General features: G+C 37.4%; 3 protein-coding genes, 1 long non-coding RNA gene and 2 other non-coding genes across 6 annotated transcripts; 3 read left to right on the top strand and 3 right to left on the bottom strand.

The window, feature by feature from the left end:
- Positions 1-8,345: 8,345 nt before the first annotated feature.
- Positions 8,346-9,734, bottom strand: LOC143614619 (uncharacterized). The gene is made up of 3 exons (XR_013150316.1): positions 9,662-9,734; positions 8,511-8,566; positions 8,346-8,418 (listed from the first exon to the last, which is right to left on the bottom strand). It is a non-coding gene; the product is annotated as an uncharacterized LOC143614619 (long non-coding RNA).
- A 26,602-nt stretch (positions 9,735-36,336) lies between these two features.
- Positions 36,337-36,439, bottom strand: LOC143614625 (U6 spliceosomal RNA). The gene has a single exon (XR_013150320.1). It is a non-coding gene; the product is annotated as a U6 spliceosomal RNA (small nuclear RNA).
- A 2,473-nt stretch (positions 36,440-38,912) lies between these two features.
- Positions 38,913-39,015, bottom strand: LOC143614624 (U6 spliceosomal RNA). Its single transcript, XR_013150319.1, has one exon. It is a non-coding gene; the product is annotated as a U6 spliceosomal RNA (small nuclear RNA).
- Positions 39,016-55,889: 16,874 nt separating this feature from the next.
- LOC143614616 (uncharacterized) lies at positions 55,890-57,035 on the top strand. The gene has a single exon (XM_077088002.1). The coding sequence runs from the start codon at positions 55,890-55,892 to the stop codon at positions 57,033-57,035; it is 1,146 nt and encodes a 381-aa protein (XP_076944117.1).
- Positions 57,036-62,264: 5,229 nt separating this feature from the next.
- LOC143614622 (uncharacterized) lies at positions 62,265-64,225 on the top strand. Its single transcript, XM_077088007.1, has 2 exons — positions 62,265-62,467; positions 63,153-64,225. Exons 1-2 carry the CDS (start codon positions 62,318-62,320, stop codon positions 64,197-64,199), a joined length of 1,197 nt encoding a protein of 398 aa, XP_076944122.1. The 5' UTR covers positions 62,265-62,317; the 3' UTR covers positions 64,200-64,225.
- Positions 64,226-66,377: 2,152 nt separating this feature from the next.
- Positions 66,378-68,452, top strand: LOC143614615 (large ribosomal subunit protein uL5-like). Its single transcript, XM_077088001.1, has 5 exons — positions 66,378-66,413; positions 66,493-66,603; positions 66,673-66,712; positions 67,564-67,768; positions 68,254-68,452. Exons 1-5 carry the CDS (start codon positions 66,411-66,413, stop codon positions 68,450-68,452), a joined length of 558 nt encoding a protein of 185 aa, XP_076944116.1. The 5' UTR covers positions 66,378-66,410.
- The last annotated feature ends 3,637 nt before the right edge of the window (positions 68,453-72,089 follow it).

The raw sequence follows: 72,089 nt of genomic DNA, 5'->3' as shown, positions 1-72,089 counted from the left end.
ATCATTTTTCTGGCCACCGGACCTCCGGCTCCCGATCTCCTACCTGTGCCGCCATCCTCTCACCACTGCAACCACCTCCGCCGCCCTTCTCTGGCCGCCGGTGGTCTTGCTTGCATAACCCACCAGCCGCAACTACCTTTTCCGGTGAACCCGGTTTTCCGGCGAGGTGGTTTCCGGCTATCTGGGTTTCTGGCAGCCCCTGCTTCGGCCGTCTAATTGCTGCAGCATTGTTGCTGTTGTTGTACACTACCAACCTCGCATCACCACCGTAGCTTACCACCACACCATCGCAGCCACCACCCGAGCGGCGCCGTCGCTGCCTTCTGTGCACCGCCGCTGCCGCCACTGGCTGCTCTTGTTGTGTGTTGTTTGTCTCTGCTGTGTTTTGTTGCTACTGTTGTCGTACACCACTACCGGAATAGCTCGGATCTCGTTGATTGTCTCGTACACCTAGCTCGGTTCGTTAGCTCTCGGTGTCTCACCCGGTTTTGATAACCGAGGTATAAAGCTTTAACTTTATCTATGGTTGATTATTAGTTCGTTATATCGTGCTCGTATTAGTTGTAACCGGATCCGAGTTCAGGTTTCGGGTTCGTTTATTTGGTTCGTTTTATCCGCTGCGTTTTTATAGTTCGTTTATATATTAATATTGATTAATATTTATCGAAACGAAATAATTACTACAAAAAAAGGGTTAAAATAGTTTGACCGTTTTTGTTCCGAACCACCGTTGGAACCCAACACGTAACTCCTTCGGCTTTCCAAAAAGTCGCACTCGGAATAATCTCCTAGATTTTCTTTTGTCGGCAGGTCAAATTCATTAATTTACTAAACTGTTACAAATTGGTCATACCCAAATGTGATATGTTTAACAGGCCCGGCCCGGCCTGCCTCCGCTTAGCTCAGTGCTTCATTACGATTATTCTTCTCAATCTTCTTGCTTTGTTTCCATATTTCCGCCACACTTGCTCCCCTGAATCTGCACCTTAAATGCCTCGTGGCGTCTGTTCTGTTTAACTTTCATCCAACGTCCCTCAGCCATAGGATCCTCACTTGTCTCTTCGCTCAATGACACGTGTGGTCCTTAATCCTTCTCGCAACCTCATTGTACGCTTCCGGTTCCTATTTTGTTAATTTGAATGTATGATTCTTTTACACGCAATTTTCTGTTTATTCATACATTATAAAAAAAGTTATATATTCTTCGATCACTTGATGCACATATATATAGATTACATAGCAAATGCTTTTATTGATTATAAGATATATTACCATCACCCGTACGTGGTACCACAAGCTCACTCCAAATTTGATCAGGAGCACATAAATATGCAGAAGATCCATTATCGACCCTACATATATTCCATGCATCATAATCTCATTCAAAGTATATCTTATAATCTGCACCGTCGGGTCGTGATGTAATGAACCAACCACAATATGTATCATATATATCAAGATTTATTTAATAAAAGAAAAGATGAAATTACTGAAGGAACCTTTGAAATCAGGAAGCGTACAATGAGGCTGTGGGAAGAATTAAGGAGAACACATGCCAGTTGGCGAAGAGACAAGTGAGGAAGAGCGACTTCGGTTAAAGGGCTAAACTAAACAGAAGCCACAGACTCGTTTAGAGGATTATGGTGGTGCACCGGTGAGCATGACGGTCCACCACTATAATCCTCTAATTTTATAATAATAAAAAAAGTATATCTTTTTATTATAAGTTTTAAATATTGTTTTGAGTGATGTGTGTTGTTTGATGAACACAGAATTTATACAGGGTTTACACGATGCATTAAACTAATTTTATACCCAAATAAATGCTGATTAATTACTTATTTCAAATATACATTACTAATTTTAGACTCCAATGAATGCTGAGAATCAGTTTTAATTTTAATTTTAAATATCTCAATAAATGCTGATTAATGTGTGTTAATTACTCAACAAATGCTTATTATCGTTACTAAAGTTTTCTAAATTACTAATTTTGGTAAACGTTATATATCCTTGTTAACTGAGTATAAACCGGCTGAGTGTCCTGAAGTTTCAAACCGGTTACAAACAGTCTGTTAAAAACGGTTAGATTGTGAGAACCATCACCTCCTATTTCCCATAATACACCAAGCCCACAAAAAAGAGTCAACAACAATCATCTAAGTAGAGGCCGCAGTTTTGACCCAAAAAATTTTAAATTGATCAATTTGGATTGTTTTAAAAATTATATGGGTTGTTTTGAGTAGATATATTAACTAAAATGATCAAAACTGGTCACGTGTGTGTGTGGGGCTATTGGGTTGGGCGGATTTGAAGGGGCTTTAAAGCCCCTCCATACTGAACAACCTTAATAAGTTTTTATTATAGCATTAAGTCACAAATTAAGTAAGAAACTTGATTTTCTTTCAACTCTTGTATATATTAGTAGGCTTTGTGCCTCATTTGAAATGACTTGAATTGTGTTCACTCAAAAATCCATATGGCTAGAAAGGTGTACTCTCTACTTTATTCCTTCACCATCTTAATTAGTAATCACCCGACCCAGTACACATCGAGTATGTATCGAGTAATCACCCATAAGGTATACCCATCTTGAATATTTCGAGTAATTCATTTTTGTTATTACTCGCGGTCTACCACGCTCGAGGTCCGTGCACAAGAAGAGCGCAATATTACACAGACTTGTTTTTATTTATTGCTTTCCCAACCTCACCACGTTTCCATCGCCCACATACTTGTTTTTAACATGACTACACAATTTGCACAATAAAATGACAAGTCAACAAATCACAAATGTGTGTCCTAACTCCTAACCACTGTTCACGTTAGATAATGATAGGGAAAATTCCAAAAATATGTATTTTCATAAACAAGTTTCTAATATTAGGTGTGACTTGCAAATAATTCTACAAATGTGTATTTAATTAAACTAGACGTGTGGTGTCTACGAGTAGTTTACAAAACTGGTTGAGCGACTAATAGCGATACGCGATGTACCTATTCGGAGGTCATCGCGTATCGCGACTAGGCTTGTCGCGTAACCTAGTAGGCTTGTCACATGTGCCACGTGGAGACACGTGGAGGGGCACATCATCTGTCAGACCACGTCATCGCGATACAATATGGCGTTGTGTCTTTGGGTATCGCGTATCGCGATAAATTCAGAAAGCAGATTTTTCAAATTGGTCCTTGTATTTTGCAACTTGGCATGTTTGATCCGATATTTCGTGATGTTACAAATAATAATGACAATAACTAATTAATTTATTTCATATATCGAAGTACATCACAATACAACACAAAAACAATTCATCATGCAATCTTGCTTTATATTTAATAACCTAGAGTAAACTAAATGTCTTCTCAAACATTCAAGTCTTCAACTAATAAACCTGTAACACGCCTAAAAATAGAGTTTGATGAACATAAAGTTGAGTGAGCAATACACAAGTTTAGATGTATTATTATATTGTAAACAAACAATTCATATGTGAATATAAACCATTACAACATTGATTATATATAACAATTACCAAATAAGATAGATGCAGACTCTTTCAGTCTAGCACAAAACCAGCTTAATTACCGCGGTAAGGTATGCATACTCGATGAGGATGAGGCGGACCAACCGCCAAACAATAAAAAATAAACACATAATCATATAGCATGTCATCGATGAACAATAATCCATAAACACATAATATCAAATTGTGGTTGATGAGGTATAAATTTAAATAAATAAACTTTGATATATATATATATATATATATATGGTACCCATGTTACACCAAAAAATTAAAAGATGAAAAAGAGGGGTGTGAGTTACTCACCTTGAATTTAGTGAGTTGGAAGATTAAGATCTTGGTTAAGTTTGGGCGAGTCTTAATGAATCCTTAAATATAAGTAAATAAAACTGATTTAGCATGTGTTTGATAAATAAATGTCAAAGAAAAAGATATGTATAAAAATAAGATAACTAGAATTTAAAAAAAGAAATAAGAAAAACGAAATCAGTTTTTGAACAGATTTTTGTCACCGATTGCATAAATGTTTAAAAATATCAATAAATCCTCACAATTATAAAAAAAAACTCTAGTTTACTAAGTTAGCATGTAAGGAACAAATTTTCTTTTGAAAGTTTGCCCAGATTCGGACCTAAGATAAGCCAAAATAGCCGATATTCGCAGAGGGTACAAATCTGCGAACTAATTTTTAAATAACGATTGTGAAGGGAGACAAAAGAATAAAAATACAAATAAGTAGTTATTATAATCGTAACTCAATAAATTCAATGATATGATTTGGCCTACATCATTTCAATTTGTTATGACTGAGATATGACTCAATCTTTGGAGATCATTCTTGTTGTAAAATCTGAAACATTGAAAATAAGAATGTTGTTGATGTTTTAGAATGGATTTTGATGAAGAAAAATAATAAAATAATTGTAGTATGATGAATACAATATGTTTGATCATGTATCTCAAAATCCTTATGTTTCTTGAATCAAAACAAATTAAACAAAACAAAAACTTCAAAGAAAATATGAAGATCATAGATTAAAACTTAGTTGAAAGAACATTTTTTTAAATAGAGGTAGAGATAAGAACAAATGGATGGTGTATTTATAGTTAAGTTAGGATTAAAATCATAACCTGATGAGAAAGTTTAAAGAAAACATTGAATAAAAAGGAAATAATAATAATAATAATAATAATAATAATAATAATAATGATGATGATGACGACGACGTAAGGGAGGCATGTTTTTATTGCCGTCCACTTTCAAGCATAAGTTGTTTTTTTAATAATGATAATATAATTATGTAAATAGAATTTAACTTTTGTAAATTACAAAAAGCGTTCTATAGTTACAATAATGAAGTAGATTGATCTTTCATGAACTATATATTATAGTAAAATACTTTAGTTAAAAATAGTATAAAATAACTTCGGTTTTAAAGTGTTCGGGTTTTCGGGTTTGTAAATTGACGAAGTTACAACAATCTCGTTCCATTTTTTTTTTTTGACAATTTCAAATATTCGACCCACGAATCATCTGAAGTATAACAGTCATGCACTATTCTAAACCTGTGAATCCTATTTTTTTGTCAAGCATCTTTTCTTTGTTGGAAAATCAAAACATGCGTAAATCACCAAGAATTTGGGAGAAAGAGGGTGGCTAGTGCGAAAATGGCATTGAAAAATGTCAAGATCGTACAACGTATTTTTAGCAAAGCAATTGTTAACCAAGCTGTTATAAGCGACTTTGGGAGAATAATGAGTGTTACATATTTTATATATGAATAAGGGTTAAAATACAAATGACCACAAACATGAAAATGGTGAAAATGAATTTAATCTATTGATATTAGATTGACTGATAAAGATTAATTTAAGAGGAAATCATTGATGGGAAGGGCGTACAGGTAATAATTCATTTTTGTTGATTTTCTCTCTTCACATGCAAGACAAATTCTATTCCCCCATCATTTTAAAACGTACATAACTTTTTCATACAACATTTAAAAAAATCAGCACAATAACAAACGTTTTTTTATCTTAATATGAGTTTCATATTGTTATATTTAAATAAAAAAAATTAGAGGTTTTTATGTATTGTATTATTGGTTGTTCATTGTGTTTATAAATTGGGTTTTCTATACATTGTGTTATAGATTTTGTTCATTGTGTTTTTCAAATGATATTCATATTTATAACAATTAAAACAAAGATTACGTCATTGTGTCTTTTTGTTCGTCATTGTGTCTTTGTGCTCACCATTTGTCTTTCTACTTATCGTTTTGTTTTAGTGATTGTGTAGTACGTTCATTGTCTTTTGTTCAGGATTATAGCTTGTGTAAGAAGAGTTCTTTCTAGATATCACCCTCTCTCTCTCTCTCTCTCTCTATATATATATATATAACTTAACATATATTTTTTTGGGAACCACCAATCATAATTGCTGGTCCATTACACTACTAGAAAAATAGGCAATTGCGACGATATTTTCGGTCGGTAAGCGGTTGCAATAAATCTGTTGCGACCATTTTGCAACCGAAAATGCTGTCGGAAAAACACAGGTCGCAACTGCTCTGTTGCGACCATTTTCACTGTTGCAGTCGCAAATTTTGCAACCACTTATGTCGTCGCAAAACTTGCGACCGGTTCTGGCCATCGCAAATCTTCTAACCTTTGTTGCGGTCGCAAATCTTCTACCCCAATTTCGGTCGCAAATATTCTAACCCTTGCTGCGGTCGCAAATCTTGCAACCACCTCTGTTGCGGTCGCAAAGTTTGTGACCAATGTTGCAGTCGCAAACCTTGCGACCACTTCTGCCCACTGCAACTACCACCAGTTATTCCAACCAACTTGCAACTGCTGGCTTGCTTCGGATATTATTTACAATATTTCCACACACAAAAATATTTACAAAATCATAAAAATACAGATGCAAACACAAATATAACTAAAAATTCTATCAAAGATGTTTAATGATATCAAAATGTTATTCGAATTCTAGAAACCGAAAAAACATGTTATTCTAAATCAAAAACCAAAAATAACATACTATTGAATATCAACCAATTGCATACTTCTTGAACAGCTACATGGATCGAATTCAAATATCTGCAAGCATAATTGCATTTTAGTTACTTACTTTTTTAATATTGGATTAAAGATTAATATATTTCGATGGTGAATGATACCTTTATACGTCACTGTCACTGTCACTCACTGGAGAGATAAGAAACATAGTTGATGGTGTTATTTATATAACCCTTGTATTTCTTCAAGCATTGCTCCAGATGTCACTCCCATAAACCTTTTTGAAGTTCTCACCTTCATAACACCATATATTTATAAATACAAGAGTTTATATATTAGCATGAAATATAAGTATAGCTTCAAACATAGAGCTTGAAGTACTCACAGCATGTTTATAGGACGTACAACATGTTTCGGTTCGGTTACCCATTTCTAAAATACCGAAAAATACCGAACCGAATAACCGAACCGACATATTAACCGAACCGAACTGATGTATGACCGAAGCTAATATGCATTTTCATGATACAAATTTTAATTTATATATGTATAACCGAACCGATGTCACCTTCTTTCGTATTATAATGCAAATTTTAATTTATTCATTATTTTCTCTATTAAAATGTAGGCAATGCATGTAAAACATCGTTTAATGTGTATAACCGAAAAAACTTTTAGTGTTTTTTTATTAAGAACTTTGTTGAATTTAAACTCTAGTACTCTTTCAAGTTTGTATTCGTTTGGTTCAACGTAACAAATGCCTATTTTTGTGTTTTGAATCTAATATGCATTTTGATTTTTTTGAATTTTTTTTGCAATGTCTACACACACACACACACACAAAAAAAACTGAATATAACCGAAACCGATCGGTTTGTATATTAACCGACTTTTCGGTTTCACCTAAAAACGAACCGAACCGTGCTCAGCCCTATTTACTAGATACATCTCTACAGTAACATTTACAAAAGATCATGTTTTTTTAACAATCATGTATGAGCATATACGTTTCCCAATCAAAAGAGAGAATCTAACTCACAATGTTTGAAGGTTTGAAAGATTTCCCAATCCAGTAGGAATAAATCCACTTAAGTAATTATTCTGCAAAAAATCTGTTTAAATAATAACACATTGCTACAAGTGACAGATTTATTTTACAATGGAATGGACTAATACAATACTTTTAGCGTTTTGAAAGGGTAAATATGATATTATGAAACTTGTAGCATACATAAAGTTTTGAAATATTTGAGGGATGCATATGAATTAAATAATTAATGCTTGAAAGTTTTGGAAACACCATACCTGAAATAGGATAGCTTATACATGAGACTGTTAAGCATGGTTGGAGTGGCTTGAGAGTCAATTCGTTATTGACCATCTCTCTACACAAAACAAAGAAAATAAAAACTGTTACGATGATATCTAATAAATCAAAATGATTATTTGTCAAACAACTTTGCTAGACGAGGTCTGAATACTATGATAGATATACAAGGTTTGCTTTAATGTAAGTTAAATTATGCATTAGAACCCCTATTATACTAATATGATATTTGATGTGCATGGCGTTTAACATAAATATACTTACCAAATAATCAGGTTCCTTGATATGCGGGAACACGCCTCCTCCAATACGCACCATCCACAAAAATTTATTTATGTCATCACTCGGGTAGCCCACGAGACCTAAAATATGTAAATTTAAGAGCTTCAGTTTTTCCTTAAACATAAGAATTGTTACTAAATTAACTGTAATATTGATAACTAAAAACAAAATATGTTCTTGAATACGCACTTCCATATTGTTCCAGCCGTCAAAGTCAGCCCAGGGTAAACGGTTCCACCAATGACTCGTCCAAGAGGATACCTTAGGATAGGTAAAAAGTACTGTGTCAAGATTACTTTAACGAGTTACGAGTCATAAACTAACATAAAGGAAACAAAAAACTATCCACATACCAAGTCCGATCATCAAACCAGTTCCAGAAGTCATATATCCCATTCTTTGTAAGAAACTGCAAGATAAAAAGAGACATGAACAATACATAGATATATGCATCATATACACAAACACTTAGGGTAAAGAAAATTCGAAAGTCATGGAAGATGATTAATAAAATCAATAACTAAACAAGAACAGCGCATTTCAATGTTTCAGATCACTAGTTGCATCAAAATGTTTCGAAATAACTTCCAGGATCACATAGATTGAAACCTCATAACCTTACTTTCCCCAAACTAACAAAATGGTTACGTTTGTGGTTCTATACAAACCCTAATGAAGAAGCTTTTAATCATTAAAAACCTTCAAAAATGGACAAGTTTATGTGGCTACAAGAGGTACCAATTGAGAAACATGAAAGAAAGAGAAAGTTTTGTCATAGACCATGTTTTGTCTTTAAAATTCAACTAGTGTGGTCATGAACATAACCTACAATTAGCCCCTCCAGGGAATTCCTAACCAAATCTGTCTCTTCTTGTTCTACAGTTATTGTCTCAGTATGATTCAAATTCTGATTTAACTGAAATAATAACCTAACAAAAATCAATTCTAACATCCTGCATGTACAAATCACATCCTTCAATTGCAGCAAACTAGTGAATCATAACAGCCAAAACATGAATGACTCTGTAATTGAAATATGGATCTAATTCATGAATCACAATCTCATACTAACATACTTAATCACAACAATAACATGCAGCAATCCAAATAAATGAAACTACTGCCCTAGATTATTAAACTGAAATAATAAACTAACAAATATCATCCCTAGCATCATGCATGTAAATATCACATCCTTGAACATAACGTCATAACCTACTAATACTATTAGCCACAATTAATATATGAAACTACTGCCCTAAATTACTGAACTGAAACAATAACCTAACATAATATCATCCCTAACATCAAGCATGTTAACATCACACCACTGAACACTCAATAACTCAAATCCAGTGCAATTCAAATTCTCATTTAATTGATAGTATGCCTCAATCCAAATACATGAAACTACTGACCTAAATTATTAAACTGAAACAATAAACTAACATAACAAATTAACTATAGCTAATTCAATCAACAAAAGCTAGAATAGAATCCAGACCTGAGTGACTCTGTAATTGAAATACGGATCGAATTCATGAATCACACTCTCATACTTAATAACCTGCAACAACAAAACCACACCAAAACACATCAGTTATCATACACGCATCAACCGATATATAGATCCAGTAAAAACGTACCGAAAATAAACGGACCGAGAACGCAAGGACTCCGATTAAACTTGTAATGGGAAACATTCCTAAGAAGATTAAAACACCACAGCAATTACAACACATACATACAGATCAAAACACCAAATAATAACAATAATCTATTTTGTTAAAATGAAGTTATGATGATTGATGATTCACAAAGATATAACTCTCATGGTTTTTGAATCACAGGTTACCCCTTTCCACCCACACGGGTCAGCCTCCATTGTCCAAGAGCATCATCCGAGTTTATAATATTTAAACGGAAGTTAACAAGAGCTTCACCTGGATAATGAGCGCCACACATGTGTTTATAAAAGAACTAGATTAAGTGACAGCTAAGCAAGAATAAAGTTGACATACCATCAGCAGTTAGACCTTGGCAGATTCTCATCAAACAGCATAACAAAAGATGAACGCATGAAAGAGATCTATACCGGTAAAATAACGATCATCCAAGTAGCATAAAGTACTTCAAACGACCATTAATCCAATCTCATTGGCCTGCACGGCCTGTGTCTCTCTGATGTGGTAAAGTATAACAGCAAACGATGCTTGTAATAAGTTGCCTCTACGATTTACACATCCACTTTCAATCGGTGTACCACACCAACTATTTATATGTAATAAGATGAGTTTAAATAAAGGTAAGCATTACAAACAACTGAGGCACAAATTGATGACCTAATGGATGCAATCAGCTTTAAGCACTAACCTGAATGAACTAACGATGCAATTAGCTTCTCATACGTATCAATAGACCTAAACCGTATGCGAACTAAAACGATGAACTAACACAAAGCACAAATTGAAATTCTCAAATCAAGAACTATCTGCAGATCCAAACTACAAGTGATTTGATTACGCTATTTCTAATTTTATAGCTTACATGCACTTTACTAAACTTTAAAGAAGCATTCATATGTTAATGAATACACAAGTGATTTATCTTTTTGAGTCTACTTAATGATCTCTATAATCAATATATAAAATACATAAAAGTTGCAAATGAAAAGCGAATCAAAGGGGAGGCAAAAACTCACACAAGAATTTTATCATACACATGGCGTGCATTTATAATGCGTTCATTATTCAAATCTCACCTAATAACACAAACACAATGGATGATTAACAGAATATGAGCCCTAATTTAGAGGTCTTATTACTTCAAAGTAATGAAAACACATAACAAATCAACATGAATAAATCTTGATTGCTAGTTAAATTAACAAATTAGTAGCTATAAACAGTATGTGAGCCACTAAACCCTAATTTAGTTTTAAGTTGTTCCTATAAGAAATTCGTAAACAATGGACAATAAACAGAATTTGAGCCACAGTGGATGATAAACAGAATTTGAGCCCTAATTTTGAGTTCTTAAACACATGAAATTGGAAAACAGAATTTATAGAAAACATAATTTTGAGCCCTAATCGTGAACGAATCTTGATTGATAATTAGGTTTAGAAATTAACATACCTCGATTCCGTTTATCATCCACTGTGGCGGTGGCGGTGACGGTTGCTGATGGTGGCCGAGATTAGTCGGAGAAGATGAAAGTCGCCGGAAACCATAGCGATGGATAGATGGCGATGATTTAAGCGTTTGTGAAATCAGTTCGTTCAAAAGTGCCGCGTGCTCCCATATACATCGGTGTTATTAAAAGTTAAAACAGTGGACAACAAATAGGTTAATCCATTTTAATTATCCATACATAATAAGCTATTGCTAAAGGTCGTAAATGAAAACTACTGTTTGAAAAAACTCCGACCGTCTATCCTTCGGTTGCAAAAACTCCGACCGTCTATCCATCGGTTGCTAAAAATCCGACCGCTTGGCTACCAAAAGTAAGCGGTTGCAAAAACTTCGACCGCTTAGCTACCGCGTCAAGTAACTACGCTTTTCGGTAGCAAATTCGCTAACTCGGTCGCTAAAATTGCTACCGTTTTAGTCAGTAGCAAATTTTTTGTTGCAATTGCTCAATTTTCTAGTAGTGTTAACCAGCCCAACCCAATCAATATGGTGGCTTGAGAGGAGGTAGAGAACAATCAAATAACTTTTAAAGGTTTCGTTTATATATATTTAAAATAGTGCAAGTTAGCAATAAATTAAAATTAAAAAAGAAATCGGTGGTTGAAATTTATTTATTTATTTTTTTAACAGAGACTCAGTCACTTCTAAACTAAGAAAATAATGTACACTCATACGAGGATTTGATCGATCTCCTCTCAAAAAAAACAAAAGCGTTATCACCCGGTCAAGACTGGAAAGAAATTGAAATTCATGATGATGCTTTTAAGTTAAAACTACAAATTTTATCGCGATTTATGGATCAGGTCATTTAAAAAGTTTATTTGTGGACGGTGTATTTTATATGACAAATACATTTGCTTTTTTGTCATTTACACTATCTGTCATCCAAAAACTCAGTTAAATTTCAAACATGCCAAGACTTCCGCTGGACACCAGAAGCGGAAGCAGCTTTTCAAGAGATTCGGTCACGCTTGATCGAACTCCCAACGCTCACAGCACCAGGAGCGGGGGAGGAGTTAATCCTATACCTCTCCGCCACTGACAGAGCAACCGGGGCAGTCCTACTAGTAGAACGGAAAGGCATCCAGATGCCAATCTACTATGTTAGCCGCGTCTTAACAGACGTAGAAACCCGGTACTCTACTCTGGAAAATTAGTCTTAGCGCTTGTACAGGCTTCACGCAGGCTAAGACGATATTTCAAAGGTCACCCAATCACCATTCTCACCAATTTCAAACTTGCAAACGTTCTAGGCAAACCCGAGTTGTCAGGACGCTTAGCCAAATGGGCAATAGAATTGGGAGAATACGCAATAAAGTACAAGCCAAGACCAGCCATAAAAGGCCAGGTCTTGGCCGACTTTATTGCAGAAGTCCCCGCTTCGCGGGAAAAAGAGTGCCAGAAAGAGGCTCAACCCTCTCCAGCACAAGACATTGATGATGTCTGGCGACTCTATACTGATGGAGCAGCCAACAACGAGGGTTCAGGCGCAGGGTTGAAACTAACTAACCCAGCGGGCCAAGAGTACACTTACGCTATTCGACTGGATTTTCCAAGTACGAATAACGAAGCGGAGTACGAAGCATTCTTGGCTGGATTGAGAATTGCGCGTAAGATGGGAGTGAAAAACTTGGAAGCCCACGTGGATTCCATGTTAGTAGCCAACCAAATAAACGGGACGTACACGGCTGTGAACGACACAATGCCCCTGTACCTCGCACAAGCAAAAACCCTTATGCGCGATTTCAACGATTGTAAAGTCATACACGTCAAGCGAAGCGAAAACAAATCTGCGGATGCGTTAAGCAAGCTTACATCATTAGCCTTCACCCACTTGGGAAAGGATATCCGCATTGAACTCCTTGGAACACCATCAGTCCCGCACAAGGAAATTTGTGTCATCCAAACCGGCACGGAAACGTGGATGACACCAATCATAAATTACCTTGCGGCGGGTATACTACCAGAGTCAAAAACACAGGCAAGAAAGATACGTTGTAAAGCACTGAACTATCAACTCGTGGATGACATACTTTACAGGCGTAATTTTCTTGGCCCACTCCTAAGATGCGTGGACGACCAAGATGCTGATTACCTCCTAAGGGAAGTACACGAAGGCATCTGCGGAGTACACGCAGGTCCACGCGCAGTTGTAGCTAAGCTAAACAACGCGGGATACTTTTGGCCGGGTATGCATAGGGATGCGCTGGCATACATCAGAAAATGCAGGTCCTGCCAACTCTACGCACCCAACACGCATCGCCCGAAAAATGAACTTGTTCCAGTCACTTCTTCATGGCCATTTCAGAAGTGGGCCATCGATGTGACGGGCCCATTTCCCACAGCAGCAGGGAACGTTCAGTTCCTAGTGGTAGTTATCGATTACTTCACCAAGTGGATAGAAGCAAAACCCTTAGCCCAAACAACCGCAAAACATATCAAAAAATTTATTTGGGAATTTATTATTTGTCGTTTTGGACTTCCACAGAATTTGGTGAGCGATAACGGCACCAACTTTGCTGACAAGAAGCTACAAAAGTGGCTGGAAGAACTTCAAATCACCCACACATTTACCTCAGTGGCGCACCCGCAGGGTAATGGTGAGGTGGAAAGAGCAAATAAGAGCATCGTCGACGGCATAAAGAAAAGACTCTTGGAACATAGATCCGGCTGGGTGGACGAAGTTCCACACGTCCTTTGGGCAAACAGAACGCTGAAAAAGGCAAGTACGGGAGAAACCCCGTTCAGCCTCACCTCTGGCACTGAAGCCATGGTCCCGGTCGAAATTGGTCTACCCTCACCAAGGGTCTTGACTCAACCAGAAGACAATGATGCGGAAAGACGGTTAGACCTTATGCTAACCGAAGAACGCAGAGACCTAGCCGCAGCGGGTGAAAAGAATTACAAGCGACAAATGCAAAAATACTACAACACGCGGGTAAAACTCTGCAACTTCAAAATCGGAGACTACATACTGCGTCACAACGAGGCTTCGAACCAAGAGCGCCCAGGAAAGCTGGCCCCGGTCTGGGAAGGGCCATACATTATCAAAGAAGTTTTGGGAAAAGGCACATACCGGCTCGAAAGGCTCGATGGCACCCCCATCCCAAGAACATGGAATGGAGCTCAATTACGCAAATGTTACATGTAGATCGATTCCAAACTTGTAAAGAAAAGGCCTAGAGCCACTTCTAATGGAAATGATTCTCCTCTATCACATTGTGTTGATAGCCTTACCTTTATACTTATGAACTTTCAAGACTGATATGCCGATATTCACCGCATAAATAAGTGTGGAAAGAAGTAAGTCGTTGCGTGTGGAAGGCGGCAAAACCCGCATAAACATAAAAACGGTAAAAATTTCTAAGGAAAAGATGAGGAAAACCTTCACGCAGGTCAGATATAGGTAAAGTTTGGCCATCCTACTAAGTGAAAGTGACGGTCTTACCCGCACAATCATGATAGAGGAAGCAAAACTTGAACTTATTATCTACCACGTTGACAGGTTAACTTATCCTAAACACTTAGAAAATTGCTAAGTTAAACTAAAATATGCATGAGCACAACATATAAGGTTTACAAGGCAAGGCATTAACAAAACATTTATATTCCATAAAAATTCAAACATTACAAGAATGGCTGGGTATCTACCCGCCTACAAATATATAAATCTATCCTAACGATGGGAAGGGATCTCAAGGTTCAAACTTCAGGACCACTCCCTCCAAACCCACTTGAACCCGCACCATCAGTTGGCTGTGGCGGTTCAAGGAAAGCCTTGAGAATAGTTAGCCCATCATCAGCAGCAGCAATCTCGTTCACCTTCTCCACCACCAGATGCGGGAAGGCAGCATACTGGTTCACTGCTTGGTCGTAAGCAGCTTCAGTGTCCACGTCATAAAGAGGGAAGTTGGAAGGCGGGATGCCCTTCTCAACAAACCCCAGACCAAGCAGGAAACCAGCCTTTTCCCCATCCTCATGAGAAGCGTTGAGGGCTGCGCTCATAGCATCGTCATATGATGTGTTCGTGAAAATCCGATGCACAACCTACAAAATAAAAATATATGTATCAAAAACTTTTCTAAGTATGAAGAAAAGCGTAAAGAAATTACGGAATTACGAATACCTGCGACAACGCTTCTCGTAGAAGCCATTCCTTGGTGATCAGAGCTTCCTGGAGGGCAGCTTGAGCTTGATCACGGGCGCGTTCGGCTTCATTTTTGTTAAGGTTGGCAAGCAACACATCCTTAGCAGCAGCCTCTTCAACGCCCTTCAGTTTACGCTCAGTGCGGTCAAGCATACCCTTCTGGTCCAGGAGCTCTTGGAGTTTCTTGGCATCTTCTAAGGCCAAAGCATCATGAGCCTGCTGAAGCCTCTCTAGTTTGGCTTTAAGCTCCTCATTCTCGGCGCGCAGAGGCTCAGCAATGGCTTCAGCTTTGGTGGCCCTCTCGGTCGCGTCCCGCGCAGTTTTCTTAGCCAACCTAAGCTGTTCGTTAACAGCTTGGGTAGCCTTGGAACGGGCCTCATGCCTGGCCTGGACCTCGACCTCAAGGTCCTTGAAGGCCTTCTCCTTCTCCGCAGCAATCATGGCAAGCCTTTTGTTCTCCTCCCGCAATGCACGCGCCTGAGCCACTTCCAGGCTACGCGCCGTTTTTAACTTGTCGTTTTCACGACAAAGCAACTCAACGCGCGCCTGCATTCGAGCAAGGAGAATTCGAAGCTCATTGGTTAGCCTACCCTCCTGGTAGCTAGCCATTGCCTCCCCTAGCGCACCGCTCGGGGCGGCGTGGCGCGCCCATTCGAAGCAGTCCACAGCCGTTCGAAGGGTTGTTCCCCGGCGGATGTTCCACCGTGGAACATACACCTCATTGGAATCTGAAACTGCAAAAACAAAAAACAGTTAAAAAAAAAGATAATTGGCCAAAATAACCCTACGCACCTGTAGAGTCGACAACAGGCCGGTAGCCGCCAAACCCATCACCCGAACCTAAGGGATATCCATCCAAGAGGTCAGGGAGATGGGAAGGAGGCAAAGATTGGCTAGAAGCCCCAACCCTGAACATACCTGATGAACCGGCCGGGGACGAGGTAGTCGCCAGTGCCGGAGGAGGCACGGTTGAAGCCGCCGCGGTAGAGACCATCGGATGTGAACTCACTGGAGGTGAACTCACAACCGTGGCCACCGCTGCGGAAGAGCCCGCAGAAAAAATCACCACCGGCTCAGTGAAGGATGCGGTGAAAATGGCACTGACAGCCGGCGCAGATGACGTCACAATTGGAACAGTTGCCTCAACGGGATGAGCAACTGAACCAACACTGCAAACAGGCGCAGCCGCCTGGGTCATCGCCTCGGGTAGGTTGACCAAACCTACCGTCGTGGGTCCAGAACTGCTCCTTCCCGCACCACTTTGGAATGCGGTTGCATCCACCCCTGCATGAAGATAACAAAATATTAAAAACAATGGTGGAAAGGAATGCGGGAAAGATAAATAAAAAGTACACTTACGGGTTTTCTTAATCTTGAAGGTTCTTACGGGCGGGGACGAACCCGATGGAACTGGCCTCTTCATGCCAGTCACCGTCGTAACGCTTGGCTGCTCGGAGGTGACAGCTGTCCCAACCTCCGAGACAATTATCTCACCACCACCAGGGTTCCTCGCCGCCCCCTCGCTTTCAGTCTCGGAGTCAGACTGATCTCCTAAGTTGACGGCGGAGGTAACCTTCACCTTGCCCTTCACGGCGGCAGCTTTCTTCTTCCTCACGAAGACAGGCCCATCTACGGATTCCTCATCAGAAGATGACAAAATTAGAGGAACTCCAGCAGAAGTCTGAGCATGCAGAGGGCGAGGATTAAAGAATCCCTTACCTGGCCGCGTGGCGCTCAAAATCTCGTGGCCCGACGGGTAGACCTCCACGAACCTATCCGCAGTCTGCTCTAAAATGGGCAACTCGTTCTCGTCGAGATCACGAGTACCCAGTCGAGCGGGACCACCAGTCTCCCGGGGTTGCAGAAGCGATTGTAAGTTGTTCCCCTCTGAAAATAAAAATAAAGAAACAGTTAGAAGAAAAACCCTAAATCAGCACAAAAGACAGAGCATACCGTAGGGAGTAGAATTCAAACCGTATTCGAGGATGATAGGTACTTGCGGCGTCCCAGAACCGGCATCCTTCCATACCCGGCTCATACCGAGCATCACCATCCCAGACTCCGCAAAGCAGTAAACCGGAGTCTGGATCTGGGAGATCTTGGTAAACAATTCCGTCTCCTGATAGTTGGAGGCGTGAAGGTTGGGGAGTGCTCTCCCGTTCTTGAACGCCATCGTAATGGGGACGACGCGGGCAGAGATGTAGAAGAACTCCCGTTTCCAAGACCGAAGACTGCGCTCGGTAGCGCAGATCTTCAAACCCTTGATCCGAGTGACCAAGGTATACCAGCCCTGGATGCACCTCCAGGAGTAGAAGGTCATCAGGCGGTCGACACGGGGCTCAATGCCCAGAATGTGGCACACCCATTCAAAATGGCGGACCTTAGCGATCGCCATTGGGTGTACCTCCGTCAAGTGTACACCGTGTTTCTCCAAAACACGGTATACAAACTTCGTTAATGGGAATCTGAGATTCCCATACATGAAGAATGAGTCATAAACCCCTATCTTGCCCTTGGGGGCATCATACACCGTCTGGTGAGGCTCCGGAAACTCAGGCTCGTAAGGCTCGAGCATGAACTTCTTGACGATGTAGTGATACAAATCGACAGAAAGAGCACACTGGCACTCGCCAGCAGTACTCTTGTCGTCCTTGTCAGACGTGGACATCGGGTTCTCAGGGTATACGTCGGACTCTTCGGCAGTAACCTCAGGATCATGAACGGAAGACATGTTTTAAGGTAGGAAAGAGAACGATTTCAGGAGAATGCTCGACAGAGAAGTTAGAGTATTCGCCGGAAATCGCTTAGAAGAAGAGTGAAGTGAAGGTGTGAATTGAAATGCACCCTCTCCCCCCTTTATATACTCATCGCAATGAATGCGATGAATTTAATGCGGAGGAGAGAGGAAGCGCAGGTGCAATGAAATGGCGACACGTGGAAAGCGCAAGCTGGCAATAGCTGTCGAAAGGACGCGTGTCGTAAAATTTGCGCCCACGCGCCTGAAAACTCGCGCCCACGCGCCTGAAAAAGCGTCTAGAATGACCATATACTGTCACGTTGCCATAACTTCCTGCACATCCTGAAACCGTCAGAAGAAACCGTTAGGAGACGCCAACGTCACTTCAACAGTTTGGACTGTTCTTATCCTTTCACCAACTCTTCGAATTGCAAAAAAATTCAAAAAGATTCAAAAAAATTCAAAAATAAGAGGGAATATACCCCCTTACCTTGGGAAGCAAAAAACCATAAGACAAATGCGGGTACAGTGTCAAGGCGAAACCCTTCACATACTTAGCACTTGCAGGGAATTGAAGCCAAGAAGGACCTTATGGGCCATGCTTGCGGAAAGGGAAATAACACCTCCGCATGGAGGGAACGTTGAGAACTAGATTGTTTGAAACTTCAAGGTGGAATTGGTAGTTTAACATAACTGATCACTATGTCCAAAACTACCAAAACCTCGTGAAGAGTCTATACAAGTGAAATTCAACATTCCCGACTTGCGAAGAGGTTAAACACCTACCCGCATCATAACCAAAGATCAGGCAGAAAAGTCGGGAATTTCTGCAAGTGACATTAGGAAAACCGCGGGAAGAATCCCCACGGAAAACCTTAAAAAACAAAAACCTCTTTAAAACCCCTTGCTTAAAGTCCAAAAGTTCACCTCACTTATTAATAATTCATGAGAAGAACAATGGACTGGGGGGACTTGAAGAGGTAGGTCCCCGCAAAGCCTAGTTGGACCCGCAAGACACACCTTGAAGAGGTACGTCTGCGCAAAGACTAACTGGTCCCGCAGGACCCACCATACTCAGAGAGATGAAGACCTTACACGCAGTAAGCCAGCTGTTCCCGCAGGAAAGCCTCCCTTGGTACAGTACCCTGCCTGTTCCCGCAGCTATGGGTACAAGCCAATAAGGAAGGCTACCCGCACTAACGGTAAGGCTACACGCATAAGGCACTAACTCTTATACTTCAGCAATGTCACCTGAAGGAATGAGCAAGGCGGGAATATTCCCGCCCAAAAGAGCCAGTTCGTACGCTTCTGGAAGATCTTTTGTACTATACCTGCCAAGGTATGGCCAAAACAGACAAGATCTGACCAAAGCAGCACATGAACCAATCACAGGGTGACAGCTCACCGACAATAGTACGAGGAGGAGCACGCTTTAGTACAAAACGTCACTATCAGCCGCTGCCTACCCACAAACTCCCATCGTGGCACGTACATAGCCCGTAGTTGGTGGAAAAGGAATAGTATACAGCCGGCCATGTCACTATCAGCCGCTGCCTACCCACCAACTCCCATCGTGGCACGTACATAGCCCGTAGTTGGTGGAAAAAGAATATTATACAGCTGGCCGTACCTGCTTGGAAACCTACCTTCGGCTATAAATACTCCAACACCTTGGAACGGTATCATTATCTTATCTTCTCTAGCTATTTCTCTTAATATACACTTATATTCAAAGCAATCTAGTCTGATTCTCACGCCGGAGGGTGGTCACAAGGAGGAACCCCCCCCCCCTTCTAAGTGACGAGCTCATGGTGTCTGTTTTGCAGGTCAATAAGAATAACCATCTTTGCCGGACCTAACCCTCGTGGGAAACATCTACTTAACCCTAAGATTATCCGTAATCTGCCAGGGTCACTTAGTGTTTCTTCATCCACTTATAAAGAAATTCATTTTTAGCAATATGAATAGCAACTTGACTATTGCAATTGAGGGGAACAAAAGTAAGACCAAGAACTTAAAATACGAGAGACAAACAAGTTAGTCAAGCTAACTCATATGTCACACAACCAATTGAAATGGCGCCTTTTTCTAAGACTTTCAAGATACAGGAACTTCCCTCCAAAAAAGATAAAATATTCAGTAACAGGCTATCGTGTGTCACAACATAAGCCACAATCAATCACATTTAAACACAAGATTGAAATTAGGTTAATTATTAATAAATTGTCCATGTGAACAAGTACCCTTGACATAACGAAGAGTATTCCAGATGTCATACCCCAACTTAAGGTGGAAATGTCGGGACATGAGCTAATTGCTCACAGCTCTCAAGGTACTATCATGCAATAATTTTAAGGTGACAATATTTATTTAATTTAATTAAATATCCAAATAAATTTAAATACAAAGTACAACTCATTTGAACAAACAATCTAAGTCTTGATTATAATTTTTCTAACTTAATTCTTTACTAAGTCTTCACCAAATCTTGCAACTAGTTTATACAATAACCTGTATATGTGTATAAAATAGAAAGGTTTGTCAACAACACATGTTGAGTGAGTAAAACACCAGTTTAAGACACTACAATAATAATAATATATAATAAATAAAGAAAAATGCAAACTGTTCCTGTGAGATAAGCAATTTATCAATAGCATATAAACAAATCACACAAATATAAAGATAAGGCTAAACTGTTGCTAAGCGTCGGCCGTTGGTTACCAAAGAGGAGTTGTTGGTAAGCACGATGCTAGATGAACTGGACGATGTCTACTACAGCGGTGGTATGATCATACTATAATGAGAATATGTTGCACCTCTCCGAAATGAATTCAAATAAAGCAAGTAAGCAAATAGCAAGTTAGACATAAACTTATATACACAAAAGGATTAAACAGTTGCGGTTTGAATACAAGATAATAGATAAATATTGTAAATACGCATACGTACCCAAAATATTTAAAATAAGTAAAAAGGGGAGTGATTACTCACCTCGATGATTAATCGAGTAAACCGAGAGAATGATTAAACGAGTAAAGTTCACGCGATGAGTGATCTGACCCAAACAGACCTGAGAATTATACGTAAGAAAATAGAGTAAAAAATGAGAACGTGGCCATTGGAATCAATCCAAACATATGTATAGAACTCCGGTTATGAGATTTTCAGCAAATAAGCGAGCTTGTACTGACCATAATCCGAACAGCGAGTTGGGAGTCGGGTTTTGGTCAGTACACTCAAAATTTTAAAACAAGCAAAAAAGTATTATGGCCCGAACGCTAATTTTGATCATAAGATAGAGAAATGGAATAGTCAATCTTGTTGACTATTTTTGCCCTTAAACGGGTCGAAGTCCAATTGACATGATAAATCCCCTCAATCATATAAATTTATTGAGGGATTTTATAAAAGAGATAAAATTCTACAATATTGAAAAAGACAACTTACCCAAATGAGGATTGAAATTAAGAGAAATTCATGGTCAACTAGGTCTTGAAGCTTGAAAGTCAACGACGACTTGAAGAACTTGATTAATGTTGAAGTAACTGACAATGGAGATGGGATATTTCGAGAGATAGGGGGAGGGTGGTTGGACTTTAGTAGTTTTTAGGATTTAGAGGTGTGTTTTTTTATTAAATATTGAGTGTTATAATGCATTTATGAAGAAATCCACTCGATTAGGAAACAAAATAAGCTATTAATGAGAAAATCTGGAATTATAACTAACAAAATTTGGTTTGGACAACAAGAAAATGAATTAGTATGTTTTACAACATTAAATTTAGATATTTTGGAGCTTAAGTTTCGTTAATTTAGTCGAAAATATGCAAAACTAGTCCTTGTACTTCCATAAATGCGATTTTTAGCCGTTTTAAGCGATTTTAAATGTTTTAAACATAGTTTAACGAGTTTGAAAGATCCGAAATATATTAATGAGTCGGCTAAACAAATACAAATTCAAATACGAAAAACCCGAGTTGTTACACCAGGCAACATCTCAATAAGGAACTTGTGGCTCACTCATAAATTAACTAAGAAATTGTATAGTAAATGCCATATTAGGTCTAGTATGGGTTAAGAAATGCTTCCCAACTAGCTTTCGATGATCTAAAGGTTCATCAAGAACCCGACCTTCACCAATTTTGAATTGTATTTGCAATGGCAAAGGGGAATTGATAAAAGAAATCCTCATTGCAATAAACTCAATCAAAATATTTTCGCAAAGTTGTGTTCGAGTCATGATCACCCCAGAATCGATTTTAAGAACTTCAATCCATAAGATATAGTTAAGTGAACTAAGATCATCTGAAAAGTGGAGTGTAAGAAAGATTTCAAGACAGACATTTACTTTTCATCGTAAGGATATTTCCCTGATTATGACAACATCAAGCATTGATCTACTTCACATTTGGTCAAAATACAACCCTTTACACAACTGTAAAATGGTATATGATCAAGAGCTTTCAACTCGTCCCAAAACCCTTTCCACACATGCATAGTGTTCAACTATGCGTGTCTGCTACCATTGTGGAAACCCAAACCATCTTTGCAACATGTGTCCTCGTCGTGCTTATCCTCATCAAATACAAGCCATGTCAAATCCAACCTCCTCGTTTAGCTATTATGGATCAAATCATTCAAGATTCTCAAGTTCAAAGGTCTTACGTCACGCGCGATTAAGGATTCAAGTTACTAGAAGATTTTCGTCGCTCGTCGTATTCTATCTTATTTAATTTGATTTTTACATTGTATCGACTCTTTAATAATTTTTGGATTGATGTTTTATGAATAATTGAAGTACTAGCTATTTTTATTTTCTATGTCTCTTGGGTGAAGTTTATTTTATCTCCTACACTAGATGTCTATTATCCGATTCTTACCCGCCCTGATAAATTTGTCTTGTAATCTTATTCAAAAATTTTAATTCATTTTATTAAAAAAAATTTAATAAAAAAATTTCTTATGTTTATTGAAGGGTTGTTTTACAAAATTCACCATTTTAAATAACTAAGATATAAATTTTAGTTTATTTAAAAAGATGTCTCACTTATAACTCTTTCATCTAAAAGATTTCTATTTTACCATTGAAATTATATTTTCAAATGTTTTTGTAAACCCACACGATGGGCCAAAGCATGTGGACCATCCGACGATAAAAGTAATTATGGTCCGGAACATAATTATCAAAGTTCTCGCATGGAAATCATGCTATGTGCAATTGTGTGACATAATCTGGAATCAAAAGTAGTTTTGGGTAACGGTACAAATATTAAGATGATAAGGACATCGTTGATACGCCGCTAGTACATCCTATATATAAGTGTCATTATCGGATTTTCATTTGGAGTGTTGCTTCGACTTCTCAAAGTTCATTTGGAAAATTTAAATTTTATCTAATTGCTTTCCCTTAAAATTTAAATATATTAACATTGTTTTGTTTTAGCTTTCTCTAATTTCGGGACGAAATTCCCAAAAGTATGGGAGATTGTAACATCTCGGATTTTTCAAATTTGAATTCGTATTCGTTTACCTAACTAGGGAATATATTTTGAATCTTTCGTATTAATAAAAACTTGTATTTATTAGTATTTAACTTGGTTTAACTAATTTTTTATTTTAATAACTTTTAAACTTGTCAAACAATGCTTAGAAACCTTTAAAATCGCTTAAAACGGCTAAAAATCATGTTTATGTAAGTAAATAGACTAATTTTACCAAATATTTCTTATTTTCGACTAAATTAACGAAACTTAAGCTCCAAGATACGTCAATTAATGTTTTAAAACATACCAATTCGTTTTCTTGTTGTCCAAGCTGAATTTTGCTAGCTATTACACTTGATTTTCTCATTAATAGCTTATTTCGTTTCCTAATCGAGTGGATTACTTCATAAATGCATTGTAACTCTCAATATTTAATCAAAATACATCTCTAAACCCTAAAAACTACTGAATTTCAGTCATTCTCTCCATATCCCACGACATATCCCATTCCCCATCATCAAATTCTTCAAGATTTAATCGATTTCATTCAAGACTAGTTGACTTTGGTGTTCAAGACCTTGTTGACCATGAATTTCTCTTAGTTCCAATCCTCGTTTTGGTAAGTTGTCTCATTCAATACTGTAGGTTTTTATCTCCTTTACAAAAACCCCTAATCAATTTTTGAGATTGAGGGGATTTACCATGTCAATTGGACTCCGACACGTTTAAGGGCAAAAGAGTCAACAAGATTGACTATTCGGTATATCTATCTTCTGGTCAGAACTAGCTTTTGGTCCAGAAGACCTTTTTGTTCAAAATAGAATTTGAGTGTACTAACCAAAACCCGACTCCCAACCCGCAGTTCAAATTCCGGTCAGTACTAGTTCGCGTATTTATTAAAAATCTCATAACCTGAGTTTTATACATCTGTTTGGATTAATTCCAGCGGCTATGTTCTCGGTTTTTACTATGTTTTATTTTGTATAAGTATCAGGTCTGTTTATATCAGAATACTTGTCGTGATAACCTTGCTCGTTTATGTTATCTCTCGGTTTACTTGCTTAATAATCAAGATGAGCAATCACTCCCCTATTTTACTATTTTCAAATTCTTTTGAGGATTTTATGCATATCAAATCTTATTTTTCATACTACATACTATTCATACTAGCAAATCATGATTATTGTGTTGTTGATCGATTAAATGTTTACTTGCTAATTGCTTACTTGCTTATATGTTTGATTCTAGCAATTCAGAGGGGTCCATCTTTGATTCTAGCATGCTTGATTCTAGCATGTCGTCGTAGTAGCCATAGCCTGTTTTTGAGGCATGGTCAACTAACACCGGTTATTTGTTCATTTAGTTGTTGATACTCATGATATTGATTTGCATATTTTATATATAATATATTTATTATCAAAATCTGGTGATTACTTACTCAATATGTGTTGTTGACAGTATATACACACACACACACACATACATACGCACATGCATGTTATTCTTTGGTTTGAAATAAAGATTGAAGGTCACATAGATTGACTTTAGATAATATATAAAAAGACAACTAGTTTGATTTATTTGTAACAAGTTGAGACAATGTGTATTTGATTGAATTTATATAAATAAATTAGATATTGTCATATTTAAATCGTATGATAGTACCTTGTGAGCTGTGAGCAATCAGTTCGCGGCCCGACATTTTCACCTTAGGTTGGGGTGTGACATGATCTGGTGTTTTATCGTGGTTTAAGAGAGGGAGAGAGAGAGAGATAATTGACATGTTTAAAGACCAAAAAGCCTTCACATGTTACTCACGTGCATCAACTTAACTGATGAATTGGATGGCAGTTAGTTAAAAGAACGAAAATCAAATAACATAGCATGTAAAGGACACCGCATGAAAGTAAACATTTTAAAGGACATGATTCGTAAATCATGTATGTTTGAAGGACAAAATTTGTATTTATGTCTTATTATAATGTTGATATTTGATTCCTAAACTTTTGTAGAGCTTTCTATTAGGCTATGTGTAGTGGAGGGACTACAAATGGGGGCGAATTGTGACACGTGGCGCCCAGTCAGCAAAAGGGGCGAATTTGTTTTTGGGGTGTAATGGTGTAGGGGCTACAAATTGGGCCAACAGTATCTTTTTTTATTATTTTCTTTTTATAATTAAACTCATCAAATAAAAACAATTTCTTCAAATAATTAAATAAAAATGCATTAAAATTAAAAAGAAATACAAAAAAAATACATAACTAAAAATATAATAAAGCATATAGCTCGATTGGCGTACATGTTTAGGTTCGGGTCGGGAAATTGAAACGGATAGCTCGGTTGGTTTAGGTTCATCGGGTTCCATTGTAAGTTCACGTTCGGTTGGTTTTGCGAACCATGGTGTTGACCGAAAGGACGGAATAGGTGGTTCGGTTGGTTCGGGTTGTTTCTAGGATTCATTTTACATATACATATATATACACACACAACATATATATATACATATACATATACATATACATATACATATATATACACACACACAACACATACATATACATATATATATATATATATATATATCACACACAACATATATACATATACATATACATATATATACAATAGTAATATAATAATAATATATAATATAATAATAATAACCTTCATATCCTCTAGGCGATAATTAAACCCCACCCTGCCCCAAATCACCCACATATCGCCGGGGGGGGGGGGGGTGTTCGCGCCCAAATTCGCCCCTTTTCACCCCTAACTCACGCCTACTACAGATAGCCTTATAGAAGTATTTTAGATTATTTCCATAAAAAGGAATTATAACCTTTATTTCGTAATTGATTCAACATTCGATCTTTTGTGTCAAGAAACGCATAAATTTCTTTTAAAAGTATATACTAATGCAGATGTAGCTGATCTCAAGGCTTTTCCAGATATGTAAAAGGAATCTCACATGATAAATTGAATGAATGCTTGGTTGGATCCATGTTAATATGCCATTTTATTTGCATATATATGTGGTTTTCTTTTCATATTTTATTTGCCTTAATTCACTTTAGTTTTAATTTAAATCTACGCTAAAGAATCTGGAGCAAACCCAACACATGAAACAAGCGTGATATATTAGGTGATCATGTCTGATCCGATTACTTGAAACATGCATACTCGTTTAAGTGGTATATATACATTTTCTTTCTTTTACACTTTACGGTATAGTAATCCAGAAACATAAAACGAAACTAATAAAATCAAAGCACAAATGACAATTGTAAAACTAACATATTATATTTTGTTAATGTCTTCGATCGTTACACACGTAAACATGATCATTTTGATATTGTTGCACATGCGATGTAAAGCGTACATAAACTAAAAGACAACTTTGATGAAGTTTTAAAACGAGTCAATATATTATATCCTGCAGGTAAGATCGAGTCAATATCTTATATGTATGTCGGGTCACTTGAGGTTTAAAAAAAAATTGGTTAAAAGACATATAACTGACAAAGGCAGTGAATTTTTGGAAATGTGGGCAGTCGTCTACTTGTGGGCTGACCTTTGTGGCAAACCCTTAATCATAATCTAATCATATTTTCACCTTTTAACTTTGTTTAACTCTTTGGATTATAGTGTTTGATCTTTGGTGTCCATAGAATATTCTTTCCTTCCCCAAAGCCTTTAATTAATTAACTTTCAAGATCTGTTTGATTCCTCTTTATGTATACTTTGTTCTTATGAAATTGTTTAATTATTATAAGTAAATAACTTTATATATAAATATAATATATATGAGATTATAGTTTTTTATATAAAAAAATCTAATTAAGTCTTATAAAAAACCTAAGTCCTTTAAAAAATGAACAATTATTCATATATATATATATATATTAATTTTATTTTTCTTACGTACAAATATATATAAAAATACTTAAAAAGAACTATCAAACTACTTTTTTATGTGTTTGAAAACTTTTATTTATTTACCTACATATATAGATTAGGGCCGTCCAAACCGTTTGTTGTTCGAACTCGTTCGTCGCTACTCATAAGCTGCTCGAAAAATGCCCGCTGGTTTTTTTGCTCGATTGTAAATGAGCAAAGGACTGCTCGTTTCGGTTTGGCTAGAATATTGTTAATTTATTTTATATATAATTATATATGAACAAATATATAAATATATAGACAACACAAATAAAATATAAGTATACAATTTTTTAAACACTTTTAAATTTTTCATATTCTGTCAATTTTATAGTTTTATTAGTTCAATTCAAGTTTTCAGAATACCTAAAAGTTTTTTAAATGTTCATTATATCTCACTTTAAAATTCTTTCTCTTAAAAATTTCCAACCTATTATACGTTTGTCTAAAAAAACTAATTTGTTTACAAAACATATTATTTACAGCCTTCAAACTTGTTTCTTACTGAAAATTTTAAATTGAAAAATAAATAAATAATGCTCGAAATTGCTCGATGTTTGATCAAAAATGTTCGACTCGATTTTGGCTCGTTTTGTTTTTCGCTCAGTTCGAATTTCAGTCGTTCGGTTCGGTTTGCTTGTAAACGAGCCAAACAACGAGCAACTATTCGCTCGGTTCGGCTCGGCTTGTAAACAAAGCTATAGATTATGCATAAATTGAATATATTGTGTGTCCATAGGAGGATTCAATACATAGATAGAATAATGCTAACACAACGATAACTAATCTAGAACATTCAGTTTTATTTATACGTTTATCTAAGACTATTACATTACATTATTAAATTGATCATTTTGATAGGAATATACTCAAATTAATATATGCAGATACAATTATATGTATTTATATATATCTTTTATATATATTATATATATTTTGTTTGCAGCTAAATGTTATACCTTACAATGATTTATTGATCCCTGACCTTTTATTTTATACCTTAAGACCATTTGTAGTAGGACACTTCCCACTCTCCAATGCATCCCAAAGCGCCGGGAACACCGCCTCTAGAGCGCTTTGGAGTAGGGGAGCACTTCCCACAAAGCGCCAGGTGATGGGGAAAAGATTGGTTTTGATTGGTGGGTTGGTTTATTTTATTATTTTTAATCCATCATTAATAATATTAATAATAATGAGATAATGATTAGTACGGACTCCATCCACTATACTCATTTTTGTCAAAAAAACTTATATGGTAACGTGACGTCACACAACGTAAAATGCCCCCATAAAAGCTCAATTCACTACATACATTCTAATCACCTTGCTCCTCACCAAAATGGAAATGGCGTTTATTAATAATATATAAACGTCTACATATAAATTGGTTTTACTATAATTCTCTTATTTACCATATATGCATACGAAATTTGTTATGCAAAAAAAAATATATAAGAAATTACGTTAGTTAATTAATTGTAAGAAAAATATATATTTTAATTAAACTTTTACAATTATATCATTAACATTTATTTTTAGTAATATATAAATGAATTGTTCGTATATATTGATTCTTGTAAATTTTTGCATTACTACCTCTGATGTAATTGTGACGAAACTAATTGACATGGGTATGTTTGGTGATCCGCTTAACTTGACAAAGCCATAGCATTTTGTGATTTTGAATTTAAATTCTTATATTTTATATAATACTAATACTCAATTTAAACACACATTTTTCATTATTTGATTCTATTTCAATAAAGAAAACGTTTAATTATTATTAATCAAACACTTGAAATCTAGCTAGTAAACTTTCAAACATTTGTGAAGAGGTATGTACCCGCCTCAACACCGAGCAAGGCGGGTCAACCCACAAGATAAAGACATTATGAAGGCACAAAGCCAAAACCTATGCGCATGGCGCATACAAAACATGCTCAGGCATCATATGCCCAGGCACACATATGCTCGCGCATCACATATGCGCGCGGCGCATCAGCGCGCGGCGCATATCACATGCCCGTGTATATCGCATCTGCCCAGGCACACATATGCTCGCGCATCACATATGCGCGCAGCGCATCAGCGCGCGGCGCATATCACATGCTCGTGCATATCACATCTGCGCATGAAATATCTGCGCGTGAGAATAAAGAGAAGACCCCGCGCATCCTCAGGGTGAGCGCATATCATACGTGCACATAATCAACCTCGTCCTTATCCAAATCAGGATTAGGGCAACCTTGATTGTGCACATCAGACAACCTTCCAGAAGGCATCTTTTTAAGGAGAAAGAATATGCTGATGTTGATAGCTGCCAAATGAAAGGTCGACAACTCAGCATGACACATGTGTTACCACGTGATTACAACCAACGAGAAAGCGCCAGGTGTCCCAGAGGACACGTGGCGCAGTGCGATTGGAGGAAGCCAACGAGGTTGAGCCCAACCGGTGGTAACCCTAGCACTATAAATACAGCATCAACTCCACTTTGATGACACATTCATACTCAATCATTAACAGTTTACAAGCAGTGATAACACATTCAATCATATTGAATCACATTCACTCACAGTCAGTTACATACAATCACACAGTCTCACAACCAAAGGGTATTGAGCAATTAAGCAATACTCTTGAGATTCTCCTACACACATTATTATCTTCTCCACAAATATACTGATTCTCACGCCGGAGGGTTACCCCAAAGAGGACCCCTCTGTCCCTTTCTGAGGGGTAAGTAACGGCGCTGTTCATTTTGTAGGTGGAAGAACACTGATCCAGAAGAACCATCGGTGAAATAGTATAATCACACCCGAGGAAAGTAGATATGCTACCAGTGAGTAGATCCACGTTTCTTCAATTTGGGAAAAAGTAAAAGGTTGTCACCAAGGGTATGTTTGTTTCAACGGTTGTCTTTTTGTGGTATACTAAATTAGCTCTTTGGTCAATGCTAACAACTCGACGTTTAAAGTATTTGATACTACCAAGAATGCATGGATATTATATATATATACTAATTCATGTGATTTTCTTCTCATTAATTAGTCGCATTCTTTGTATCATACAATTTGGGGTGTTTGTGCTCAACAATTACGACTATGGAATGATTCTCTTGGAGCATATCGATATATGGACACTGAATGAGATTTGATGATCCTAATAAATTAACACACAAGGGACAAATAGTTATATACGTATATGCATGGATTCTTTCTTTATTGCCAACATACATACATACATACATACATACATACATACATACAAACGCACGGGGTAGAAAACTAGAAATACTTGTTGATACTAAATTGGTGAATATGTTCTCTTCCTCATGCATCAAGCCTATCACCATACAAATATCAAAAAAAGACAGAACAAATGGAATTAGAACATATTGAAACAGGCTAAATCAAAGCCCGGGTGACTGAGAAAAAAGGGGAGTGAGGGGTAATGAAAAGGGAATTTGGTACATAGAAGTGCAATATATATTTTGTTTTTATTTATTAAGAAGACTGATACTAACACATACAACTTTAACAAATTAAAAACTTCGGTCGCTAGAAACTTGAACATGAAAATTGAGAAAGACATGTGAACTTGAACACGACACAGTTGTTCTTAGATTGACACACGCACGACTTATCTAACCAACTTTCTTTATTTTTTGAATCTTAAAACTCTCTTTTTTAATATATATATATATTAAACAAATATGATACGATCCATCCTCCATGACCCGTCCGTAACCAACCCGTAGGAGATTGCACCCACGTTTATTTTTTCCATGTTTCCCATTTCTTTGCATGCATGTTTGTTATTTTGTTTTTCCTAATTGCATGTTTTCTTTAACTTAAGTAGAGTAGAGGAGTAGTGGGTGTAGTTTTATTTTTTTGCATTGTAGCCTATAAAAAGGCATATCAATTTACCAATGAGAGAACAGAAAATTGCAACAAGTATCTTTATATTTTTATTTTGTTTCTTAATTTCAATCGAAGATCGCCAATCTCGAATTTGGTTACTACAAATATGTTTAAACTGTACGTAAAAGGTAATTGATAATCTTCTTTTAATTTTTAAGTAACAGAAAAATAGTAAAATACGCAACCATCATATGTTACGACTTACAACATAAAAGCATATCATAAACAAATAAAAGGATTAAACGCGGTGACGGATATATGAATTTTTTTCAAGTGATGCACTAAGTTTAGATGCTTTAATTTCATAGATTCGGGTATAAGAAATTTTGGGTTGGTTTGAGGTTCGGGTCGGTTTGATGGTTCGGGCAAAGTTCATTACATATCAAAAATACGATAAATTAATAAAAGAGACAACGTCATTAGATTTAAAAAAAAACATAATATGAATACAATGATAATATTGTTTACGAATTAAAAACTAACAAATTAAAACTAACAAACTTACAAATTAAAACTAAAATTTAACAAATAACTTAACAATTAACAGCAATATCAAGAACAATTAACATTTAACAAATGAATGTGAACTTACCTTCAATGTGAGTGGTTTCAAGCTTCGAGGAAGAGTAGAATACAGGAGGTGGGTGGTCGGCCGGAAAAGCAGCATGCAGTGGTAGTGGTCGCAAAATGGTGGTGGTATGGTAGGCGTGTGTATGAGTTTCAAGAGGGGAGAGAGTAAGAGAGGTATCGTAATTGTGTACTGCGTGTTCGATAAAACCCTAAATTGATATAACAGCATAAGGCTGAATTAGAAAAAAAACGTCCAAAAAGGGGGCTGGAACCGGAATCAAACACGTGACCTTAAGTTAATAAATCCAACTACTTACCAGCTACACTAGCACTTGTAATGTAAATAGAGTGGTTCCTTTAATATTTTATATATAAAAATACACTATTATTTCGAATTTGGATGGTTCCGGGGAACCACCCATTTTTTATATGAATCCGGCCCTGATTAAACGGGCTAACCCGTGAACCCATTGGGTAATCCAAACCCAATTTGTTTGCACATTTTATTTGAAACTAACCCGAACCCTTTCAAACTAAACCCAAACGTGTCCACTTTCGTTATCTTAGGTAATCCACCTAATATTATACCCGAATACACCATGCTACTGCTTTTCCCGCTACTTTATGCACTTGTATTATCCTCGTGATTTCTTACAATGCCGTCTCTTTTAGTAGTGGTTCCACTGTCACTAAAGATTCCATTTAGAAGGGGATCATGATTCCACATATTAATATTACCCTTTTTGATGGCAAGGTTTTTTATAGAATCTTGACAGTCCCTTCTCTTAAAATCACCATAATACATTCATAACACAATATTGAAAACTAATGATATATTTTTATATCAGTTGTGAATTAAAAACAATGATTAATTTCATATAATTGCAATTAACGCTTGCATGATAAATTGGTTGTGGCTCAATGGTAGAGCACTCACTTTACTAGTGAGAGGTAGGGGGTTCAAACCTCACTACCACCAATTTATATGGGAGATATGAGGGATGACTCTGGCTTACCAGGGTTCGAGTCCTAATCTCACCCGGTTTTACCGACTCCTCACTGTCGTGCCGTTTGGCGGGTGTGGGGGTCGGGTTTTATCCGGTGAATCCCTCAATAGGTGGACCGCTAGGGGCTCCGTCCGTCCGGACTAGTGGCCGGCTCGGGCTACCTTTAGCCAATGGGGACCGCGTACAGAGTACCCGGCGTTACTTAGTTGGCCGTTAAAAAAAAAAAACGCTTGCATGATAAAGTAACTAAAAACATAACATTAACTCTCGTATCTTTTTCACTTTACTTTTATTTATTTTTTTTATCAATTTGTGTGTATTATTTAGATATATATACAATATAACACTTATAATAAATATAAAAAAAAACAAACAAAACTTTGAAGCATGTTACAAACAGTAAGATGTTATATCAATTTATAATACATATAAACGAAAGCTTTTAAAGCTCTCTGGTTATACCCTAAATTCTCTCAAGCTCAGGGTCGTCTCAATGTTCATGTAGGTCTAAAGCGAACTAAAATGTTGAGGCATTTTTGAAAAATCCATTTGATGTAAAACCTCCTCTTTTCCCGGGCTTGGAACCGACAATAATAAACTAATAAATTTAGTTGGAGTTAAATTTTATATGTTTTCTTAACCTTTTAGTTTGACCCGATTCAAACTTTCGAATTGTATCTGACATTATAAAAAAATCTAACTATACATAATCTAAGATTTTAACCATCGGTTGCCATTAGCTTTCGTCCTTATTTTTATTTTATTATTTTATTTTTTTCTACTATGGGTACCATGATACAAGGATGAATCATTAACGCATGGGCATAAGCTTCACTCTTATTTTGTGACTCATTAACAAGTTCTTAATAAAAAAAACTCAGTTTTAAAAAATGCAGTCATAACCCATATAAAATTGGAGGCCCAAAGCCATTGCCTTATTTGGCTGGCCCATGGGCTGAGCCTGCTCAAGCCACCAGATTATTTTATTTGTAAATGTAGGTTTCTCATGCATTTGACCCGAATTCACAGGTATGGGTCTCACCAAACCCGGATAACTCTTAAACGGGTTATAACATCTCATTAAATTAAAAATTAATCTTACTAAATATTTGATATAAAAATCCTATAAAATAGGTATATACTAAAAATAAATATCCATTTTTTTAGAAAATATATTATTTATTATTAAGAAACAATTTTATATTAAAAAGATATGCGGGTTATGGGTCACCAAACTTGGATAGTTTTTAAACTGGTTTTAACATATCTTTTATTTATGAAACCCTTTTAGCATGAAATCTTAAGTATATTATTAATTTTTGTATAATAAATATAAAAATTCAAAAAATATATAAATATTAAAAACGAAAAATGTAAAACAACCCCTGTAATTTATAATCAAGAAACAATTTTATAGTTAATAAAATAAGCGGGTCATAAATCTCACCAAACCCATATAGCTTTTAAAACGGGCTATAACATCTCATTAATTTACGAAACCCTTTCATCATCAAATCCTAATTACATTATTAATTTTTTGAACAATATATATAATTAAAAAATCCAAAAAAGTATATAACTATTAGAAACAGATAATATAAAACAACCACGTTATACGGAGGATAAAAGCTAGTATTTGTTGTATTTCACTTCATTTGTTAAAAGCATAATTCATTTATTTATCATAATTTGACTTTCCACATAACACAAGATGTTATCCACATCAAACCGTTGAAACATATCTAAGTTCAATTCGCATAATTAAAATGTTCTATGGTTTTTTTTTTCTGATTCTTTGCTCTTGTGTTGTTAACAAGGGTTGATTAATTGGAAAATGGGCTTGGTGTTGGACAGTAGGTGATGGGCTAGGAACTTAGTCTAGAACCCGTTATCCTCTTTTACGCTTATGTGGCTTAAAGTTAAAACATGGTCATCTCGGATATTTGTAAAAAAAATTGGGTTGAATGCGAAAATTTTTTAGGTCTTAAGTAAAAGGGACAGTTAAATTTTTAAATAGTTTTACTTGATATTATTTAGATTGTACAAAAAACATTGTGTATAAAAATAGCCTTAAATAAGTTGAGTAATTGAGTTTAAACATAAAAAATACATTCGGGCCTGGCGGGGTGTCGGGCTGGGGTCCATCGTAATTAACAAAATAATTTAAGAATAAAGTTAATAATGAACATTTACGAATTATAAAACATATTTTTGAGATATGATACGATTAAAAGTGTTGGAAATCAACAATCTTTTTCAACCCAGTTTGTTTCAAAATCAATTTTCTTTAGTTTTGCGAGTTGTTAATTTATATATCACGAAGGAGTGAAAGAAGAAATTAGAGAAGTGCGAAAAAGTAAGTTGGGGGTCCACATAAGTGTGACACGTGGCCGTGGATAGTTACTTAGTTGTATATATTCATGAACAATCACTTTTTAACATCTAATACAAAGTTGTTATTCTTATAAAATACTACCAACCCCTGAAAAACGGCCAGCTCGGTTTGTCTTTCCCAAAACTGTACTTGGTATTTCTCAAGTCGAACTATAACATGTAGCACCTATCAAGTAAATTATTCTCAGAGTCTAGAATCTGAATATCACTTTACATGTTATCAGAGCCTGTTTTGACCAGTCACGGACCCGCCTGTTACGCAAGGGGCATAATACAAAAGTTGTTGCAGCCTACAATTCAGATTTTCTACCAGCAGTTGAAAGCACATACCAGAACCTGTAAACAAGCACCTGTATAGCATTCTCTCAATAATCAGAAATCTATAAGTTAGAATATTGCATAACTCACACAAAGTAAATATGTGAAGCCAATAGTTTAATCACATATATCATTATATATGTGTAGCTCCTGTAACTAAATCATATTGGGCTGAGAGCATAAGAAATTAAGCTAAAGCAACAATATTCCTAGCAGAATTCATAATAACCGATAAATATGAGATTAAAACTGAGACTACTACGTTCATACAAGATAATATTCATTAAAAACTATCAGTTGTACACAAGTTTTCAAAATTAACTTTATTAACGTAAGAGCATCTTCAAATCCTCCAATTTGAGTTATATTTGTGCCGAAGAGACGAAGTACGAAACTGAAATTGTCCCCATAAGAAGAAATACTTTACCAAAAAAAGCAATAAGCAGTAACCACGGCAAAAAGGATCAGAAAAAAATTTGGACCATTTCTCGATTTGTGCGTGTCATCCTTGCGCAGGGGCCATGCTAATCTTCTCTGTATCGTTCCAATTTTATCGGATGTCCCCAAAGGGACAATTATCAGTTCCAGTCACCATTATATAAATCAGGTGATGATTCATTCTCTGATCGATGTGGGACAAGTTTATTTGGCATATTTAGTTAGATGTGTTAAAGATGAACTAATTTGTTAAGTATTTTAATTCTTTTACTTTATTTTTTCTTTTATTTCAACTAGTATTAAATGTAGTACTAGCAGTAGTTTATTTAGTGTCTTAAGTCTTAACAGAGTGCAAGTGTGCAACCATATCATACGGTGATATAGGCATAGGTAGCTAGTATGACTTGTCACTCCTACATAAATCCTCACAATTTAAAACCAACTTAATCCTAAAATCATCATTAATATTTATTCGTTATGATAACTATTAACTACTAATTTGAAGGACGAAAATCACCAAAAGTATTTTAATTGTTTTAAACACTATTGTACAACTTGTACAACGATTGTCTCTTTACAATGTATGATAAGTTTACTATTTTTTGTGTTTTGCTTAATTATTAAATATACTTGTGTAGTATACGGGTCTCAAGCTAGTAATTACATAAAGCAACAAAATCATACCTCTGGAAGTGAACACGCATCTACTATTCCATGCATTCTATCAAAAAATATATATATACTCATGTGCCTTCTTTAACCTCCCTATCGGTTAAGCATTCCTAAGACAGAACTTAGCTCCGTCTCCATCAGCAACCACATCCGGTATATGACAAAATAAAAAAAGCCAACAGTTTAGTCACATATATCTTTATGTGTAGTTTTTGTAACTATTATTAGGCTGGAGAACATAAGAAATTGAACTAAAGCAAACAATATTCCTAGCAGAATTATCAGCAAGCTCAACCAATCATTGTTCTCTTCACCAAAGTCTTCGGGTTCTACAACTTGAACCATTGGCGGCGATGTATCTGAAGTACCCAATGTAAAATTGAAACTACCAAGTTTAACTCAAGAATTTGTGCTGAAGAAATGATTTACAAAACCAAAGTTATGGCTGCAGCAAAAAGGATTGGAAAAACTAATGACTCCACGAGAAAATGGAAAGACGAATTGCATAAAGCATTTAACCCTAGAGTCACTTGACCCACTTCCATACTTCTGTATTTGATATTATAACATTTCAACATAGTTATGCTACCGAATAGTCGGTAATCATAAAAGTATGGCAACATAACTCACCGACGTAGTATTCGTACATTATTCTGTAACTTTATCGCTAATTTAAGTGTTGAAATCTATACCTATTAAGTATTAACCAATCAATCTAAACAGTCCGGTTTAAGTTCAGAACCCAAAACAACTTTTTAGCAGAATCAATACGCGGTTTATAATAATATAATAAGCCTGAACCAGAACTTTTACACATAGAGTGATGTATATATGGTAGCTGTATTTGTAAATCGTTGAAACCGTCCAAACCGAATGGCTGGTTTGAAATATGCGGTCCAGTTCATGGTTTGGTCTCAACAACTTAATGGCTTATAGTTTGGTTTATGGTTTGGAACTTGGAACCAACCGTCTAACCCATGAAAACCGGCCACTTGGTTTGTCTTTTCCCAAAACTGTAGTTAGTGGTCAAGCCCAAAGTTTTCATCAAAACCGGGCAAACCGGACTGTGAACAGCAATAAATTGTATAGTTACTTCAAAAATAAAACAGCAGATTCAGATTATATGAGATATTTGTATTCGAACAACTATTCTAGAACATATTTTACTTGGCATAACACATCAAGAGGTTATCAGGCTTAATATCAGCATGAATATATACACAACTTCGTCCATGAAGGTTCCAGTATTGTCACAAGAACATATTGAAATAGATCACAGAAAGTTTATATTATACTGATTTGAAAATATCATTCAAAAATATACAGAAACAATCAAATAAATGCTAGTGGTATAAATAATTCAATTATTTTGAGTCTTTCCTGCCAAAGGCAACAAACATAAATAAAGGCATAAGATGCAGTGAATGTCAAGCACGTCTAATAGGCCAGCAGCATATTAACGAAAAACGCTGCTGCCACCACCTTCAATGCCACTATGTTATAACATTTTAAATAGAGTGAATCAAAGGCTAGGTAGTTGAAAAGGTTGAAGAACGAGACAAGTTAACGAGGCTTTGATACTTTTTCCCTAAAACAATTTATTTTAGCAGTCCATTTTGGTCACATCTCATTTTGACCTGGACTTATTTTGATTACCACCTGTTTTGACCACCCGCCCGTGGGATTAATACAAATTGTTGCAAACTACAATTCAGATTTTCCACCAACACTAATTACAGCTGAAAGCAGATACTGCAACCTGTTAAGCAATATATAAGTTAGAATATAATAACTCACCCAAAGTAAATATGTGAATAGCCAACAGAGTTTAATCACATATATCATTATGTGTACCTTTTGCAACTGATGAAACAATATTCGTAATATTAAGGTATTCGGAGCAACCTGAATCAACAACGGCAAAAAGGATCGAAAAAAAAATTTGGACCATTTCTCGATTTGTGCGTGTCATCCTTGCGCAGGGGCCATGCTAATCTTCTCTGTATCGTTCCAATTTTATCGGATGTCCCCGAAGGGACGATTGTCAGCTCCAGTCACCATTATATAAACCAAGTCATGGTTTATTCTCTGATCGATGTGGGACAAGTTTATTTGACATATTTAGTTAGTTGAACTAATTTCTTAAGTATTTTAGCTCTTTTCCTTTTCTTTTTTCCCGACTAGTGTAAATATAGGTGCCTGAAACTGAGTTATATTCTTCATTAATGGGTTTTTTAAAGTTTAATTGCTTGCTTCAATAGGAGTCAAATGACCTTGATCGCAAAATAACATGTTTTGGAACCTGCACAAGCATTGCAACTTGCGTATGATTTAGTTTAAATGCCTAAGTACTTCTGTTGTCAAAGACAAACACCAAACACCAAAATCAACATCCATCGTGTACATCTGGATCTTCTTATTTGGTAAGTTTTGCAAAATTACAACTTGAATTTCTAAATTGTTTCTCTTTTATCCGTGGTGTTCACTGAAAGACTACTATATTACATCATCTTCTTTTCTAGTGATAAAATGAGTTGGTTCATTTCAATATTCACAAATTAACCATATACACATTTTTGGCTATTTGGATTAAGATTAAAAACCAAGAAAAAACTTATTATTATTTGGCTATATTGACGATTCCTATATGTACAATAATCTACATGTTGCATTGTTGCATATGATAAAAGAGATTTTGTTCCACTCGACGTATTTGTTCCGTTCACTCAATTTATACCTGCTTATTTTCAAAAATAAAATTATCCATCTTTTTACTGCCATTGTAAAGCTCTACTAGAAGAACTTAAGGATAAAAATGGCCTACAGAAAAAAAAAACCTACCTTGTTTTCAACTTCGTTCTCTTGCTTTCAATTACTCTCCTTATCTCTATGGGAGAAAGTAGAATGACCTTTAGCAATAGTATCATGATTTTTTTTATTAATAATGGTGGTGCATACATTTTATTATTCTGGTAGTTGCGCCATGACTTATCAAGTTTGTGTTATGTTATACGGAATGCGAGGAGAGGCGGACCTTAATAGGGGCGGGGAGGGGTCGTGGCCCCCTGTTTTTGAGCTTAGAACTTGATATAACCTGTATATTTTGATCTGATTTACTAGGTAGTACGGTTAAAATGAATAAATCATATAAGAAAAAGGGTTCATCAAGTATTTTTTCAGTCTGGTGGAGGTTGACGGCATGGCAATTCGATGAAGTTGTGTACGACTGTACGTCAATGGTGAAAAAGAGAAGTGGAAGGAAGAAGACAATAGACTCAGTAGGGATACACGGGTAATTTTAATAATAGCACTCAAATCTAATATTTTTATTCATTATCTTTTAATCTTTGGCAAACCTAAGAATATATGCAAGAAAACATTCTTTTACTTTCATGCCCCAATTAGTTATACATACTCAAATAATTTATATATACTCAAATGTTGCATATTTTAGTATTTAGTATTTACCATCTCATTTACACTATTATTTTATATTGATAATGATAGAGTGCTTAATACACATCTATTGGTTGTGAACGTTGAAAGTGTCCTAGGATGTATTAAATCGTTTCCTAAAGGGACTTCCTGTGGTAGAGATGGGCTTAGGGCCCAACATATTTTGGATGCCCTATGTGGGGAAGGATCCGTGATTGCAGTGGGATTGCTTAAGGCTATCAATGAGGTGGTTAACTTGTGGTTAGGGGGGAGATACCCTGTTTCTTTGGCGGAGTTTGTGGCTTCGGCCCCTCTAACGCCACTGCTTAAACCCAACAATAGGGTTAGGCCAATTGCCGTTGGCGCGATTTGGAGAAGACTTGTACCCAAAGTGGCTATGAGGAGTGTTGGGAAAGAGATGGCAAAATACCTTGGTGATTTTCAATTCGGGGTGGGGATCCCGAGTGGAGCGGAGGCGGTGCTTCGTAGCGCGAATATATTTCTTAATATGTTCCACTCGGATGGGTCATTGGCTTTGCTTACAGTAGATTTTTTTAATGCCTTCAACCTGGTAGATAGGACCACACTCCTGCAGGAAGTTCGTGCCAGATGCCCATCTATTTCCCTATGGGTTAATTTTCTTTACGGGCAACCTGCTAGCCTATATGTAGGGAATGATTGTATCCAGTCAACTACTGGGGTTCAACAAGGCGATCCTTTAGGACCCCTTCTCTTTGCATTAGCTTTACACCCCCTCATTCATCAAGTACGAGATGGTTGCAAGTTACTTTTCCATGCATGGTACTTAGATGATGGCACGATTATAGGAGACGCCATTGAAGTGGCTAAAGCCTTGGACATAATTAGATCTAAGGGGCCAAGTTTGGGGATTGAGCTTAATATTAAAAAGACAGAAGTATACTGGCCGTCATGTAATAGGGTAAAGGCAAAAGTAGGTTTATTTTCTATCGGGATTGGGAGACCGGAGTTAGGGGTAAAACTCCTTGGAGGTGCAGTTGTAACACCCCGACCAAAGGCGGATTATACATCGGGGCGCCACATATTGTTTCATTACTCGTGACACTATTGGTGTCAATATTTATTAATACACATTTTATCGCGCACGCGCAGCGGGGAAAATAAAATACATAAATCAAACATAAATCAATATATTATAAATTATAACATTCAAACAACATTAACTAGTCTTGATACATTTTAATTCTAGGTCCAAAAGTAAAAACGTCCTACGTGTCCACAAGCTCCAAACAGCTACTGCAAACCTGAACATGTGTTAAAATAAACGTCAAACACTTGCGTGTTGGTGAGAAATCAAGTTTAGTACAATACATAGATAACAATAAATCTGCGCGCAACATGTGTATGTCTGGTTTTCAACAAGGGTGTAATCTGATCGGGACCAACTCTAAGAGACAAGACTGCCAGTGCTCACAATTGAGCTCACAAACAAGACTAACTGTGCAAGTGTAACAAAAGAGAAAATCATAAACGATAGTTCTCCCGTGTTCATCTAATGGTACCATGAAAACTGCGGAATAGACCGTCAATACGGTTAATGATCCACACATACAAATAAACAGCCAAGTCTACGTCCTCAACACATGGGATACTGCGCGACTAAAGTTCATAAACAGTTTAAGACTCAAGTTTTGTATGAACACATGAACATCCCAAAGCATTTAAAATAAAAAGGGATTAGATACGAGATAACTCACTTGATAAACGATGCGGTGTAAGATAAAGCAAGAACCAACTTTAAACAAGCACAAGTTAACCTATAAATAAGATTATTGTTTTAATGATCTGTTTTAAGTCTTGATAATAAGTTAGCATAATTAATAAGTAAATTATTATATAATATATATATATTACCGGAAAAGCAGGACAGAACAGGGAGGAAGACGGAGGCAGAGAGGAAGACGGCAGAGAGAGCAAGGAGCAAGAGAACAGGAGAGATTAAGTGTTTTGTGTGTGTAGTGTTAGGAAAAATAATGTTATTATTTATAGAGAAACCCTAGGGAACACAATCCCTAGGAAAAGGGGAAAAGATCTCAAAAAGCAAAAGATTCCAAAAGCAAAAGATATCAAAAGATATGGCAGCTGCAGGGGCAAGATAAAGCTGACAGCGAACAGTAAAAAGGCATGGGCAGGTCAGATAAAGGTACTGGTCAAGCATGGCAAAAGCAGATCTCAAAAGATAATGTCAGTCACTTTATCTGTCAACCAATGGGGTTGGTGCGCATGCTGCGCCGAAAGTAACTATTCAGACATTAGATGGGTTAGGTCAACGGCTCAAAAGATAAGACAACACAAAAGCAAACGGCTAGATTAAACAGAAGAAAACTCAAAAGGGGTTAAGCGCGGGAAGGCTGAGTGCGCGAGCGCGAAGGCTGGCACAACAATCCTTAGCGCACTGCGGGAAGAATCACAAATCCTTAGCGTGCTGCGTGAAGAACAAGAATTCTAAGCGCATCGCGGGAAGAACATACATTCTTAGCGCATTGCGGGAAGAACATGCATTCTTAGCGCGCTGCGAGAAGAGTTCTCTTCACGCATCGCAGGAACAAGATGTCTTCACGCAGGCTTCCCTGTAAGGAGTCTGGCGCGTGGAGCTGCAGACATCCTTAGGCGGGAAGAACCAAAGGATAAGCAAAGAGTTAGAAGAAAAGAGGGAAACAAGGCGGAAAGAGGGAAGGAAGAGGGAGGGGACGGCGGAAAGAAAGAGAGAGAGAGAGAGAGAGAGAGGCGGGAAGGAAAATATATATTATTATTATTAAAAGTAAAATATAAGTATAAATAAATATTAAATCATAAAAGAAAGAAATCGGATAAGGGAAACGGGTACCTGGGTTGGGTCGGATCGGGCAGATGTCACAGTCTCCCCTACTTTAAGAAATTTCGTCCCGAAATTTATCTCGAAGTAGGTTGCGCAGAGAACAGGTGCGGGTACTTGATCTTCATTTGATCTTCCCTTTCCCATGTAAACTCGGCTCCGCGCTTGGACTCCCAACGAACTTTCACGATAGGGATACGACTGCGCTTGGTTTGCTTAACCTCGCGATCCATAATCTCGACAGGCTTCTCAACGAAATGCATAGATTCATCAACTTGAACTTCATCAAGTGGGAGGTGAAGGTTCTCGTCAGCTAAACACTTCTTGAGATTGGATACATGGAACGTTGGATGCACATTACTGAGCGCGGGCGGCAGGTCAAGTCTGTAGGCAACTTTTCCCACACGCGCGAGAATCTTGAATGGTCCAACATATCGAGGAGCAAGCTTACCCTTCTTCCCAAAGCGGACAACACCTTTCCAAGGCGACACTTTGAGGAGAACAAGATCACCAACTTGAAATTCGAGAGGCTTTCGCCTACGATCTGCGTAACTCTTCTGTCGGCTTCTGGCAGTCAGCAGATGATCACGGATCTTGGCGATTTTATCGGTTGTCTCTTGAACAAGTTCGGGTCCTGTGATTTGAGTTTCACCCACTTCGCTCCAACAGATCGGGGAGCGGCACTTACGACCGTAAAGTGCTTCAAATGGGGCCATACCAATACTGGAATGATAGCTGTTATTATAAGAGAACTCGATCAAAGGCAGGTGCGAATCCCAATTACCTCCAAAATCAAGAACACAAGATCGGAGCATATCCTCAAGGGTTTGAATAGTTCGCTCAGACTGACCGTCAGTCTGAGGATGATATGCCGTACTCATGTCCAAGCGAGTTCCTAGCGCAGATTGGAGAGATTTCCAAAAGCGAGATATAAAACGGCCATCGCGATCGGATATGATGCTCAAAGGAGTACCATGGCGGCAGACAATTTCCTTGACATAAAGCTGCGCGAGCTGCTCAACACGGTAGTTTTCACGAATGGGCAGGAAGTGAGCAGACTTAGTCAATCGATCCACTATTACCCAAATGCTATCATGCTTGCTTGCTGTCAAAGGTAACTTGGTAATAAAGTCCATCGCTACACATTCCCATTTCCACGTAGGAATTTCTGGTTGTTCGAGCAAACCAGATGGGCGTTGGTGTTCAGCTTTTACTTTAGAACAAGTCAGACATTTAGCTACGAACACAGCAATATCCTTCTTCATACCGGGCCACCAATAAGTAATGCGCAAATCCTTGTACATCTTATCAGCGCCAGGATGAATAGAATATCGAGATTTGTGTGCTTCACTCAGGATATCTGCGCGAAGATTCTCATCAAAGGGAATCCAGATGCGATTGAGATAGCAGAGAATTCCACTCAGATTAGGGACAAAGTGCGCTTCCGCGCCACACGCTAACTCGGCGCGAAGGTTACCATTACTGATGGATGCGCGCTGCGCGTCACGAATACGCGATTCAAGGTTGCTTTGAATCGGCGCGAAGTGAAGCTGCGTGCGCGGCAAAATACAGTTAAGCTGGCAGGGTTTTCGGCTGAGCGCATCGGCTACCACATTAGCCTTACCAGGATGATACCGGATCTCACAATCGTAATCGCTGATGAGTTCGTTCCATCGGCGTTGTCTCATGTTAAGTTCCTTTTGATCAAAGATATGCTGAAGGCTTTTATGGTCAGTGTAGAGGATACACTTAGTACCATAAAGGTAGTGTCTCCAGATCTTCAAGGCAAAAACAACTGCACCAAGTTCGAGGTCGTGAGTTGTATAATTCTTCTCGTGAACCTTGAGTTGCCTCGATGCGTAAGCGATAACCTTGCCTCGTTGCATAAGAACACAACCGAGACCTTGGTTGGATGCATCGCAATACACGACAAAATCATCATTACCCTCAGGTAGCGCAAGAACAGGAGCTTCACACAACAAACGCTTGAGCGTCAGAAAGGCTTCTTCTTGCTTCGAGCCCCAAATATACGGTTTACCTTTGTGCGTAAGAGCTGTTAAAGGCAAAGCGATCTTTGAAAAGTTCGAAATAAAGCGCCGGTAATAACCAGCTAAGCCTAGAAAGGAACGGATCTCAGAAGGAGAGGATGGCGTAATCCAGTTCTTGATTGCTTCAATCTTGGATGGGTCGACATGAATACCCATCTTGTTTACAACATGACCAAGAAACTGTACTTCATCAGACCAGAATTCACACTTGGAAAGCTTAGCATAGAGCTGCTCGGTTCGAAGCTTCTGCAACACTAACCGAAGATGTTGCTCATGCTCGGCCTTGGTCTTAGAATACACCAGAACATCATCGATAAACACGATCACGAATTTATCCAAGAAAGGCCTACACACCCGATTCATTAGATCCATGAAAACGGCGGGTGCGTTGGTTAGACCGAAGGACATGACCAAGAATTCAAAATGGCCATAACGAGTTCGAAAAGCAGTCTTCGGAACATCTTCATTGCGGATGCGCAACTGGTGATAGCCAGAGCGGAGATCAATCTTCGAGAAACAAGAGGCACCTTGGAGTTGATCAAAGAGGTCGTCAATACGCGGTAAGGGATACCGGTTTTTAATGGTGAGTTTGTTCAACTCGCGGTAATCAATACACATGCGAAACGATCCATCTTTCTTTTTAACGAACAACACCGGAGCACCCCAGGGCGAAGAGCTAGGGCGGATGAATCCTTTAGCGGTCAACTCTTGAAGTTGGCTTGCCAATTCTTGCATCTCAGCGGGTGCAAGACGATAAGGAGATTTAGCCACGGGGGAAGCGCCAGGGACAAGATCAATACGAAACTCGACTTCACGAGCGGGAGGGATACCAGGAAGATCATCAGGAAAAACTTCAGGGAAATCACGCACAACAGGGATATCGCGAAGCTTCTTTCCTTCATCGGGTTTAACCACATGGGCTAGAAATGCAATACACTTCTTCCGCAAGAGTCTTTGGGCTTCGGCGCAAGACATAAGTTTAAGACCACTGGAGGGTTTTTCGCCGTAGATGTGAAGGTCACCATTTTCTCGAGGAATGCGAATCAACTTCTTGGCGCAAATAACTTCGGCGCGATTATGCGAGAGCCAGTCCATACCAATAATAACATCAAAGCTTCCAAGAGGCATAGGGATGAGGTCGATCAGAAAATCGTTTTCGTTAAGATTAAGCGTACAATCTTTAATCACCGAGTTAATTAAAACAGTTTCACCGTTAGCCAATTCAACTGAAAAATCTTCTTTTAAATCGTTGCGCGGTCGCGCAAGCTTCTGCTCGAAGGCGCGAGAGATAAAACTTCGATCGGCGCCAGTATCAAAAAGTACAGAAGCATAAAATCCGTTAAGTAAAAATGTACCATTAACTACGTCATTATTCGCTTGCGCTTGGTGCGCGGTTATGTTAAAAGCTCGTCCACGCGTTACTTGGTTTGAAATCTGGTTCACCGGATTCGCTTGCGTAATCTGAACTTGTAGTCTTGGGCACGCGTTCCGGAAATGACTGGGATCACCGCAGTTAAAGCACGATCTGGGTCGTGGGTTTTGGTAGATTGATTGTGGGTTCTGCGGGTAGACTGGTGGTGTTGGCGCAATTGGATTGGCGAGAAGGACTCTACAGTTCTCAGCAGTGTGACCAGTACGGCCACATCGGTTACAAAGTCGACACGGGGTTTGGGTTGGGTGGTGAAATCTACAGGTTGGGCAAAAGGGATGGTTTCCTGTGTAAGGTTTCTTAGGAGGCGGGGCAGGGAGTGCTGGATTGGTTAGGGCATAGTTGTGAACTACAGGGGGAGTTGGGTAAGCTGACAGAGGGTTAGGCGCGTAAACTGGGGGTTGGTATGCGGGTTGCTGGACAATGGGCGGGTTGGTAAGCGCATAGGCCTTGCGCCTGCGCTTGAGGTTGTTACGGTTTGAGGGTTCAGGTTTGGTTTCTGCGGGTTCAGGGGCAGTTTTGGTGGTTTTGGTCTTCTCAGTTCCCCGCAGGAACAGGGTTCCTGCTCTGACATGGTTGTCGCTGAGCACAGCGGCCAACTCAATGGCGTCAGAGAGGGTAACTGGGTTTCTGGCCCATACAGAATCTTGAATTTCCATGGGGAGACCCCCAAGGAATTTCTCGATTGCTCGGCGTGAAGGGGTAACAAGGTGAGGGACCAGTAAGCTTAGCTCGTGGAAGCGCGTCGCGTACTCGCGCGCTTCACCGCTGTATTGCTTCAAGTTCCAGAATTCTTCCTCCAGGCGCTTAATTTCGTTGGGAGGGCAGAATTCTCGCGTAAGAATATCCTTGAATTCCTCCCATGTCATGCTAGAAGCAGCTTCTGCGCCACGCGCATGAGTTACTCCATTCCACCATGTAAGCGCTCTGGATTCCAGGACACTGGAAGCATATAGGGTTCGTCTGTCTGAGGGGCATTGGGTGTGGAGGAAAGTGTTTTCTATCTTCTCGAGCCACTGGAGCATCACGGTGGCTCCTTCAAGACCTGTGAACTTTGGAGGGTTACCCGCGTTAAAGGACTTAATGTTATAACTCGAAGTATTGGTATTGTTTTGGCTCAAAGCTTGGGCTATTGCGGCGGCCATTTCCTGGGAACGTTGCTGTCTACGCATGCGCGAGGCTTCTCTTCTCTGAAATCGGCGAGATAGCGGAGGCATTCTATAAAAATTTTAATTTTAGTTAATATCTTGGTTTTAGCGCAAAGTTTTAATCTTATAAAGCTTGGTTTCACGGAGTTAGATGCTATCAAAAGTTAAAGTAGATTAAATGACCCTAAATGCAGACTTAATAAAGGTAACAATTTCGAATCAAGAATCGACAATTCATGTATCACCATGACTTTCCGAATTCCCAATTTAAAATATACGAGCAAACGAGTATTGGAGATTGACGATTCATGTATCACCATGACTTTTCAATCCTCAATATAAAACATACAAGAAAATGAGTATTGGAGGTTGACAATTCATGTATCACCATGACTTTTCAAGTCTCCAACCTCAGAACATAATCGTAAATGGAAATTGAAAATCAACTATTCATGTATCACCATGACTTTTCGGATTTTCAATCCCAACAAACGAATATGTAAGTAAAATCAATAAAAATCGAAATTCACAAAAATCGAAATATCGCGGAATAAAACATAAAATCATATACTGCGCAAGCGCGAGCATACTTATAAATAACGAGTAATTAACAATAAGCGCGCAAACATGAGATTTCTCTCATGCGCGAGAAGGGACTCTTAGGTATTCTAGGCCGTTACGTCTAACCGCCTATCCTAAAGTCAACGAGCTCTGATACCAATCTGTAACACCCCGACCAAAGGCGGATTATACATCGGGGCGCCACATATTGTTTCATTACTCGTGACACTATTGGTGTCAATATTTATTAATACACATTTTATCGCGCACGCGCAGCGGGGAAAATAAAATACATAAATCAAACATAAATCAATATATTATAAATTATAACATTCAAACAACATTAACTAGTCTTGATACATTTTAATTCTAGGTCCAAAAGTAAAAACGTCCTACGTGTCCACAAGCTCCAAACAGCTACTGCAAACCTGAACATGTGTTAAAATAAACGTCAAACACTTGCGTGTTGGTGAGAAATCAAGTTTAGTACAATACATAGATAACAATAAATCTGCGCGCAACATGTGTATGTCTGGTTTTCAACAAGGGTGTAATCTGATCGGGACCAACTCTAAGAGACAAGACTGCCAGTGCTCACAATTGAGCTCACAAACAAGACTAACTGTGCAAGTGTAACAAAAGAGAAAATCATAAACGATAGTTCTCCCGTGTTCATCTAATGGTACCATGAAAACTGCGGAATAGACCGTCAATACGGTTAATGATCCACACATACAAATAAACAGCCAAGTCTACGTCCTCAACACATGGGATACTGCGCGACTAAAGTTCATAAACAGTTTAAGACTCAAGTTTTGTATGAACACATGAACATCCCAAAGCATTTAAAATAAAAAGGGATTAGATACGAGATAACTCACTTGATAAACGATGCGGTGTAAGATAAAGCAAGAACCAACTTTAAACAAGCACAAGTTAACCTATAAATAAGATTATTGTTTTAATGATCTGTTTTAAGTCTTGATAATAAGTTAGCATAATTAATAAGTAAATTATTATATAATATATATATATTACCGGAAAAGCAGGACAGAACAGGGAGGAAGACGGAGGCAGAGAGGAAGACGGCAGAGAGAGCAAGGAGCAAGAGAACAGGAGAGATTAAGTGTTTTGTGTGTGTAGTGTTAGGAAAAATAATGTTATTATTTATAGAGAAACCCTAGGGAACACAATCCCTAGGAAAAGGGGAAAAGATCTCAAAAAGCAAAAGATTCCAAAAGCAAAAGATATCAAAAGATATGGCAGCTGCAGGGGCAAGATAAAGCTGACAGCGAACAGTAAAAAGGCATGGGCAGGTCAGATAAAGGTACTGGTCAAGCATGGCAAAAGCAGATCTCAAAAGATAATGTCAGTCACTTTATCTGTCAACCAATGGGGTTGGTGCGCATGCTGCGCCGAAAGTAACTATTCAGACATTAGATGGGTTAGGTCAACGGCTCAAAAGATAAGACAACACAAAAGCAAACGGCTAGATTAAACAGAAGAAAACTCAAAAGGGGTTAAGCGCGGGAAGGCTGAGTGCGCGAGCGCGAAGGCTGGCACAACAATCCTTAGCGCACTGCGGGAAGAATCACAAATCCTTAGCGTGCTGCGTGAAGAACAAGAATTCTAAGCGCATCGCGGGAAGAACATACATTCTTAGCGCATTGCGGGAAGAACATGCATTCTTAGCGCGCTGCGAGAAGAGTTCTCTTCACGCATCGCAGGAACAAGATGTCTTCACGCAGGCTTCCCTGTAAGGAGTCTGGCGCGTGGAGCTGCAGACATCCTTAGGCGGGAAGAACCAAAGGATAAGCAAAGAGTTAGAAGAAAAGAGGGAAACAAGGCGGAAAGAGGGAAGGAAGAGGGAGGGGACGGCGGAAAGAAAGAGAGAGAGAGAGAGAGAGAGAGGCGGGAAGGAAAATATATATTATTATTATTAAAAGTAAAATATAAGTATAAATAAATATTAAATCATAAAAGAAAGAAATCGGATAAGGGAAACGGGTACCTGGGTTGGGTCGGATCGGGCAGATGTCACAGCAGTTAGCCGGGATGCTGGGTTTATCAGTAGTTTGGCCATTACCAGAGCTTCAAGAGTCGTGGAACTAATGAGATGTCTTACTCGTCTGCGTGACCCTCAATGTGAGCTTCTCTTGCTTCGCTCATGTATGGGGGTGGCTAAATTGTTGTTCGGACTCCGAACATGTCAGCCTATGTTTGTTAAGGAAGCTGACTCTGTTTTTGACAAAGGGCTTCGAGCGGCGATTGAGGATATTGTGGTATGTGGGGGTCCGTTTTTTGGGGATTTTCAATGGAGACTAGTCTCTCTCCCTATCCATTTCGGTGGTTTAGGATTATATTCAGCTGAGGATGTTTCCACATATGCTTTCGTCGCCTCGAGAACACAATCTTGGAAGTTACAGGACCACATTTTGCGTGATTGTGGTGCTGATGGGTTGGATTCCGATTTTGGGTGTGCGATGGATTATTTGCACAACTCTATTCCCAATTTTGATCTTGGCAGGTTCGTTAATAAGGACACCCCCCCTAAAGCCCAAAATGCTTTGGCGAGTGCCCTTTTATAGTAAAACCGTCCAAAGTTTGGGAGGAAAGTTTGGCATGTCCTCTCGTCAAAGAGCAGTATTAGAATGTCTTCAGGCTCCTAATGCTCAAGACTTTTTGACTGTCACCCCAATCGAAGGGTTAGGCTAGCACATGTTAGCAGGGGAGTACCGAGCCATTCTTAAATATCGTTTAATGATCCCCCTGTTCCCAGTTGATGAGCCATGCCCGCTCTGTCGTAAGGTTTGTTTAGATAATTTTGGTGAACACGTGGTTCATTGCAAAGAACTCCCCGGGTTTAAATATAGACATGATTTGGTCAGGGATGTCCTTTGCTTTTGACACATTTGAGTCTCTTGCCCCCGATGCTGCTGCGTTTCTAAAAAGAGTTCAGCGGGTCGTGCACAGTAACTCATCGACGCCGAAGAACGATAACTTTGTTTTCAGTAGGATCGGTTTTGCCATTCAAAAGGGGTGGCGGTGCAGCTTGTTGCCCGCTTACCTGCCTCTTTATTGTCATTGGATCATTTTGTTTTTAATAATAAGTTTATTTGTTTTGTTATGTTTATTGATTTTTATTATTTAGATTTGTTATGTTTTATGCAGTATTAGTTATTGGTACAAAACAATATCAACATTATATGACATTCTAGTAAAACTAAATTTGATATTGACGATACGAAATTTTTTATTACTTTGGGCTCATCCTATTAAAAAGTTCAAGCTTCGTCACAAGAACCAATATTAGCATGCAACAAGATATATGGGACACAAGACGGCTCCTACCTTTAGTTTTTAACAATTAACTTTTCTTTCATAACTTAGGGAAAAGCATTGTGTCTCTCGTGTTGCATTTTCATCGGCTATATATCTCATAGTTATTTCTTAAATAAAAAGGTTTGGTGAATTATGATGTTTTCTTCCAATTATTCCGTTATGGATATACATCGATCATCATTTTTCATTTGGATAATTTCTTATTTACTATGGACCTATGGTGGATGATAATAGAAATATATTGTATGCCCATGCATTCTAACTAGAGAAATCTAATATAAAGATTCAAAGCATATGTAGTTGTTTTATTTAACAAGATTAATCGAAAGTTATATATTCTTATATATTTTTTTTGGTGTTATTTCAAAAAGGCACGAAGGGGCCTTAGAATGATCTCTCCGCTTACTCGAAACCAAACAACTGAAATTTTGTTAGAAAACCCAAACTCGAAACCAAGGTGGTAATTGATTTAGACGGTACGTGTCAATAATTTAACCAATGTACTAGCGACCTATGATAATGAATATGATATAGGTAGCGTTAGCAGCAGTACAATGACAACAACATCAGCACTAGTGGTAATCGACTTGTCCATAGGGATATATCATAGACAGAATTATAGAAATTGTCCTTTATGTTTGTACCAAATTTCAGTAATTGTCCTTTATCTTTAAAAGTAACATAATTTGTCCTTTACGTTTCGAATTGTCACACCCTTTGTCCTTTTGGCCTAACTCAGTTAGTTTTTTTCGTTAAGTCTGATCATGTGACTTGCACATGAGGGTAAATCGGTCATTTTACCTGTTAAATTAAAATCATTTTAATAAATAAAAAAACTTAATAAATAAATATATATATATACACACACCCACTCTCTCTCTCTCTCTTTCCACTCTCTCTCCATCCCCCTCTCTCCCTCTCAACTACCAACAGCACCTCCGCTCTCACCTGCCATCATCACCGCAACCACCACCTGCAACCACCGCCAACCTTACTGGTTCACCACCACCCACCAACATCATCCCCAAATTTAAACCCTATGGCCACAATCACCACCGTCCAAGCCTAAATCGCCGACGCCGCAACGACCCTCAACAACGACAGCACTCAGATCCAGTTTCCCTCATCGACGCTAACCACGATTTGTTTCCGGCAAAGCTAATATCAGTGGTTGTTGGTAGCGAATCTAAGGTTACAACACTTTATTTGGTTAGATCGGTGTGCTTATGGTGTGTTCCACCGTGTTTGTGGTTAGATCGGTGTGCTTAAAAAAAACTTATTTTTTCGACGACGGGGCACCAAACTCATTTTTCCAGCGGGTTCAACGTTTAGTGATTGTGGTGGTTGTTTCACGATGATTATGGGTTTGTGGCAGTGGTGGTGTGGGTGGGTGTTATTATCTTGGCAGATCCGAAGGGAGTAATAAGCTGGTTTTTTGGGCGGCGGCGACTCGCCGGAGAAGACGCATGAAGGAAGGAAGAAGGGGGAGACGGGGTGGGGTGGTTTGGGTTGGGTTAAGTTATATAATTTGTTATTTTTATTAAAATGATTTTAATTTAACAGGTAAAATGACCAATTTACCCTCATGTGTAAGTCACATGATTAGACTTAACGAGAAAAACTAACTGAGTTAGGTCAAAAGGAGAAAGGTGTGACAATTTGAAACGTAAAGAACAAATTATGTTACTTTTAAAGATAAAGGACAACTACTGAAATTTGGTACAAACATAAAGGACAATTTCTGTAATTCTGTCTATATCATATGTATTCAACTATTCAAGTGCAAAAGAGTTCTACTACTTTTGATACAAACCAACTTTAGACCCATCGCTATGGGGCGCCCTTTGGGGTTTTTTTGGGCGTCGAACACCGGTGTGGGGCGCGGACGGGGGAGGGGCGATGAAGATCTGGTCGTTGCAATGGTCGGCGCGGTTGATTGAGTTTTGGTGGGCCCCCTTTCAACATCTCTCTCCATCTCTCTCACACACATACATACATATGCATATATATATATATATAGGGGAGATTTCAATTAAGAGCCCCTTTGAGTTGTAAGAACTCAGTGTAACGATTTTTTTTCGATTTTTTTACACATGCGTAATATATGTAAGTTATATACACGTAAAAAAATTACATACTTTTTTACGCACCGAGTCGACTTTTTACACATGTGTAACGGACATAAAAGTTAGTGTAACCACTTACATATTTATTCTCTCTCTTACTTTGACTTTTTTGCCAGATTTAATCTCAACCACATATTCTAATCCATTTAATTAAATATGTGGTCTAGAATTGAGTTCTTAAGTTCTTAAAACTCAACATGGTTATCAAAATATCCCTCCCCTATATATATATAGGATTAAGTTCATACGAGAAGTGATTTTAGTGCGAGAAGTAATTTTAACCAATGACATAATTTCTTTTTTTATTTTTAGTTTATTTAATCACAAGGGTATATCGGTAAATTAACTAGTTTTGTTATTTTGGTAACTAATTATTGTTAATAAAAAGTTACTAATCATTAATTTTTTAATGTTTTATTATCATTGTTAATTCTTTATGAAGTCTTTGCAAAGCTGAGTATCGATTCTGTGAACACTATCAAAATGACATTTATCAAATATTTTTGAATTATATTGAATCAAACTTCTATTAAACGTTCATTGTATTTGTTTTATTTATTTATAAAACCGTATTTAAATTTTGTTTTTTTTATCATTCAAACAAATCAAATGAAGTTTATAAATCCATAACTATTGTTTGTCCTCCGCCATAAACATAACATCCTACATCACAAATAAGTTTCTTACACAATTTTATAGTTACTATCTACACAACCAATAATAATTCTTACACAACAACATAGTTACTACCTTATACAACAAATAATAATCTTAAACAATACTAAAAAAGTAATATATGTACTCCATAATAATCTTGACATCCTACATAGCAATAAGTTTCATACATAAGTGTACTTACGTAGGTTTACATATAAAAATATCTTGAATTCCTACAAGGCTACACAGTTAGTATATACGTCCCTACACATTTAGTATATACGTACCTACACATGTGTACTTATATAGGCTTACATACAAGATTATATTGAATTCCTACACCGTATTGTAGAAGATACCCCTACACATTTAGTATATATGTCCCTACACATTTAGTATATACGTCATTACTTTACACCGTGTGGGATTATTATTTGTTGTGTAGCGTAGCAAGTATGCAGTTGTGTAGGAATTGTTACTGGTTGTGTAAATAGTAATTATGAAACTGTGTATGAAAATTATTTGTGATGTAGGATGTTATGTTTGTTACAAAAGAAATATATTATTAGTTATGTATGTATAAATTGTTTCTCTATGTTTGAAATAATATCTCTTGTTGAATACTATGTTGTGTAGTAATTAGTTGTGCTTTAAACAATAAATGCATTTTAATTAATAAAATGTTTATGGCATATGTTTTGCATAATAAATTCGGAAGAAATAGTTGATGAGACTGTCATATTGAGATTGAGGTTATAATTAGAGGATTTAATTCTTTATGAGTTACATGTTTGTGTTGAATGGGTACACAAAAAATACTAAATTACCCTTTTGGATTTAAAGTTCATTAAAAATAAGGATACTATAACTACAAGAATGTCACGTTAAGTAATGACCATTGATCAAACAAATTTAATGAATAAGATTCATTTTTTTTGGGGCATTAAACCATAGCGGGACATTTTTGGGATGAGGCTTCGATGCACTCGGTGTTTATGAACGCTGACGTGGTACGGTGGAGGGGTTTCGAAGCCCCCAACCCTAAAGGATGGTCTTATATAATCACTTTTAACATGAGGACTAGTATTACAACTTATAAAACCAGTCAAAGAAGTCCAAAACCCAACAATATTATTAAGCCTTTAAATCTCATTGGAGCGTATGATTGTGGAGCGCATAAACCCAAACGTCTAATTTTCTCCAACGGTCATAAATCAAATACCATTCCAATTTAACCTCCCACCATTCCACCAAACCCTAATCAATCAATCATTCAAAACCCCCAATTCTCCAATTTCAATTCATGAGTAACAATGAGTGTTCTTAATGAATACCCAGAAGTAATCAACAACAAAGATCTCCAGATATGGAACAATTCTGCTTTCGACGATGGCGGCGAGTCCGAAACCTTCAATTCGTGTAGTAACCCGATCAAGTCGCCTTCTTGGTTGGCCAAGAAACCGGTTTCTTCTGATTCTTTGGATTCTTCGTTTTCCAGTAAGGAAAATCAAAGCCCGATTGGGTATTCGAAACCCAAATCCTCTGTTCTTGTTAACCCGCTTCACGAATCGAAGCTTTTTAACAGTTGTTCGGTCAAGATTGACAAGACTGATGAGGAGATAGAGATTGAGAATGAGATTAGGAGATTGGTTGCAAAACTGGAGTCGATTCGGGCCGAAAGAGCCGAGAAGAATGTGAAAGTTGTTGAAAAACAGGGGAAATTAGTGGTTAATAAAAAGATTCAAGAATCAAGCTTTTCGGGAAACAAGATTCCGAGAAGAGGGTTTAGTCTGGGCCCGAACGAGATCATGTCGGCCACGGGTTCGGGTTTGAAATCAAAGCAATCGGGTGCGACTCCAATGACACAAAACCGAAGGAAATCTTGTTTTTGGAAATTGGATGATATTGATGAAGAAAAGTGTAGGGTGTCAAGAGGGAAGAATTCTAGTATGAGGCAAGCTGTTACGACTGTTGGATCAAGAAAGACGATCAAAAAGGACGATTCGATTCTGGGAAGTATTCAACCGAAGAAGTTGTTTGGTGACCAGTCGGTTCCTGCCAAGAAGCCTGCAAAACCGGGTCGGGTTGTTCCAAGTCGGTACAACCAGGCGACGGTCAACTCATCGATGAAGAAGAAGTCGTTGACCGAGAATGTGGACCGGAAACCGTGTGGTGGGACCGAGGGTCGGGTGAAGAAGAAGTGGGATATTCCGAGTGTGATTGTGATTCCTAAAAGATTGAATCTTGATGTTAATATGGATGAGTGTGAGAATGTGAATGAGGAATGTGTTGATGTGGTAAAGCCCGAGGTGTTATTGCCTCGGATTCGGGTGGTTCGGTATGTGGAAGAGGCGGGTCGGGATTCGGGTCCTGCGAAACGGGTGGCTGAGTTAGTTGGGAAGAAGTCTTACTTTGATGAAGCAACAGATTGTCAAAAGTTGAGTTTTGATGAGGATTGAGGTTATGCTAGCAAATGTTTTTTTTTTGTTTTTGTTTTTTCTTTTTGTGAATTGTGATGAATTGGTTGATGAAAGCAAAGTTTGATTTTGCTTTCTTGAATGTTAATGATGATAATGGTAATAATAAGGTGATTTCATTACAATTTTTTTGATTGATATTCACTGTTATGTTAACATGTTTTGAAATTTGAAGGAATGAATTTTGAATTAGTTACTCTTCAAAAAGTGTTATGTTATGTATATCTGAAAAGACGAGAATGCCCTCACTATTTGTTTTAAGTTACTTTGCTGCTTTTTGAGTTATTGCTTGAAGTTTTAAAAGTTCCCCTTAAAAGATCTAGAAATCTTTGACTAATTTTGTATAAAACTTTGGTTTGGAAAAGTATATATAAGCTTTGTTGTTTTTAAAAATTGCATTAACCTGTGGACTTGTTGTCGTGTTCTAAGTCCATTAATATTGAGTGGATTGGATGGTCTATATGACATCAGTCTGAGCAAAATCATTATGATATCGATCCATGGTCAATACATGAGCCATTCTTGAGTTGTTGATTGTTTAAAGGTGATTTGGGAGCATAACAGAATATCATATCATCAACTTTGGTTTTTATTTAACTTACTACATGTATTGATTTTATCATCTTTAAAAGCGAAATAAACGAATAAGCGTCTATGAACAATTAGACAACATTTTGTTGTATAATTTGTGTATCTTGATGATGAATTCGATCAAATATTCAAATATGTGATCTTGTTTTCAATCTTCATAAATAATAAATTATCAATGACCTAGTTTTTTTTAACGACCAACTAAGTAACGCCGGGTACTCCATACGCGGCCCCATTGGCTAAAGGCAGCCTGAGCCGGTCATGAGTCCGAACGGACGGAGCCCCCATTGAGGGATTTTCTGAATAAAACAGGACCCCCACGCCCGCCAAACAGCACGACAACGAAGAGCCGGTAAAACCGGGTGAGATCAGGACTCAAACCCTGGCAAGTCAGGGTCATCCCTCATATCTCTCATATAAATTGGTGATAGTGAGATTTGAACCCCTACATCTCACTAGTAAAATGAGTGTTCTATCATTAAGCCTGAAGAAACACTAAGTGACCCCGGCAGATTATGGATAATCTTAGGGTTAAGTAGATGTTTCCCACGAGGGTTAGGTCCGGCAAAGATGGTTATTCTTCTTGACCTGCAAAACAGACACCGTGAGCTCGTCACTGAGAAGGGGGGGTTCCTCCTTGTGACCACCCTCCGGCGTGAGAATCAGACTAGATTGCTCTGAATATAAGTGTATATAGAGAGAAATAGCTAAAGATAAGATTATATGAGATGCCGATACCGTTTCAAGGTGTTGGAGTATTTATAGCCGAAGGTAGGTTTCCAAGCAGGTACGCCAGCTGTATAATATTCCTTTTCCACCAACTATGGGCTATGTACGTGCCACGATGGGAGTTGGTTGGTAGGCAGCGGCTGATAGTGACATTTTGTACTAGAGCGTGCTCCTCCTCGTACTATTGTCGGTGAGCTGTCACCCTGTGATTGGTTCATGGGCTGCTTTGGTCAGATCTTGTCTATTTTGTCCATACCTTGGCAGGTATAGTACAAAAGATCTTCCAGAAGCGTACGGACTGGCTCTTTTGGGCGGGAATATTCCCGCATTGCTCATTCCTTCAGGTGACATTGCTGAAGTTAGGAGTTAGTGCCTTATGCGTGTAGCCTTACCGTTAGTGCGGGTAGCCTTCATTCTTGGCTTGTACCCATAGCTGCGGGAACAGGCAGGGTACTGTACCAATGGAGGCTTTCCTGCGGGAACAGCTGGCTTAGTGCGTATAAGGTCTTCATCTTTGAGCATGGTGGGTCCTGCGGGACCAGTTAGTCTTTGCGCAGACGTACCTCTTCAAGGTGTGTCTTGCGGGTCCAACTGGGCTTTGCGGGGACCTACCTCTTCAAAGCCACATCCAATTTATATATATATGAATTTTTAAGTACTTTCTGATAAACCTAGGATAAGTGGAGTTGTGTTTGTTTTTCGTGTAAGGCATTTGGTTTTAATTTTAATTTAGACGAAATTCCCAAAATAGCCTATTTATTGAAGGAGATTTCAAATATGTTCCTTCCAAATTAAATTTCCAGGTTTGCCCCCAAGCTATCTCGCCGTCGACGACCTGTTAGATTATCGAGACGACAAGTAAATTATCCAACGATAACGCATCGTGACCTATCTGCTTTAAGTTTTTAACCGCTAACGCGTCGTGACCTACCTGTTTTAATAACTAATGTGTCGTGGCCTACCTGTTTTAACTACTAACGTGTGACATACATGTTTTAAATACTAAAGCGTCGCGGTCTCTCTGTTATTTAAAACAGGCAGGCCACGACGCGTTAGCAGTTAAAACTGATAGGCCACGACGCGTAAGTAGTTAAATTATGTAGGTCACAACGCGTTACAGTTGGATAATTAACTCACCGTCTCGATAATCTAACAGATCGTGGACAACGAGATAGCTTGAGGACAAACCTTGAAACTTGAATTGGGATAGACATGTTTTGAATCTCCTTCAATAAATAGATCATTTTAAGAATTTTCTTTTTAATTTATTATGCAAAAAGTTTTATTCTATATCTCTAGTCTTGTTCATCTTTCTCTTTTCTTGTGAAGAAACCATAACAATGTGTTGATTATTGTAAGGATAAGCATTTTCGATACCGATACTGATTGGTACCTTTTTTTTCGGTATCAGTACGGTTTGATATAGGCTCGGTATTTTTCGAGTTTTACACGAAACACCGGTACTAAACCGAACATTTAAGTACCATGACTTGTCTTCTTATGACTCATGAATCAGATATATTCGTTTTTTGAAAGAACTGTTCAAGGAAAAAGCAATACCCTCGCGCACTACTGGTTGATCCTCAGACCTGACCCCATCTTATTCCATAAAATAAATGGATTCTTAGATCTTGTTCATAAGATTAAGAAAAAGAAAGAACTCTCTTTCTATTCTAATTTCTAATTTTTATGTATACTAAAATGACTAAGCTTTTTTCTATTTCTTGGTTAGAAAAAGATAGTTTCCAATTTTTTACTTCACTTCAATACTCAATACCGGTACCAAAATACCATCCCAATTTATATGCATAGCACTACACAAATTTTGTACATCAACTTACGTATTAAGTTCTTTTTCTCTTAATGTAAGGTTTAAGTTTTGGAATTTCATATAACCATATCTTTAGAAAATGTGCTAAAACAAAAATTTTGGTTTTAGAAACCGATCAGTTTCACTTTACGGTTTACGTGTCACGTATGTGTTTGGTTCAGTTATGGTTCAACTTTCGGTTTTCTATTTGGGCTTTTAAGAAAAGTTGACCAAAATAATGAATTTAGTTTGAAACTTAAATTTTTTACTACTTAGCTTAAAACATTTTTATCCAAAATAACAAATTTAGTGTAGAAATACAATAACAAACACTCAAAACAAATTTGGTAACACTCAATTAGTGATTTCATTGTATTCAAAATTAATAAAACTTTATTTTCCTTTCTCACTATCTTCATGGCCCTTGTGACTTTTAAGTTGATTATGATCAACCAAACTCTAAAGTCCATGTATTTTGGTTCTTTTTGTTCTATCTTGTCACAATGTGTTAGTTTTTATGTTTTGAACAATGTATGTAGAGAAGAAGTATAGCCATATCTAATGCCTATGTTTATTATCTTTGATTTGTGAAAATCTATCAGTAGTTATCGTCTTTTGATTGTTACAATTTTGGTCACTTACAATACAAATAATTAGTGTATTATCATGTTGATCAATGCAGCACCCATTCTTATTTTATCAATTGGTCTTGTTTCACCTCATTACGAGACTTGTCATTTATATGGCTTTGTAATGTATAGTGTTCACTATTTCATACAACCTTTTAACTATGTGTGTGTAATCCCGTACTCCCACATAGTCCACATGTTTATAACCTAGTTAATACAAAATATCCAGAAGATGATCAGTTCAGACATCTATATAGTTTCATTTTGATTACTCTGTACTATTTCCATTTTCCTACTACGCCCTGCTTGTGGTGCGCGCATATAATGTATATATGTGTGAACCCTCGGGTGGGCAAAAGTAAAATTGCACTAATTTTGACGTTATTTTACTAATCTTGTGAAAATAACGTTAAAAGTGGCGGAAGGTTAATCAGGCATCATGTGGTGGCGTTGATAGCCGAAAGACAAGGGCACATGCACCGATCAGCCGGTGTCCCGATGATTGAGTGCTATGTGCCTTATGTCCAAGGCTTGATGCAAAACTACTATCGAGCCGGGGGTCTCACCGGAAGCAGCCTCTCTATCCCTATGGGATAGAGGTAAGGCTGTCTACATCTTACCCTACTCAGACCCTACCATAGCATTGCTATTGGTGGGATATACTGAGTACGATGATGATGATGATGATGATGATTTCCATTTCCCTGCTCTTTAATAAAGATACTTATTTTGAATTGAACCTACTTTAGCAAAGGAGAGTATCATTTAGTGAGGCGTCGATGATAAGAGAGGTGTCATACCATATGTTAATTTCTGGTGACCTTTTCTAAACAGCAACAGAATGTTCACGCGCCAAGCCGAAACAAAATAAAAAAAAATATTTATGAGGACTAGAACTTGGTTCAACACATGTACAGGTTAACGAGTCTTGTAGTTTTCTCTCACACACACGCAACCAATGGCGAAGTTTCATTATGGCCAGGGGTGGCCCCGCCCCCCTGTTTTTGCGCAGTAGTTTAAATGTGTCCGTTTTTCGCCCGAAAATTATTATGTAGTGTAAAGTTACTCGTTTTCGCCTAAAAATTTGAACCCGACCTCCCTATTTTTTTTTCGCGGTAGTGTAAATGTATCCGTTTTTCGCCCGAAAATTTAATATGTAGTGTAAACATACTCGTTTTCGCCCGAAAATTTGAGCCCGACCTCTCTATTTTATTTCATAGTAGTGTAAATGTATCCGTTTTCGCCCGAAAATTTAATATGTAGTGTAAACTTACTCGTTTTCGCCCGAAAACTCCCTTTTTCCGCAGTAGTGTAAATGTATCCGTTTTTCGCCTTTATACGTAGTTTAAATTTACCCGTTTTCAGCCAAAAATTTGAGCCGTCCCCTCGTTTATGATTTTTTTAAAATACATTTTGAGTTCCCTCGACGCTGAGTCCAATGTTGTTCTTAAAACCCTCTATAAACCCTAGATTCTGAAATAAAAATTAAATTGCAATCGAAATAGATGCTCTGTGCTTCCAATCGATTGAAACAAGTCCGATGGAAAACCCCCAAATTATTATTATTATTATTGTTCAGGTACCCAGATTTTGATCGTACAGGAATAGGATCAGACTTCACTTTAAATGGATCCATTTCTCACTTCTTAAACACTGTAAGTCGCCGCCGTTAATTACTTTTACCATTTCAATCTAGGGTTTCTGTTTCTCCACATTCACATTCAATTTAGGCTTTGATTGATATCTACTACTATATATATATATATATATATATATATATATATATATATATATATTCATTTCCAGCATATACACATGTAGAAATGTTCAAATCTTTATAATTAGTCAGTGCTGTAAGCGAACCGAACTGAACCAGCATATACACATGTAGAAATGTTCATATTCGTATGCTAATTTTACATATTAATTAATTACATAGTACTCATATATTTTATTGTTCTATAGTAAATAAATTTGCACAAATCTATATGATGAGATTATAAAAGTCACTAAAAACCTTAATGAACAAACATAAACAAGCAATCATTAATGACCATTGACGTAAACGAGCACATAACGTTCACGGACACAATTGAACGAACATAGCCTTTATTCGTGTTCGTTCATTTAGTTAATCGAACGAAATCCCTTGTTCTTGTTTGTTCATTTATTAAATGAACGAAATAAACGAACTTCTCGCCGAACAGTTCACCAAATGTTCGGTTCGTTTACAGCTCTATCTATGATTAAAAGTGTGTTCTTTTTTTCTAGAATTGCTTACATATGTTGAAACACAATGTATATTTCTTATTAGATTTGTTATGCAACTTATATTTGCAGAGACACATGACAACGACCGCGCTTACACTACAAGTTTCATGGATACATTCACCATATTCCACATTCAGAACCCGATCGTTTGTAACAAAACCATCAACCGATGATGAAGAAGCAGCCTGTCAAGCATTAGATGAAATCAGTCTTAAATTACAAAAATCCCCCTCCTCCGTTAAGGATCTGTGTTATAGTCACATTAACAAACTCTGTAAAAACGGAAATTTACAAGCAGCTGCCAGGCTATTAGAGTTATTACGTGATAAACACGCGATTAACAGTATTCCAGCTTATAACCTCCTTCTAGCTGCAGCGTGTGAAAACAATAATACACAGATTGCATTACATGTGTTTAAAGACATGCTAGTTAACCACCTACAAATGAACTCAACTACCTTTTTCAATATTGCAAAAGCTGTTTCCAAGAGCAATGATTTAACATTGGTTCATTCTTTCATCAAGGAAGTCTCGCAACTGGTTAATGAAGCAAGTGTTATTATTATTATTAACCGGATCATCTATGCGTTTGCAGATTGTGGGCATGTTCATAACGCCTTGCTTGTATTTGATCATATGAAGAGATTTAAACTAACCCCGGATTTGGTTACTTATAATACCGTGTTGGGAATATTGGGAAAAAGTGGACGGGTGGATGAGATGGTCGATGTGTTTGGGTCAATGAAAAAGGCGGGTCAACACCCTGACATCTTTTCTTATAATACTTTGTTGCATAGTTTGAGGAGGGTCTGTAGATTTGATTTGTGTGTCGAGGTTGTTAAAGAAATGGGGGAAGTAGGGTTGCAGGCGGATTTGATAACTTACACTGCATTGATAGAGTGTTTTTTTAAATCGGGTAATATTGAAGAGTCGTTGAGATTGTTTGAACATATGAAGAGTGTGGATGTTCGCCCCTCGATTTATGTTTATCGGTCAGTAGTTAATAATTTGAAGAAGTTGGGTAAGTCAGATTTAGCATTAAAGTTCTTGGAAGAGATGAATGAATGTAAGGAGGATCTTGTTGGTCCAAAAGATTTTAAAAAGAAAAACAGATAATAGAAAAATGGAAATGCATATTTTCTTGTTAATATGTCTTGGTTTTTCATCAATGGAAGGAGTATTTATTTGATTTTGTAAGGTTTTATTCATTCTTTTGTGGTGCCTGTGTCTTTCTATTGTGACAAGTTTTTGTAGGTTGAATCAGACACTCCAGCAACAAGTGTCGGTGCTGTGCTAATAGATGATGACCAACAAGAAATATTTTATTTTCTTTGCTAGTTTCAACTTTGTAAGCTTTCGCATTTCGTGAGTTTACATCATTATATCTTTGTAGACAAACTATGTGATAGGTTCTGCATATAAAGTTAAATCCTTTAGTTTGATTATATATATGGTCCCATTTAGGCCCATTATAGTTGATAGCTGGTGTTTGTTTGATGAATGTGATTTGATTTCTTTATATGCTCGGTTTAAAGCTATGAGTCGTTTTAGGTCTCAAAAACCAAGCTGCACGCCCCACATACACGAGGAATTGCTGTACTAACCGGTTATGTGGTCTTTACAAGAGGTATATTTGAAGTACCTTAATGCTGAATGTAGAATGTTACACGCCTAAACCTAAGTCTGTATCAGTTATATTGGCTATGTTTACTTCTTTGGTCTCTAACTAAACACGCCAGTCATTTAGATAGTTTAAGTGGGCATAAGCCTTGTGAGTTGCAGCGGGTTTCTACTGAAATCAACACAGCTGGTGCAGAACTTAACATTTCTATAGTTCTATTTCAGTTTGATTCATATTATATAAACTTTGGCAACCTCTTTATAGAAGAAACATCTATAAATTATAAAACCGTGTATTAAAATCAGTAGAATAACTATTACACGTTATTTCTACATTATTTAACCTCAACATGATATTTAATTTTATAAATAAATTAATGTTTTACCCAGCGTATTGCGTCGGGTGGGGTCCGTAAAACACGGGCGGTGATAAACCAAGCGTTGTCGGTCCTGGGTGGTGAGTCGATGCGAATTCGGACATTATCGGTTACGCTCGTTACGGTATAGATGCCGTTGGTTAAACCTAAACGTTAAAACCCAATAAATTAATTCGTCAAAGTAAAATATAAAAAGATTTAACATATAAACAAATATAATATTGGACGTTTATTTGGTCGGTAAACCCAAACGTTGCCGGTCCTGAGCATTGAGGCGGTAACGCAACATGTATTCGGTTAATTTCGTTATAGTATCGGAGCTAACAAAACGAAAAAATATAAAAATTGAGGTGGACCAATGGGATACATCGGTTTGTCGGTAAATCCTCAAATGTTGTTGAAATATTTTGAAGAGTAAAGTGTCATTTTTGTCCTTATGGTTTGGCAAATAATGCGAATTTATTCCAAGAGATTTATTTTTTTCACATTCACGTTTCCCATTTCTTACCAATTACATCCAAATCACTAACTCCGTTAAATTTAATCGTTAAGTTAGGGATAGATATGTCTTTTCACTTTTTCATTATTATAATACTTATTTTAGTGAACTGCGGGTTTCGTCCGTGTCGCTTGTCCAAATTTGCGGTTCTAGTCCAATAGTTTCAAGTTTGCAATTTTCGTTCTTGTAGTTTCATTTTACTTGCAATTAAACACGAATTCATTAACCCCGTTAAGTCTGGTCGTTAACTCATCTACATGCCCTCACGTGACGACCAGTTTTGTCGTTTTCACCCCCAAATAAACCTCAGCCCTAACTCGCAAGCCCTCTCACGTGAGGTGATGGGGTCTATTCGGGAAAAAAGGGGATAAAGTTAAGAAGGAACAAAACTGCCCCTCACGTGAAGGGCAAACCAGTTGATTTAACGACCATACTTAACGAGATTAGTGAATTCCGGTTTAATTGCAAGTGAAATGAAACCATAGATTGAAAATTTGATACTAATGGACTAAAAGCGCAAATTTGGACAAACCACATGGACGAAAAACGCAGTTCACTGAAATAAGTATTTTAACAAAGAAAGTGTGAAAAAACATGTCTAGCCCTGACTTAATGACTAAATTTAACGGGGTTAGTGATTTGGATGTAACTGGACGTTGATGGTCACTTATTTGGGCTATAAAACGTAATGGGCTGGGCCTCGTTGAAGAGAAAATAAACCCTAGCAGGTATAACATTGAACTAAACTAACGATAAAGCTATACGGCGGACGGCCTGCTGACACTTTGATTCATCATCGTTTGTTTCAGCAATCTGCTTATTCAATCAACAATGGTAAACATTCTAAGATTATATATTGTATGTGGTTTATATTATATTTGGTTATGATGATTTTGTGGTAAATAAAATGTAGGCTTCAGAGAGGAAACAGGCGAACCCTATGAGGGAGATCAAGGTTCAGAAGCTCGTTTTGAACATTTCTGTCGGAGAAAGTGGTGATCGTCTCACACGTGCTGCTAAGGTTATTATTATTATTATTATTAAGTTTTGATTTTGATTATTTGTGTTTGTTGAATATGAATTATTTAGGTTTTTGGAGCAATTGAGCGGCCAATCTCCTGTCTTCTCTAAGGGTAATTATTATTATTATTATTGTTATTTGTTTTGGTTAATTTTAACTGTATGTTGCTTTCTTTGAAATTGATTGGATGAATGGCAGCTAATAGAATAATAAATTTTTGTGTTTTTTTTAGTTTAAGAAAAGTTAAAATATTGAGGTTTGTTGTTTGATTATTTGATGTTCAATGTTTGTGCTTGGATTGGTTTGTAAACGAGTCGAGTCAGCTTGGTTGATAACTGTTCTGAGCCAAGCTAGCTAGGTTTGTAAATGAGCTGATTTTAAGCTAGTTTTATTGAGCCACTAGCTATTTAAGTTTAAGCATATCTAGACTTAGCATTAGCAAGCAGGCCACATATGTGTGTGTTTGTCTGTATATATATATTTATAATTAAATATATTGGAAAGAAATATTTTGCGCCTAGCAGAGCTCGCTCGATTTGTGAATGGACTGATTTTTAGCTAGCTTCAAGCTATTTGGGCATCTCTAGTTATCGATATCACCTTCCTTTAATACCGTCTTTCATTTAAAAAACACTATTCTGAGTTTTAAGTTCTGGGGTTCCTTTTATCAGGGTACTTAAATGGATAAATGCCTAAAAGCTTATATTATGTATGATACCGCATAAAACAGTACCCTTTTAATGTCCTATGGCTAGTATGTATAAATATTTGTATATTTGTTAATATCGTGTTCTTCATGTGCTTTTCATGTGTCTTGTGACTTTGTTAAGTTAAAGGTTTATCCAACATGGGTACACATGATGTAACAATTGTTTTGGTAATGGTTGTATAATATGTTTGTTTGTCTTATGGTGGTTAAGTCTGTCTATCTAATTATTAACTGTTATTGTTTTGATAAAACAGCAAGGTACACGGTGAGATCTTTTGGTATCAGGCGTAATGAGAAGATTGCATGTTATGTCACTGTCAGAGGAGACAAGGCCATGCAGCTTCTTGAGAGCGGTTTGAAGGTTAAGGAATATGAGTTGTTGAGGCGCAACTTTAGTGACACCGGATGCTTTGGATTCGGTATTCAGGAGCACATTGATCTTGGGATGCTTTGGATTCGGTATTCACTACATGTGTGAACCCTCGGGTGGGCAAAAGTGAAATTGCACTAATTTTGACGTTATTTTACTAATCTCGTGAAAATAACGTTAAAAGTGACGGACGGTTAATCAGGCATCATGTAGTGGCGTTGATAGCCGAATGACAAGGGTACATGCACCGATCAGCCGGTGTCCCGATGATTGAGTGCTATGTGCCTTATGTCCAAGGCTTGATGCAAAACTACTATCGAGCCGGGGGTCTCACCGGAAGCAGCCTCTCTATCCTTATGGGGTAGAGGTAAGGCTGTCTACATCTTACCCTCCTCAGACCCTACTATAGCTTTGCTATTGGTGGGATATACTGAGTACGATGATGATGATGATGATGATGATGATGATTGATCTTGGGATCAAGTAAGTAATTCTTTTAACCCGAATTCTATGCAAAAGTTGGAACATTTGCAGCCCAACTCAACTGGATTATTAACAATTAATTTCTTTGTAGGTATGACCCGTCAACTGGCATTTACGGTATGGATTCCTTTGTGGTTCTAGAACGCCCGGGTTACCGTGTGGGGCGTCGTCGTCGATGCAAGGCTCGCGTCGGGATCCAACACAGGGTGACCAAGGAAGATGCAATGAAGTGGTTTCAAGTGAAGTATGAGGGTGTCATCCTTAACAAGTCTCAGCAAATTGGAGCTTAGATTGTTGTTGGTTTTGTAAAAGTTTCAACTTAAAAAAGAGGGTTTGATAGTTTTTATCAGCCATGATATTTGGTAGACTTGTGTTTTGGACCCTTTTTGAAGCTCAGTACTATTAGTTTTTATTAAGATTGTTATGCAAAAGATGATGAGTTATTACTTATTACTATTGAACCCATAAAGATACTGAACTTTATTAACCAGCTTATCCTTTTGGAAGGATTTAAAATAGTTGACTTTGATTCAGTCAAAGAAAAATTAACGTAAGGGAAATTCCATGCCAGTTATCATATTATTTTAAATAATAATACTAATTAACAGCTCTATATTGGATTATTGTCACTAATTTTGCAATGCTCTCACTCTCATTAGCATCATTTATAGTATTGAAAGCTCTTTTTGTTGTATTACATAAAATCTTACTAATGTATTTATAAGAATTTTACATGTAGTAGGCTTATAACCACAACATTCAAAGGAGTCTTTTTTGTATAGTTGTGGTGGCGAGACGGTAGTCATCTTTTAAAGAAGTCTTAAACCGCCTCCACAAACATAATTTACTTCGTTTTGTTTTGTTTTGTTTAACTCTAAAGTATTACTAGCAACATTTATAATAAGTGATACAAAAGTCCATCTTTCTTATTTAAATAACTTAAATGTTCAAATGATGCTGTAGCATCCGAAGATATTTAAGTTTGAATTTTGAGATTAATTTCAAATGATAACATAACATTCGAAAATCTTTTAAGTTTAAATTTTAAATTTAATTTATTTATTTATTCACTTTTAGTTGGTTTACGTGTTGACAAATCATAAAGGTATTAATTTGTAAATATGATATTTCGATTGGTATATATTTTTCTTTTAAATTCATTGGCGTATTAATTATATGCAATACAACTTAAAGAGGGACAGAGTTATAAAGGTGAACTAAGCGGAACAAAAGATGGAGCCGACACAGAAGCCAAATTGTAGCGGGTTGGTGATGGCAGCGGTACCGAAGCCGCCGGTTGGAAGACCGGGAAGAATGGTGCAGCATGGGCGGGAACACCGTTCTTCCGATCCTCCAACTGGCGGGACCATTTATTCTTTCTTCTTTCATGGAGTTGGCATCATCAACATAACTATGTAGTATTACACACTACAACATCATATATAAATAACATATATATGAGACATACAAAGTGATACAGCATATCTAACGACTGATCTAACAATTTTGTCACCTGTTACATAATGAATGATTTTAGCATGAGGACCCATAATGTCAACTCTTATGTCACAAAGAATAATACAGCATAACCTACAAATACTTTTGCATGTTCTTAGATCATGAATTACCAGGACACAAAAACATGCGTAATTCAAGACGAACCGACATCAACAACGTTAGAGCTCTTCACCCGAGACCTGCTCAGTTCTTGGATTCCCAACCACTTCCGTATATATTCAAATACAGCTTCAATAATTTGGTTTAACCTAAGTTGATAATGTAAGTAGTTGTGTTGTGTTTAATGAGCGATTCTTGGTGACCTAGGTTAAATCTGTATGAATGTTTTGGGTTTTGATATAAGTAAGGGTTTTGAGTGGAATATACATACAACACGTATTATGTTAAACGTACGGTTTCCATAGGTTTGCCTTAAAGGTGATTTACACTAATATTTATCTTAAATGTATGCGCAGGGTTCGATCTCATCTCAATTACATACTCCAGCTCGAAGACTGTTTGTGGAGAATTTTCGACCCCCGTTCTTTAATCCGTTGAAACCGAGTTTTTCTATAAATTTCCAGACCGCGCGAGTTTTGCCTTAACTTGTCGCCTTCTTTTTAACCCGAAGTCAGTTGACTACATATGAAGCAAAAGCTTGTTTGATGCAACGACATGCTAATTGAGATGAGATCGAAGCCTGCATACATTTAACATAAATATTAGTGTAAATCACCTTTAAGGCAAACCTATGGATGAAATAACGTTTAACATAATACGTGTTTTCCACTCAAAACCCTTACTTATATCAAAATAGTCGTTGCTATAGGGTTCGTCATATCAAAACAAATTTCTTGTAGTGGCAACCTGTTACGCCCTCATTAAGATGACGACTCTCAATGGCTAATAATTGCAGTTCATATCCGATGATGATGATGGTGACATGCGGTGGAGGTGGAGGTGGCTAGGATTTATTTGATAAAGAAGATGAGGCGGCTACATGGGACCCACGTATGACGCATATGCATGTCGGTTAAATTAAATATAAGTCTATGTCAGTATGAACACTAGCGTCGTCAGCGTAGTGACGATACAACATAGATAAATAAGTAACATGAAATTTAAGAGTGATATGAGGCACACGATGAAAATTTAAAGTAATTATATCCAATGACCCATAAATTAATGACGTGACATAAATACCATACATCGTTAAAATATCGATGTCATGTTATCGTTTTTACTAGTTATAGAAAGTCATATTTAAATAAATATCTTGCGTCCAATATGTAGTGATCAGAATATTTAATTATATCTTCATCCATTAGCCAACATATGAATTCTTGGACATTCGGCTCATCAAATAATTAAAATATAGTTTTCGTTTACAAAGAAGTATAAGTATGTTCATTATTTTTTTAGATGAAATGGGTTAAAATGATTTATGAAGACATTGCTACCTTCACATAGGATCAAGAACACTTGATCACACTTAATAATGGACCTAATTATTATGTTATATTTATGAAGAAAAGTCCCTCAAACAATTGGAGATCTTTGTTTTTCTCGATTCACGATGAATCAAAAGTAAATTTGTTAGCATCTAAACATGGCATTATCACTTATAGCCTAGAAGTAGCCATAAGCCCATAATACCATGATGAATTCAACATAAAACCATAGATGAGGTACTCGATCTTCACGTTCATCTTGTAATGATCTTATTGTTGGGTTTCAACGGTGGTTCGGAACGAAAACGGTCAAGTAATTTAAACCCGTTTTAGTTAATATTTCGTTTTGATAGATATTAATTAATATTAATATATAAATATAAACGAACTATAAAACGCAGCGGAAAACAAAAGATTAAAGCGAACCGGAAACCCGAACCCGGATCCGGTTACAACATATACGAGCACGATAATGAAATCTCAACCATAGATAAAGTTTAAAGCTTTTATACCTCGGTTATCGAAACCGGGTGAGACACCAAGGTTTAACGAACCGCACTAGATTTGGACACAATCAAGACCCTCCACAGATTCCTGTGACACGGTGGCAGCGGCTGACGGCGGCTCGGCGGCGGCGCTGGCTGCGGGTTGTGTCGGACGGCTGTGGACAGCCACGAACAGCAGCAACAAGCTGCGGACAACAGCTGATAGCTGCGCACAGCAGCTCAAACGACAGCAAACGGCCGAATAAATGCCGGCGGTTGGTGGGAGGCGGCACCAGAGCCGCCGCCGCCGGACGACGGTGGCGACAGCTAGGAGAACAACCAAACAATAGCAGATCAATAATAGTGGAGTATAGTAGCTGCAAGTCGCCGGAAATACACTCGCAGGAAAAACGAGCTTGCCGGATTAGAACCAGGTCGCCGGAAAATCGAGATTTAAGGTCTCAACAACACCGGAGCTTATGTTGAGCTGCGGT

Source organism: Bidens hawaiensis, unplaced genomic scaffold (genome assembly GCF_021521415.1).
Source record: "Bidens hawaiensis isolate Kalapana, Puna unplaced genomic scaffold, B.hawaiensis_p1.1 tig00040574_1, whole genome shotgun sequence".
In the NCBI taxonomy this organism is placed as follows: Eukaryota; Viridiplantae; Streptophyta; class Magnoliopsida; order Asterales; family Asteraceae; genus Bidens; species Bidens hawaiensis.
The sequence above is the reverse complement of the archived record's forward strand: the minus strand, read 5'-3'. Positions and strand labels throughout refer to the sequence as shown.

What these genes read in the sequence shown, in the direction of transcription:
- LOC143614615 (XM_077088001.1), top strand. An exon ending in TCACACGTGCTGCTAAGGTT is followed by an intron (nt 66,604 to 66,672) that starts ATTATTATTATT and finishes TTATTTAGGTTT; the next exon opens with TTGGAGCAATTGAGCGGCCA. An exon ending in CTTGGGATGCTTTGGATTCG is followed by an intron (nt 67,769 to 68,253) that starts GTATTCACTACA and finishes ATTTCTTTGTAG; the next exon opens with GTATGACCCGTCAACTGGCA.
- LOC143614622 (XM_077088007.1), top strand. Translation starts at nt 62,318, where the DNA reads ATGCTCTGTGCTTCCAATCGATTGAAACAAGTCCGATGGAAAACCCCC. An exon ending in TTTCTCACTTCTTAAACACT is followed by an intron (nt 62,468 to 63,152) that starts GTAAGTCGCCGC and finishes TTATATTTGCAG; the next exon opens with AGACACATGACAACGACCGC.
- LOC143614616 (XM_077088002.1), top strand. Translation starts at nt 55,890, where the DNA reads ATGAGTGTTCTTAATGAATACCCAGAAGTAATCAACAACAAAGATCTC.